The 71,926-nt window shown below is 44.7% G+C and overlaps 1 protein-coding gene and 1 non-coding gene across 2 annotated transcripts; one reads left to right on the top strand and one right to left on the bottom strand.

The window, feature by feature from the left end:
• Positions 1 to 40,465: 40,465 nt before the first annotated feature.
• On the bottom strand, positions 40,466 to 40,537 carry TRNAD-GUC (transfer RNA aspartic acid (anticodon GUC)). Its single transcript has one exon. It is a non-coding gene; the product is annotated as a tRNA-Asp (tRNA).
• A 242-nt stretch (positions 40,538 to 40,779) lies between these two features.
• Positions 40,780 to 71,590, top strand: LTA4H (leukotriene A4 hydrolase). Its single transcript, XM_075933721.2, has 19 exons — positions 40,780 to 40,989; positions 46,462 to 46,592; positions 49,417 to 49,537; positions 51,695 to 51,763; positions 54,714 to 54,818; positions 57,599 to 57,651; positions 58,519 to 58,591; positions 59,496 to 59,636; positions 59,862 to 59,885; positions 60,938 to 61,008; positions 61,117 to 61,228; positions 62,812 to 62,956; positions 63,045 to 63,148; positions 63,539 to 63,609; positions 64,764 to 64,818; positions 67,745 to 67,840; positions 68,826 to 68,908; positions 70,004 to 70,108; positions 70,975 to 71,590. The coding sequence occupies exons 1-19, from the start codon at positions 40,837 to 40,839 to the stop codon at positions 71,096 to 71,098; spliced, it is 1,836 nt and encodes a 611-aa protein (XP_075789836.2). The 5' UTR covers positions 40,780 to 40,836; the 3' UTR covers positions 71,099 to 71,590.
• The last annotated feature ends 336 nt before the right edge of the window (positions 71,591 to 71,926 follow it).

Genomic DNA, 71,926 nt, shown 5'->3' with positions numbered 1-71,926 from the left:
CTGTATTTCCAAACTTGTGCTGTGTGGCTGGGTGACACGATGGCATCAGCACGGAGTTGCCTGGTTGATGGCCCACACAGTCATCAGCTGTACAGTGAACCCACTGAAAGGAGCTCGGGCGACACTTGGGAGTCAACAAGACATGTAGGGGCATGCCTATGAGAAGAACTCTGAGGCTTCTCCATGCCCTGTGCTGTGCAGCTTGTGTGTGGGACAAGGGAAGCACAGGTCGCATGGCAAAAGAATATAAAAGGCGGCAGCAACTCCATTTTGTCTTTATTCTTGTGTCTTATCTCTGGAGTAATGTTTCTACAAATGAAGCTCCAGACAAAAGACTCAGGACTTGCATACGTGCCCTCCCTACCATCTGGGAAAGATAAGCTGCCGCTGTCGCTGAGGCAAAAGTGCCCCTCCCCCAGCCAAGCAGCTGCGTGTGTGAACCTTGAGCCCCTGCTGGACAGGGCTCATTAAGCAGCTGTAGGACCGTGCTCCTGCGCAGCTTAGAGGGAACACTGATGGCCACTGCCATTTCTTTATTTTTGAAAAACCAGATGCAGCATTTCTGGGAATGAAAATTCCTCTCTTGTTCTACCTCTCCTTCCCCGAGACCCAGCTCTGTTGCTGGAGCAAAAGTAGTAGGACCCATCCTACCTCTTCCCACAACTAGCAAGCTAAGCACTGCAGTTGGCTAAGTCACACTACATGGCTGACCTGAAAATGGTGGCCAAGCAAAGGAAAGTTTACAAAAGCCCCTCCTCCGAATAGCTATGGCTTGATCAGAGAGAAACTCTGTTACAGAGTGAGGTCTGGGTGCTCCTCTGCCCACCTGTGAAAAACCCAAAGATTTTAAAAGAGAAACATTGGTATCATGTCTTTTGGCCACACTGTGTCATCATTTGGGAACTGGTCATGAAGGGATGAAAGTAAAGAAAGAATTATAGTGAGTTCAGCCTTCCCATCTCTGCTCAAAGCAGAGGGGAGTTTCCTTTCCTCCTTGTTAGGGTGTCCCTTCCGAGCTGCCCCTTCAGCCTTGGCTGATGTGGCAAGGGCACCCTCTCCTGGTTCAGTTTCCTTCGCCCACTGTCCATGATGATTAACTAAAGAGTACACCACCATACACCTACTTTATATTTGATGCTGTATTATTTGGCTTTAGCTTGGCGGGGGCACAGATAGGATGGGTTCTGCCTGTAGTTCCAGCTCAGGTCAAGAAACATGTTCAGATTCCTGTATCATGTGGAGCATATTTGTCACCTTGGCAACAGAAGACTTCAGCACTCGATTGCAACGCTGCCAGCTCTGGTGATTTTTATTGTGAGTCAAGGCCGGGGGGAGAGTTTAAGAACCCAGCTCATAGGGGCAAGTGTCCCCATTAGAATCTCAACTTTCACTCCATTCAAAAAGTGAGTTCCTAGCCCTCGTGGTGGCAGAGCTCAAAAATGTGGTGCAAGTGCACCAGAACAGGAAGGCAAATAAAAACAAACCCAAATGTATTATTATTTCTTAACAAATCTCAGAATGCTTGAGGCCTGATTTGTGATGTCTGAACACTTGGGATTGAGACTACTGTGACTGTATTGCCATTCTGCACAAATGTACCCAGAGTGGGCATCATGTTCCACAGGTGATCACTGCTTTCTTTCACATGAAGCACCACTATCATCCCAATGGTGGATCTGCAACGTGAGAACCAGCTTCTCACAGAAGTAGAGAACAGTCTTTTTCCTTGTTTGAAACTTCTGCAGCCACTATTCTCTCTCCCAGGTCTTCAGCACCATGCTGTTCACCAGTCTATTGTATAGCTCCTGCACTCCACTCAGTGAAGGCCACATTCAAGCCACTCATGCCGAGTGGGGGCGGGCTGGAAGAGGTAGAACAGGGGTAGAGGCTTTGGGAAAAGGGCCAGGTAAGGGCCGAACCTAGGGTAGAGTGTGAGGAGGGTTTTGAGCACCACCAGGCAGGGAGTAAGCATGTGTCTTTGGGTTGGATATTAGGAGAAACGTCCTGTCAGGGTACTTAAGCATTGGAACAAGTTACCAAGGGTGGGTGTGGAATCTCCATCACTGGTGGTTTTTAAGAGCAGGTTAGACAAACACCTGGCAGGGATATTCTGATACCTTGTCCTGCCTCAGTGCAAGGGGATGGGGCTCTATGACCTACAGAGATCCCTTCCACGCCTACATTTCTGTAATTCTAAGGGTAGTGCAACTATTTCACTAGAGTGCTGAGCCTAGAGCCGGGGCATCAGCTCTCCCAAAAGCAGGAGAGTGACAGAAGAGCTGCACTGCTCTACTGATGTAAACACTGACATAGGCCCACCAGTTCAGCTGGCAATAGTGCAATTACTAGTGTGGAGCCCCGCCCACACCACTGTGCGGCAGATAAGGAGAAGGCAGGAGTTTCCGATGCCTAAGCTTGTGCTTGTTCCTCTACACCAGATACTGTCAGCTAAACTGATTTAAACCCAAACTTTTGTAGTTAAAAATATCAGTTAACTCTTTTAAATTGTGTCGGTAGTGTGTGTGTGTGCACGTGCGCACAGGTGTGCATGTATGTGTGTGTGTACACTGCCCATAGCTGGAAGCAGAAGGAAATTATTCAAAATACCATTTGAGACACTGTTATGAGCTCTGCAGAGCTAAAAAGTTCAGAGAGACAACCAAACCCCTGAGTACCTAAGCTAGAGCTGACCCTAGCTCAAATACACAAATAAAAGCATGAGGCTCTAGAGTCTCTGCCTGTCTAGTCACAATGCAAGGATTGGAGACAACAACAGAGACAAGGCTTTAAAGTGTTACCAGCCTGGGCCAGGGAAGGGTGGGGAGCGGAAGGCAAAAGGGGAACTGAGGCACTATTACAATCATCAGATCAAGCCACAGGGTGGAGGAGGATTTTCCAGATCCTCTGACCTTAAGTTTGGGGAGTGAGAGGAAGAGGAAGCACATTTACACAGATCCTCTGTTAGAGCTTCCTGAGGGAGGGACTCTCTGTCCTTCTGTCCCTGCGATACATCTGGGGACACACACACACAGAGCTAAAAAAACATGTGACTGACGTTCAGAGTAAGAGCGAATGTAATTTGTGAGATTCTTTTGTTAATGGAACTGTTCCCAAATCATTCACCTCTTAAAAATAAAGACTTGATCCATGCTGGAAAATGAGTTTATTTACTAGACAGTAATAATATTTTGCACTCCGGTTGCGCTTTTTATAGGTGCGGTGGCAGACCAAAGACAGCGGGCTGCAGGAGTTTGGTGGAGGGCAGGCACACACCAGGAGGTGGGTGAGCGGATTTCTGTTCCCTGCATAGGCTGCCAGGGACTGCTGCTCAGCAACCAAGACAGGCAGGCACCTGAGACTTAGTAAGAGCAGGCCTGCAGCAATTACACCTCCAGCCAGTTAAGGCCTGCTGGGCCACTATAAAAGGCTTCCCCTCAGGTAAGAGGAGGGAAGGAGAAGAGTGATGGACTGGAGAGGAGGAAGTGCTGAGTGGAGGAGAACTGAAGGATGCCAGTGGGAGAGGTCTCACCAATGTGCGAGGGAGAAGGTTCTGTGGAAGTGGTTGGGGAAGTGGCCCAGGGAAAGCTAATATTCTGTAGGGATAAGGGCAAGAGCCCCACTAGTGGCTGCTACCTAGGGTCCTGGAGTGGAATCTGGAGTACATGGGGGCCAGGTTCTCCCCACCCTCCTCATGTCTGGTGGGCTGCCACCAGGGAAAAAGAGGAGCCTAGGACCATGGAAGGGCTTTCCTCCAAGCTAGTGACTTGCCTGTGATGAGACTAGCTTGTTGAGTGGGGACCCTTGCCTCTAGGTGAAACCAGAGGCAGGGGGAGGGTCCCCATGAGCCTCTGAAGCATACTAAAAATCCACCAGGAAGTGTGGGACTCAGGAGGTATGACCACAGCCACAGTACATAGATCCAAGGTCAGAAGAAACCATTATAATCATCTGTTCAGCCCCCCTCTATAACACACAGAACTTCCCTGGAGTAATTCCTAGAGCCATTCTTTTAGGAAAACATCCCATCTTGATTTAAAATTGTCAGTGATGGAGACTCCACCATGACCCATGGTAAATCTGAATGTCTCCTTTCAACTACCTGCCTTTGGATTGTGTTACACCTGTCTCTGCTAGCCCGAAGAGCCCACTATTAAGTATTTGTTCCCCATGTAGATATTTATAGACTGCAATCAAGTCAACCCTTAACTATCTCTTTGTTAAGATAAATAGACTGAGTTCCATGAGCCTATTGCTATAAGCCAAGTTGTCTTTCCTGGAATCATTCTTGCGGCTCCTCTCTAAACCTTTCACAATTTATCGACATCCCTTTTGAATTGGGGACACACCATATTCTAGCAGTGGTCGCACTGGTGCCAAATACAGAGGTAAAATAAACTCTCTCCTCTTACTCAAGGTTCCCCTATTTATACACCCCAACAATTGCATTGGCACTTTTGGCCACAGCACCCCATTGGGAATTCTTCTTCAGCTGATTATCTACCATGACCCCCAAATCTTTTTCAGAGTCCTACTTCTCAAGACAGAGCTCTCAATCGTGTAAGTGTGACACTGGTAGACCAGGTGCCAGCTCATGTCAAGGCTTCTTGGCCTCACTGAATATGGACAAACAAGAAGCAATGGAGGTTTAGGTTGGACATTAGGAAAAAGTTCCTAGCTGTCAAGGTAGTTAAACACTGGAATAAATTGCCGGGGGAAGTTGTGGAATCCCCATCTCTGGAGATATTTAAGAGTAGGTTAGATAAATGTCTATCAGGGATGATCTAAACAGTATTTGGTTCTGCCATGGGGGAAAGGGCTGAACTCGATGACCTCTTGAGGTCCCTTCCAGTCCTAGTATTCTATGAGTCTATGAAATGCATATCTGGAAACCAATTTATCTCTGCTGCAGGGTAGCATTGTTAAAATAGATGTTAAGCTGATAAGAATGTGTTTAGTGTGTGGACCTCATAAAATACCTGTAGAATGCTATATAGATTGAATTAATGAATAATGATTGTAGTCGCCTGTGCAAGGTTATAATGAAGGTCTACATTGTAACCCCCCCGCTTCATTAGAATAAAAATGGCCACTAGGTTTACAGGATCAGTTGGCAACGGCTTCCCTTGCCGACCGATCCCCGTCTTGACTGCCGCTTCGTGCCGACAAACAGCTGAGCCAGCACAACACAGTGGCCGTTTTTATTCTAATGAAGCGGGGGATATTTAAATTCCCGCTTCATTGACTATGTCGGTATGTCTCATTTACATGCCTCTGTCAGCAGAGGCATGTAGTCTAGACATACCCTAGGGGTCACCAAATGAAATTAATAGATAGCAGGTTTAAAATGAACAAAAGGCAGTTTTCTTCACACAACACATATTCAACCTGTGGAACTCCTTGCCAGAGGATGTTGTGAAGACCAGGACTTTAACAGGGTTCAAAAAAGAACTAGATAAATACCTGGAGATTAGATCCATCAATGGCCTGGATGGGTAGGAATGGTGTCCCTAGCCTCTGTTTGTCAGAGGCTGGAAATCAATGACAGGGGATGGAACCTGTTCTGTTCACTACCTCTAGGGTATCTGGCATTGGCCTCTGTGGGAAGACAGGATACTGGACCTTTGGTCTGACCCATTATGGCCATTCTTATGTTCAATTACTTTAAACTTTTGGGCTACGTCTAGACTGGCATGATTTTCCGCAAATGCTTTTAACGGAAAAGTTTTCCGTTAAAAGCATTTGCAGAAAAGAGCATCTAGATTGGCATGGACGCTTTTCCGCAAAAGCACTTTTTGCGGAAAAGCGTCCATGCCAATCTAGACGCGCTTTTCCACAAAAAAGCCCCGATCGCCATTTTCGCAATCGGGGCTTTTTTGCGCAAAACAAATCTGAGCTCTCTACATTGGCTCTCTACAAAGTCCTTTTGCCCGAACGGGAGCAGCATAGTATTTCCACAAGAAGCACTGATTTCTTACATGAGATCGTCAGTGTTCTTGCAGAAATTCAAGTGGCCAGTGTAGACAGCAGGCAAGTTTTTCTGCAAAAGCAGTTGCTTTTGCGGAAAAACTTGCTAGTCTAGATACAGCCTTGGAGCCTAAGACTGCAGAGAGTGTGTGCGTGTTTGGCAGGGGAGGAGGCACGCTTACTTGATTTAAGCTTGAAAATAATGCTCATATGTTTGAGACCTGAAGTGCAGTTGACCTGGGTAAGTGACTGGTTCTTTGGGACTGGGAATAACCTGAATATTGTTGTGTTTTTTTTATGAGAGACCATCTGTGACAAAAACTGGCTTGCATGGGAGAACGGCGTCCCAAAGGAGCTATCTGTGACTCCATGTTAAACATACAACCAGTTTGTGGTTCGTGTCCTACTACCGGACAATCTGCTTCCGGACAGTTGGAAATTCTTTGTCCATAGATTTAGCCATATTAAAACACGTTGTTTGCTTGTGTCTAGTTTACCATGCTCTGTATCACTGGCCTGTCCTCTTCATTATTTATGACTCCCCCAATTTTTGTATCATCTGCAGACTTAATCAGTGATGATTTTGTGTTTTATTCTAGGTCATTAGTAAAAATGTTAAATAGCATACACCAAGAGTAGTTACTGCAGGACTCCACTAGAAATACAGTTGCTCAATAAGAATTCTCCATTTATAGTTATATTTTGAGATCTACCAGTGAATCAGTTTTAATCCATTTAGTGGATGCCTTGTTAATTTTATATAGTTTTAGCTTTTAAATCAAAATGTTGTGCAGTACCACACTAAACACTTTATAGAAATCTAGGTATATAGTACCAACACTATTACCTTAATCGATCAAATTTGTAGTTTAATAAAAAAACAAGTTAATTTGATAGGGTCTATTTTCCATAAACCAATGTTAATGTGCATTAATTACATTAGCTTCCTTTAACCCTTTATTAATCTTTATTTCTAAAATAAAATATTTCTTTGCAATTAAATATTTCAAAATGCTTTACAAAGTATTAAGCCTGACAACAACTCCTGGGAAGGTGGGGAAACAGAGGCACAAAACTTAAATGTCTTGGTTGGGGTCATGCAGCAAGTCAATTAGTCTTTCCATTGACTTCATTGGGTTTTTATAAGGCCTTTAAAGCACAAGTACTTTGTTTTGTGTGTGTGTGTGTATTAAGAAAAACAGAGGCTCATTCTTACTTGTTTCACCCTACAAATCTTTGTTACAGAAAAGTGCTTTAGAAATGAGAGACTACCTCAGACTTTCTGATTTTACTATAGTGACTTTCTCAAAGGTTATGGCCAAAACCAGCAATAATATCTTCAGAAGCTTGTTAGCAATACTGTCCATTTTCTCATTTATTCTCCCCCTTCCCTCTTCTGACTGCTCTGCTTCCGTTGTATTCATTTTGTTTTCAAATTCAAGAAAAATATTAGTTCAGGACTGCTATCTTAGATTAAGTACAAGATTCAGCCTGTAAAAAGATTCAGCTCTGCAGGGAGTACATTTACTGACACGTTTTGTAGATCTCTGTGCCCCTTCATTATTCTGAACAATATTCAGGCCTTTCATAAAACTGAGACTAATAATCTACCATACAAAGATTTCATCTCTAAATGATATCAGAAAGGCAATTATCCTGAACAAATCCAATAAATGCTCTTTCAAGTAAGTACTTTTTCCATTTCACATTATGTGGGTGTGAATTTATTGCTTATGAAAGGTTAGCCATTCACAGGAAACTAAATTATCTCTTCATACACAGACGGTGTCCAAAACGGGTAACACAATGTAAACTTCCCCACACTGTCCAGTCAAAGTATCCTAGCCTGACACGAAGAGAATATAGGTGGAGGTGAGAAGGTAGTTTGGTCTCCACTTTTAATTCAACTCTGCCACTGTTCACTAATTTCCTTGTACCCATCTTCTGCTATTTGCAAATACAGGCTGTTGTATCTTTTCTTCATCTGTTGATTCCCAGCACTAATTCAGCTCCTTTAGAAATTCAGCATTTCTTCTTCATGATTGACAAAAGAAACTGATTTCACAGATGACAGTTCAGCATGGAGAGAGAAAGACAGGCCTTTGTGGAATGACAGAGCATTCAATCTGATATTTTCTTTGCAGTAATATGCCATTTTAATGAATCACAAATGTTGACAAATAGTTCAAAATGTCTGGACACTAAAACTCTTATTTTTTCCAGTTCCCCCATTTTCATCCAGCAAACTGTGGACTTACTCTACACGTTTCCTCACGTAGCTTCTGAGTATTTTGTTCCTACAACACAATAGAAAATGCTAGTATTTACCTTTTTATTGTCTAATTGTTATTTAAAGGGAGGACAAATAAAATGACAGGCAAGTATGTTTCGTTTTTCTCCGCCATTGAAGAGAAATGTGATTTGTGCAGATACTAGGACTTAAGCAGAATGAGAACTTCAAGGCTTCTGCAATTCCCATAAAGTCCTCCCCTTCAGAAATAGATGAACTTTGCTGGGTTTCTCATCAGTGAGAGTCTGTTGCAGATCCTTGCTACCAGAAAGCTGAGTAAGAGGCAAACCCCAGCTCCCAGTATCCTGGAACCATCCCAGCCAGGCTTCAAGCTGGGGCATGGTACCAAAGACAGCGCTTGTTCAGGCTGATGACCCCTTCTGTCCTCCTCTTGGTGTTTCTCTGTAGGGGTGTGTCTAGACTACATGCCTCCTTCGACGGAGGCATGTAGATTAGCCAGATCGGAAGAGGGAAATGAAGCCGCGATTAAAATAATCGCAGCTTCATTTAAATTTAAATGGCTGCCCCGATCTGCCGATCAGCTGTTTGTCGGCAGATCGGGGCAGTCTGGACGCGATGCGCCGACAAAGAAGCCTTTCTTCATCGGCACAGGTAAGCCTCGTGAAACCAGGTTTACCTGTGCCGATGAAGAAAGGCTTCTTTGTCGGCGCATCGCGTCCAGACTGCCCCGATCTGCCAACAAACAGCTGATCGGCAGATCGGGGCAGCCATTTAAATTTAAATGAAGCCGCGATTATTTTAATCGCGGCTTCATTTCCCTCTTCCGATCTGGCTAATCTACATGCCTCCGTCGAAGGAGGCATGTAGTCTAGACACACCCTATGGGTATGTCTACACTACAAAGTTAGTTCGAACTAACAGACGTTAGTTCGAACTAACTTTCATAGGCGCTACACTAGCGCTCCGTTAGTTCGAATTTAATTCGAACTAACGGAGCGCTTAGTTCGAACTCGGTAATCCTCATTCCATGAGGATTAAGCCTAGTTCGAACTAGCTAGTTCGAATTAAGGGGTGTGTAGCCCCTTAATTCGAACTAGTGGGAGGCTAAGGCTTCCCAGGTTTCCTTGGTGGCAACTCTGGCCAACACCAGGGAAACTCTACTGCCCCCCTCCCGGCCCCGGACCCCTTAAAGGGGCACGGGGTGGCTACGATGCCCGTGCCAGGTGCAAGCCTGCCAGCACCCAGCCAGCAGACCCTGCACCTGGCACGGATCGAGCCACCCACCCGATGCCTCCCAGCCCTCCCCCTCTTCCCGGGACCAGGCTGGCGGCTCCCGGGAGCTTGCCCGGGACCGCAAGAGGCGGGCACCCGCCTGGGCTAGTGCGGACATCGTGGACCTCGTCCATGATCTCCGCACTAGGCACAGGAAAGTGGCTGGCGTGGGCAGGAGAGCTGCCAGCCTGGCCACCCAGGAGCAGGTGTGCATGAAAATCAAGGTGGTCCACTGAGACCCCCGACCCTGAGCCCTGAGCTTACAATGGCCGTCCTGGGTCAGACCAAAGGTCCATCTAGCCCAGTAGCCTGTCTGCTGACAGCGGCCAACCCTAGAGACCCTGGAGGGGATGGACCGAAGACAGTGACCAAGCCATTTGTCTCCTGCCATCCCTCTCCAGCCTTCCACAAACCTTGGCCAGGGACACCACTCCTACCCCCTGGCTAATACCACTCCATGGACCCAACCTCCATGACTTGATCTCACTTCCCTTTAAACTCTGTTCCAGTTCTAGCCTTCACAGCCTCCTGCAGCAAGGAGTTCCACAGGTTGACTCTTTGCTTTGTGAAGAACAACTTTCTGTTACTAGTTTGAAGCCTGCTACCCATTCCTTTCCTTTGGTGTCCTCTAGTCCTTCTTTATGGGAACTAATGAAGAACTTTTCTATATGCACCGTCTCCACCCAACTCCTGCTTTTAGAGACCTCTATCCTGTCCCCCCTCTGTCTCCTCTTTTCTACGCTGAAAAGTCCCAGTCTCTTTGGCCTCTCTTCATATGGCACCTGTTCCAAACCCCTGATCATTTTAGTTGCCCTCCCCTCTCCCAGCCTCTCTCTTCCCCTCTCCCACCTCCTTTTCCCAGTCTCCCCCAGTTTTGTTCAATAAAGACAGATTCCATTTTGGAAGACACGTTATCTTTATTTTGTACATCAAGAAGAGGGGCTAGGGAAGGGTAAGTGGAAGGAGGTGAGGGAGGAATGGGGCACGAGCCCCCGATGGGGAGGACTGGGCTGGCTCTGCGGGCTTCTGGAGGTGGAAGCTCTCCTGCAGCCCCCCAACTGCGCCCTCTCCCCAGATGGCAGCCTGCGGCAAGTGCAGCCGGGCTGATGGCTGAGTGCTGTGATGTGTCCAGTGTGGGCACTCAGGGCACTCCAAGCCAGGACTGCTTTGCAAGCGGGACACCCCTGAGAACTGTCTGTCCGGGGTGGGGGTCAGGACCCTTTAAGCACAGCCCTCGGCTAGCCTGAGAAAGCATCTCCATGCTCTAAGTCCTCCTCTGATGCCCTGCCGGCACTGCTTCCGGCCATCCTTAACCCCGCTTCAGGGTCCACTTAATGTGGAAACGCTAGTTCGAATTAGCAAAACGCTAATTCGAACTAGTTTTTAGTTCTAGCTGCGTTAGTTCGAATTAGCTTAGTTCGAATTAACTAATTCGAACTAAGTTAGTTCGAATTAGCGCTGTAGTGTAGACATACCCTATGGTATTTGATACTCTTGATCAGCAAATATGCCTGTTCCCCCACCAAGGAGCAGGATGGATGAACAGCAGCGCCTCTGAGACTGAACTCAGAAAAACAAAATTGACAACTTCTCATCTTTTCCCAGAGCCTGTCAATGTTGAGTTGTGTCTATCACTCTAGTCTACATGCATATGAAGCTACTGGGGGACCTGGTTAGACAATACGGGCGGAAAGGCCAGCCAAACGCAGATTAACACCCAGCTCTCCACTGCTTTCACACAGATATAAACAGCACAATCTCCCAGCTCTTCCAAGGCCGACCAGAGAGATGAAGAACAGATGCCTAAAGCTGGAGCCAGGCAACTCAGAAGGAAATGCCATAGAAAAGGAAAGTGCTCTGAAGAATTCACCTCTTCCATAATATACCCTTTTACTACTTGTTCTTACTGCAGAAATATTTCTTCACATTTTTATCCCTTGGACTTTTATGTAAGATACCCAAATAGACATGACAGCTAAAAATACTCTCTTCTGTCTGTGACTGGCCAGATTACTGCACTGTCTGGCTACAGTGATCCATGCATTCGTGACCTTTAGGCTTGGTTTACTGAAACTCATTTGGAACGAAGGAGTAATCCAGTCATACATGATGAAATACATTTCATTTGATGCAAAATGCAGCAGCACATCTACTTAGTAAAGCAGGGCTGCAGGAACTCATCCCAGCCATCACTCAGGCTACGTCTACACTGTAGCTTTTTTCCGTAAAATCTTATGGAAATGAAGCGCAGAGTGGAATATCGCCGTGCTTCATTGGCATAATTAATTAGCAGCTGCTTTTGCGCAACAAGGAGTTGTGTAGATGGCTCCTTTTTGCACAAAAACTCCCTCTTGCGCAAGAGCCGTTCTTCCTCATTTTTTTATCTACATAGCTCCTTTTTGCACAAAAGCCTCTTGTGCAAAAGCGGCTGCTATTTAATTATGCAAATGAAGCGTGGCGATATTCCACTCCACGCTTCATTTGCATATGCTTTTGGGGAAGAAGGCTAAAGTGTAGACATAGCCTCAGTTCTGAACTGATCCCCAATAAATACAAACACCCAATTCAAAGTCCCTGGTCTAATATTAAAAACCCTTCATGAGACTGGCATAATCTACCTAAGATCACAGCTCCTTCAGGACCAAGACCTCCCTTTCCAGTGATGATCTATTGGAACAATGAAACTGTTGCTCAATAGGAAGAGGTTTACAGGTGTGGGACTGAGGCTTTGTCTGTACTTACCCAGAGATCAACACTCTAGAGATCAATCTTGTGGAATTTGATTTAGCAGGTCTAGTAAGCTAAATAGAATGCTGATAGAGCCCTATCGATGTTGGTACTCCATAGGGCCACAAGGAGTCAGGGAAGTCCATGAGAGAATTTCTGTTGTTGACCTCCCGCACTGGGGCTGCCACTGAAATTCTTTTTAAGGTATGTCGACTCCAGCTACACTATTCTCATAGCTGGAGTTGCATATCTTAAAATCGAATTTCTCCTCCAGTCTAGATCTGGCTTTAGACTGTGGAACTAACCCCCATAAGAGATAGGAATGACCACATGCTCCACAACACCCAGAACCAAAGTTCTTCAACTGAACTTCCCAAAACAGTTCTTCACACACAAAGTGAATCTGACCCAATTGAATGAATGCTTAAAACTATCCTCCTACCTATCTGATATTTTAGTTTTACAGATGGGGAAGAGAGAGAGAGCTTATTTGGGGGTGCAGGGCATAGTTATTAATTACTTGGAGGGCATTCAGATATGATGGTGCTGAGGACCCTATAAATACCTAGAAAGGTAGGCCATGCTCTCATGTCAGCAGCACATTGAAAGAAGAGGTTGGTAATTTACCTGTTTCCTCTATGGGGGTCATCAGCTGGGTCTGGAATTCCTTCACATGCTGAATAAGGAATTTCTGACAGTTCTCAACTGGCTCCTCCACCCTCTTTGAGTCTGAAACAAGAGGAAATGACCCCACTTGCCCTCCTTGACCTCAGGAAGGCTGAGTTTTCTGCTGAATGCTTTTGCCGTGCCATGCATGGACCAAACATTCATGTTCAACTTGTTAAAGTGCCCAAAGGGCCTAAGCAAGTGCTCAAGGTAGGTTACCAAAGGTGTCAGAATGGATGAGCACTGCTTTTGTCAAGGCAAACTGCCCTCCTGTTCTTAACTTAGGCTCTCATTGGAACCACTTGACACAATCACTTTCACCAAATGACTTGCCTATTTTAATTGCTTCTTAGAACTGAGCTCCTACAAATACTTAATAATATATGCAGCCTGCTCACTTGAGGCTTAGCAGTGCCCTCTGGCCTCTGCAATTACAGGAAACACAGTTCATCTTCCAATTCAGTGACATGTAGGTCAAAGTCTGTGTGCAGGAGAGCTTGCACTTTGGGGCATACAGGTTACATATGCTTTTTAATATATTATTATATATAAGGTAAATCCTGGCACACTCCAAGTACAGTTTGGTGCTGATTTATTTGCAGAAGTTGTGGAAGTCTATTGCCCACACTCAGATCCCACCCTGCAAACAGGAATTATTTTGGGGAAATTCTGTGGCCTGTGTGTTATACATGAGGACAAACTAGATGATCACAGTGGCCCCTTCTAGCTTCCAAATCTCTGAAATACCAGTCCACTAGCTAAAGTTTTCAGGTTACAAGAAAATGTCTTAAAATTGACACAGTACTATAGGGCTTCTTTTGAGTATCAATCTTAAAAATAATGTTTAATGTACTGAATTATTTTTTGCCAAGTGTTTTATTTTCCCTATGACCTAGTGACTACTCCTGAGAGGCTGTGACTCAAGGCTTAGGAAACTCTGAAGTAATGTAATATAACAGTATGCAATCTGGACTAATTCAGTAAATCAGGGGTTGGGAAGCTAAGGCTTGGGGGCTGGATGTAGCCCTTGGCTTGCCTGGATCTGGCCCCTGAGGCTCAAGGCCCACCCCTAGCATTGGGGAGCCCATACTGGTGATTCAGCCCCCACCCTCATCCCATTATGGGGCTGGATCACATAAAAGCTACTAGGCTGGGCCCCTTAGGCTCAGGTGTGTGAGACCTGTGGGAAAATTCTGACCTATGGGAAAATTCCTTTCTAACCTAACATCTGAGGATCCATTAGAGCAGGGGTGGGGAACCTAATGCCCAGGGGCTGGATGTGGCCCCTGGCTTGCCTGAATCTGGTCTCCTAGTCTTCAGGCTCCCCCCACAGCATTGGGGAGCTCACGCTGACACTCCAGCTCCCTCCATCTCCTCATGGGACTGGAGCACACAAAATCTACTTGACTGGGCTTCCCTAGGCTCTGGTGTGTGAGTCAGTTAGACATTGACTAAGTCAGTTAGACATTGCAATGCTGAGCGCTGCAGTACCTGAATGCCTTTACAGACCTGGGCCTTAGTGCTGATCTCTGGCATAGTGATAAGTAGTTCTGATTCCACCCAGTAGAGGGCAGCAGTACACATACATTAGCTAGCACACCCCAGTACTTTCTGTCCATCTGACCATCCCGGTGAAAAAAGTAACCTCAAATTCTTATATGTCCTATTGTATTGCATCATGGGGCTCAGGCAGAGGGTTGCAGTGAGGAAGGTTGTAGGAGTCAGGTAGGGTGTTGAGGATGTGGGGGGCTCAGGGCAAAGGATAGGGGGTGGGGGAACTGTAGGAGTCAGGCAGGGTGTTGAGAGTGTGGGGGGTTCAGGCGGGGGGGAGGGATGTGTGGAGAGGGCCTTGGGGCTGGGGCACTCCTGCTGAAGTCAGCTACCCTGCCCTGCACTCTACTGTTCCCAAATGGGAGCTCTGGCTGTGGGGGTGACACTTGCAGGGAAGGAGTCGTGCAAAGACCCCCTACCGCTCCCTTCCGTCCAGGGGCCCCACGCCGCAGGGACGGCATGTACCTGTGCTGCTTCCAGCTGGTGCCGGGCTAGCAAGACAGGCTCAGAGCCTCACACTGCTGGCGGGAGTCCAGCTGGGGGGAGGGAGGAGGTGTGTCTCTACCTGCAGCACCCCCAGCTGACCATTTTCTTACTGATACAGCATCCTGGGCAGTAATGGGAGCTTATATAAGACAAACCCCCGAAACTTGCGACTGTCCCTATAAAATCTGATCACCATAAGTTCAGCCCTTTATAAAGACATGGCTAACTTTAAAATCCGGGTATGTACATACCTGGTGTTGGGGGTGTTAACTTTTATTCATTATTATTTATTATTTAGTGTGTCGATTCCTTTGAAATATATATCTATATATATATTTAAAATCTCACAGAATGTCACTCCAGCACTGACACTGAAAAGGTACATGAGCTGTTCCACTGCAAGAGTCAGTCTTCCTTGCTTTGTTTGTTTTGTTGAAGAGGTGTTAGAATGTTCTACTAATTAAATGATTTAACTGGATAAATATTCTTGGATACTGTCTATAACAGATTACAATGCAATTGAATACGTTGTTACATATGGTGCAAAAGTATTCTCTTTTATTTGTAGAAGGGTCCAGAATGAAATTGCAGATAAAAAACTGATTCAAATCTGTGGGAGCTCTGAGGCTGCAGCACCCATGGAAAAAAATACTAGGTACTCAGCACCCCCTGGTGGGCTCAATGGATCAGAGCCTTTCCCATCCCCCTGTACCTCCATCTCTCTGGCCTTGCTGATCAGCTCCTCCCGTTCCCTCTCAGTACCTCCCATGATTAGCTGTACAATGGCTTGCAGGAGGCACTGGGAGGGGAGGGGAAGGGAAGTAGGCGAGGTGGGAGGGAGAGGAGGGATGGAGTAGGGGGGCGGGGGCAGAGCAGTGGTCAGTCTCCTCCCAGGATCTGAATAGGTCAGTGCCTATGACTAATTTCACTGATCTTACCTGCTTTGCCTCACTGAATGTTTCTGGAATGGACATGCAATTTCTTCACCCCAGACCTTACCTTAGCTTTCCCTGGATTTATAAAAAAACCCAGCAAGCGGCCTGGTAGCACTTTATAGACAAACAAAACATGTAGATGGTATTATGAGCTTTCATGGGCACAACCCACTTCTTCAGATGACTGGAGTTATGAGTTTAGGATGTGCACACCCAAAATAAATAGGAGAGGGGAAGAGGAGGGGGGAGGGAAGAAAAGGAAGGGAGGTGGGAGTCAGAGAGCAGAGGGAATCAGTAAGTATCTGAAGATTGGGTAGTCAAAAAGAAGCAGATAAAAATCAAAGTCAATAGATAGTATCCTTCTGAGCTGTTTGCACCTTCAATGGCTGTTAAGTTGGTAGTGTCCCAACCAACTTTCATCAGGATAGACTCTATTAGGATGTCAATTAAATTTGTGGATTGTATCAGGTGCAGGATTATCAAATGTACATTGTGATTTGCTGTATGGTGCCTAAATGGGGTGCTGCTTTCAGGCCAAAATTTCTGGCGAGGAATGTTCTTTTTGAACAGTTAAAAAACAGGGCAAAATACAAAGGGGTGTGAAATAATGAGCACTGCACCCATAAACTGCATCATTTTGCCATGTACGTCAACGGGGGGAGGCTCAGGATTACATGTGGGAGGACAGGCAGAGTTCTAAGTGGAACCAAATCTCCTGAGCCACAGTTGTGTGTTTTCTCCATAAGACAGTCCAAAAATCAGTGATGAGCTGCAGGAAGTATGGGACGGAAGTCACATAGAATTAATAGTTTTAACTCTAAAATGCTAACCCATTGTATGTTTACATAATTTCAGAGAACAAATCCATTGGAAGTGTTCCCGGGAGGGAGCTCAGGGTTAACAATGACCAGTGGATCACGAAAGCTTATGATACCATCTACATGTTTTATTTGTCTTTAAGGTGCTACTAGTCTATTTGTTGTTTTCTTAAGTTTTTCTTGCTAAAAGGAAACAGTCACGGTTAAACTGGGTTTAGGTAACAAATCAGATAACACTGATTTTATCTAGATAATTTCAGGCCTCAATCCTGCAAGCTTCTGTATTTGGGTATTGCCCTATTGAGTTGGGGCTGCATTCAAGTCCCACACGTAGATCACTCATCTAAAATGCTGAGGTGGAAGGCAGTCAGATTGATACGGCTTAGTGTTTTGTATCATCACAAAGAAATTCTGACAAGAAATATAAATGTATATTGCCTAGTAATGATTTTTCCAGGGAATCTAAAAGCTTCATACATTTTTAATGCTCAAAATTCAGTGTGGATAGGCTGGGATTATAGACCCATATTAAGACAAAGAAACAATAGCTATTGCACATTCCTGGTTTCCCAGAAATCTATTCTAGTCCTTATTTAATTTTCAATAGCCTCTCATTTTTGACTGATGCATTTTCTTTGATGGTGACCTCCAAGCAGACTCAATATCCAGAATTTATGTACCATTTATGTAGCTGATTTTGACTGGTCCCCACAGTCACTGGCAGCATACTGTGGGTTTGATTCTGATCTCTCATAAACCAGTCTTATAGTGGTATGTAATTCTTTACATTTCAATGGAGTTGCTCCTTATTTCTACCAGCTTAAATGAAGCCAGACTGAGGTTTGTGTGTATTCATGGCTTGCATTCTCTTCTCAAAACTACTTGCAGCAGTATCTGTCTTTGGCAGTGAATACATCGATTCTTGTTTGATGTCCAGGCATTCATTGCTTGCAGCATGACACTTAAGGAGCCCTTGGTAATTCAGTGGAAAGAAATCCTCTCATTCAGATCCCTCTTAGAACACAGTATGAATAAGTTCTTTGCAAGAACAGAGTTTAAAAAATACTACTCTAACTGAACTAGCAAACTGTGTAAGTGCCTTGCCACATAACTGCTTGTTCTTACTGCAACCATTGTCCCAACTCTCTTTCTTCCTGTCTTTTTGTCTGTTACTTTTACGGTTGTATAGCTGAATCTAGTTTGTACGATCTTTATGCAGGGCCACTCTTTGTTTCTGTGGGGTATCTAGCAACCCCCTCAGCCACTCTAAAAGGAATAATAAATAGTGATAATATTGGCCTCGATTGTCCCCTCCTGCAAGATTTTTCTGGCATGGGTGAGGAAGATTTAAGTGAAGTGCTCCTGTGATACTCCTTTTGGATGGCTGAGGTTTGCCCCTCAGCTCCTGCATAATGAGTTGAAGGCCTTCTCACAAACTGGTAGAAACTCCATTGATTTGTAGGAAGCTGGGGACATTTATGGACCATTTGTGTATCTGCTTTTGACTGGTCCCCACAGTCACTGGCAGCATGGTCCAGTGGAGCATCTGCCCTAGTCCTTAGCATGATGGTATCAAGGGAGAGTCCCTCCCCTGCACTCTCTGGCCATGCGATTCCATTGGAACATCACCCTCTCCACATTCCTGGTCAGCCTGGTTCCATTGGAGCATGTCTTGTCCTCCCCCCAACCCTGTCCCAGTCCCTGGCAGTTTGGCTCCTGACTATGGCTACCCACATGGATTTCATGTCTAGGGATGTTAAATATCAGTTAATTGAATAGTTGATTAATCTCATGAATTCTTATTGCTTACTTGACTATTCTATAGTCCGCGGGGGTGAGGCTAGCAGCCAGTGCGCTCCAACCCCACTCCCGAGGAGACGCCTACCACTCCGCACTGCTGCCTCTGTATCAGAGACAGCAACACAGGGTGCCAGGTGGGAGCTGGTCCATGAGGGGAGCCAGTTTAAAAACCAGCTCCCCTTGCACACTGGCTGCCTGTTGCTATGTGCTGCTGCCTCTTATACAGAGGCAACAGTGCGGGGTGGCAGCAGCCGCTGACTGGGGGTGGATTTGAGTTCCAATTCACGCTGGGTGTAGAAGCTGAGCCAGGCTGCCTGTCCCTCTGGCTCTTAATACACTTTATATGCACAGCCGCAACCGGGGTAGGTCCTGGACCTGGCACAAGCCGAGACTGACCAGGCTGCTGGCTAACCTGCTAACAAATTTACTGGCAGGGGGGAGGGAGAGAAGAAATGCGTGTAGTCTATGGCATTAAGCTATAAGCTTTTGCTTATTGGTTAATCAACTACACTATTACAGTCCTATTCATGTCTATTGAAAAGATACTATAGACCAGTGGTCCCCAAAGCGGTGCCGGTGGGCACTATGGCACCCGCCAGGCCATTTCTGCACACCCGCCGGGTGAATGGGGCTGGCCCCACCCCTGGCACACTGCGCATGGGTGGTGCCGGCTCCCTGGGTGCATGGTGTATGGGCAGCTTCGGCCCAAGGCACACAGCACATGGGCGACCCTGCCCCCAGGTGCACAGCGGTTGGATAGTCCTGCCCCCGGGTGCATGGTGTAAGGGCTGTGCCGGCCCCAGGTGTGCAGCATATGGGCGGTGCCAGCCTCGGGTGCACGGCACAGGAGCAGCGCCAGCCCTGGGCATGCAGCACATGGGCAATGCCAGCCCAGGGCGCGTGGCATTTGGGCGATGCCTGCCCCTGGGCACACGGCACAGGGGAGGCACCGGCCCTGGGCGCCCAGCACAGGAGCGCCGCCGGCCCCGGGCATGCAGCATATGGGCGGTGGCGACCCTGCCACCGGGTGTGTGGTGCATGGGCTGTTCCGGCCCCGGCACACAGCGTATGGGCAGCCCCACCCCTGGGCGTGCGGCATCACCGGGTGCGCGCCGTATGGGTGGCCCCACCCCCAGGCACATGCATGGCCCTGCCCTCAGGTGCGTGTGTGGTCCCGCTCCCGGGTGCCCGGCTCATGAGTAGCCCCGTCCCTGGGTGCCCGGCAGCCCCAAAAGTTGGGGACCACTGCTATAGACAATGGCCAGAGGAGGATGTGCATCCCTCTGCTATATTGCTACTCTTCACTGTGCTCTCAGTCTCTGCCTTGTCCCGCAGAGTAGTAGGGGAGATCCATGTCCCCTCATTGCTCAATTTGTGTGGACCCTGACCAATAAGATGCTCTTGTGGGCAGGCTAAATGTGGGGAAGTGTGACCAATGGAAGCTCCCATTGCTGTCCCAGGAGCTAAGTTTCTTCTAAGATGCATGGCCACACCTTGCACAGGGGCTATTAAGCCCCAGGTAGGTGCAGTGGGGGAGAAATACCTCTCCTCAAGCCCCTGCATGGAACAGCTGTGGCTGGCGGGAAAGTGACACTGAGGAAGTAGCTAGTGCAGCAGGTCCAGCTCATAAGGGGGGGTATCACCAGACTCTGTGTGCTGCCCTGTGGGTAAGAGCAGCACACAGGGCAACAGGAAGTTTCATGCTCCCCCACACCTGGAACAAGACCTGCTGGCTGCTTCCGGGGCACACTGCAGTGCCTCAGGAGAGGCAGGCATTGACCAGAAGCCGCCCAGCTAAGCCCGAGCCCCAACTGTCTGCCCCAACCTGAGCTTCCACAACCCGAGCTCCCCCAGACCGGAGCCACCTCCTGCACCCCAAGCCCCCAGGCTTGAGCTTCTCCCCACACCTGTTTATAACCTGATTTATAACCTAAATCTCTAATTTCTGGGCCCACCACTCACCCTCTCCTACACTCGAACCCTCTGCCTCAACCCACAGCCCTCTCCTGTATTCTGAATCCCTTGGTCCCATTTACCAGCCTAGAGTTCCCTCCTGTACTCCAAACTCTTCATCCCCAACCCCATCCCAGAGTCTGTACCCCCAACCAGAGCCCTTTCGCCCTAACCCTCTGTCCCAGACCAGAGCCTGAAGCCCCAGCCAGAGCCCTCACACCCCTGAACCCCAGTCTTCCGCAGCCCCAGGCCTGAGCCCCCTCCCACACTCAGAACCCCTTGACCCTACACCTGTCACGTTAATTTTGTTATGTCTACTGATATGAAGGTGACGTGTTGCACATCACCTCCGTATTGGTGCACATAACAAAATACATTCTGCTCAGGCGTAGGAAAAATGAGAGGGAACACTGCCCAGGAGTGGTACAAAACATGGAGGGTACGTCTAGACTACAAGCCTCTTTCAAAAGAGGCTTTTTCGAAAGAATCTTTCGAAAAAGCCTCTTTTGAAAGAGAGCGTTTAGACTGCAACCTCTTCTTTCAAAAAAGTGAGCCGCTTTTTCGAAAGAGAGCACCCAAGCAGTCTGGCTGCTCTCTTTCGAAAAAGCCCTGTTTGCATTCAAGAACGTCTTTTTTCGAAAGAGCACTTTCGAAAAAAGGCATTCTTCCTCGTGAAATGAGGAGTACCGCCATCGAAAGAAAAGCCGCGTTCTTTCAATTTAATTTCTAAAGAACTGTAGTTTTTTGACTACACTGTAGTCTAGACGCAGGTGACGTTTTTTTTAAAAAAGGCTACTTTTTTTGAAAAAACCCTGCAGTCTAGACACAGCCGGTAAGTCCCAGTTGCTTCACTTTTTAGATGTTACTGTTGTAGCAGAGCGTCATATTAACAAGATTAAAAAATCTGAACGTGCAAAGCTAGTGAAAAAAGAAAAACCTCATCTCAAGATCACCATAAAGCAGCAACTGAAGCAAAAACTAGTGAAGATCAAGGAACATTTACTCCTAACCACAAGGGGGCTGAGAGGTGTCTGCCATATACCAGCCATGAAGCTGTTTTGCTTTGCTCCCCAATTAAACTATCTTAATGCCCTGCTGCTTTTATTAATGAATGATTTGGGGCCCAAATGATGACTGGCCAGTAAAAAAAAACAACAGACGTAATTCTTCTTCAAAATAAGTGCCTACAAATTGTGTAATGCCATGCAGCCTGTTCTTTGAGGAAGATGTGCTGCAGGGCATTGTGTGGCTAGGGTATTTGTGTCTGACTTGCATAAAAATCTGTCCCTTTGTAATGTCTCCTTATTCTTTTCCACAACTCCTACCAAGAAGAGTGGATTTTCTGTATGTCTTCAAGAGACCCAGATTTGGGGTAGCCTTTTTCTGCTTAATGCTTCTTCAGCAGCATGTGTTTCCCTGGTATGTGCTAAAATCAGAATTTGGCACCTTGGTTGGATATAGATGGAATGTACAGTAAAGATAGTTCCTAACCAAATAATGTTATAAAATGTTATGCAATTGCTTCTCTTGGAGACATAAGAAAGATGTTTGCTACCAGATCATTGTATTCTGCAAACTATATTGTAAAATCTGCTACTGCCACCATCAGGAGGCCATGAACATATAAAATGCTATTGGTTGCATGACTTTTGACTATGGACTAGAAAGCAAATAACATGATAAACACAATGAGAAATGTGCTTTATGATGTGACTGTTTTTGAGCATACATGATAATATGGGTTGAACTCTACTTGCCTGAGGAGGAAGTCTCTATAGTCAGGCATCCATAAAGAGAAATCATAGATAATTTGCAGTAATTTGTGCCCTGTAGTTTATTTAGCAATAATTATTTGCAGAGCTCATATACTATTTCAAAGGATCCAGTCAAAATAACTAGTGTTCCCAGTTTTCATAAGTACGAATGAAAAGCACTGGAAGCAGTGAAGCTGCAGTGTTGCTAAAAATAGTCAGCATGTGCCACAATACCAATTTAATGTCTACTTGAATAGCCTTCTCCTTTTTGACATACAGCAACTGACCTTACACGTTCTTGTGCACCTTTTATCCACAGGCTAGCTAGTTAGAATTAAAAGCCTGGCCTCCCTTTTGGCTACAGCAGTTTGCAAGCATGCTTGAATTGATGTGCATGAGCAATTAACATCAGAAGTCTAACTCTCTGGTATGTCGGCACAGTCAGAAATTGAGACGTTGAAATGACATCAGTTGACCTCCTACAGATGTTTACACCTATAATCAGGGAGACTTGATTGCGGCTGAGCTGAAAAGCACCTGATGAGATTCCCAGCTCAGGTAAGTCAGCATAACTCCATTGAAAGATGGTTTATATTAGCAGTGGATCTGGTCCCCATGCATCCCTTTTCTTTCAGCTATGTACACTGTGTGCATGTTTGGTTTTATTTTGTGTTTATCCTCATCAGTAGCCCATCTCATGGTTTTGTGTAGCCCAAATTAAGAATCACTATAGCTAGCATTTAATTTGAGGAATTTCAAAATAGAGACATGTCCCAGTGGTTTATAATTACAGGCCACCATGGGTAACTTCTCCATTTGTATGCAACAAGGTAGAACCTGCCCTGCTTCTGTTTAAAACTATGGACTATTGTATGTGCTAATTCATTGAGTACCTATTCTTATAGCATATAAGTTGCATGTTACAGATTAAAATGCTTTCAGACACCAAATCAAACCATCCACAATAGCCAAGGTAAGCAGGTCTCTTTTCTATATCTCTATACAGTAATTTCTCATTTAACACTATGGATGCATTTCTGAAAATGTTCATGCTAAGCGAAAATGTGCTATGCGGGGTCAATATACCCATTAAAAATAATGGAAAAGTTGGGGATTGCGTTTCAGGTGGTGGTGGTAAAGTCAATTTTTTGTTGGTGCTGGGTCATAAACGTCAACATTAGATATCTAGCAACACAAGATAACTAGCAACACAAGTCGCCGCAGTTTGTTAAAACACAAAGATAAACATGTGAGTGAGAGGAGGAGCACTGTGACCACACGTATTCATCCGCTTATGCGTATTACCACTGTTTTCACCAACTTATACCACTGCACAAAGTAGTCCACCACTTGATTATTTTTGTGTTATTTCAGGGACAGTCGTGTTATTCAAAAAACGTTCCCTAAAAAAAAATTGTGCTATTGCAAAAACGTGTTAAGTGAGCACATGTTAAATGAGTAATTACTGTATAGCCACTTACCACAAGGCTGTTCAAAAGCATTGCTTAGCTATGGCTGCCATGGCAAAGAGGACCACATTTTCAGTGGCCAGCTGGGCCTGGCAAATTTAAGACACACTAGTAATATCTAGAGGTGAGATTCACAAAATGTCTCAGATATTAATAAATATGAGCATTACAGCATCTAACATCCAGGTCCCCAAAAATCACAGGAACAATTCTGAGATCCACACCTAAGTTCCCCATACCATGAATGGGAAAAGATAAGGGCCTTAGAGTGTGTTCTTGCACACTAGCTGGCGAGCTGCCAAAGGGAAGTGCCAACAAGAGGGGTTTGTGCTAAGTCTTGCCCTGTAGCCAGATGAATACATTATAAATATTCTAGCAGGGTCCTTCAAACCAAGAGGTTGGTGCTGTGGGGACTATAGGACCCAGGGCAGGGCTTTGGAGATGTAGTGAGAACCATTCTAAGCCCTTACTCAGTCCTAATTTGATCGTGTTAAATTTGTAAATCGATTTCAGCTCTACTATTTCTCTTCGTAGTCTGATTTTCTGCTTCCCTCTCTCACAACAAAAAGACCACTTTTAAATCCATCACTGAGTGTGCAGGGAGGTTAAAGTGTTCTACTGGTTTTTGTATGTTACTTTTCTTGATGTCTGATTTGTGTCCATTTATCCTTTAACACAGAGACTAATGGCCAAACCAGACATACATGGCAAAGGGGTATTGTTGGCACATGATAGCATACATCACATCAGTAGAAGAGCAGGTGGATGAGCCCCTGAAAGTGTGACTGATGTGGTTAGGTCCCATGACTGTTGCTTGTATAGCAGGGTGGACAGAGTTGGCAAAGGGGTTGTTGCAGGGGTAGGTTCCTGGGTTACTGTTTCTGAGGTGTGATATGGGATCATTTCCCGGGATAGGTTGTAGGCGACCAGACAACTCACCAACACTGGATTCTACAGGCCTCTCTCCTGTGCTACCCACTAAAGAATACCAAAAAAACCCTGAAACAACTACTCATGAAGCTCTCTGATGCTGCTCAGGACGAAAATATACACTAACACCCTCCCTCCCATACCTGACCAGGAGTTTTCTATCTGCTACTCAAGATACACAAACCTGGAAATCCCAGACAACCCATCATCTCAAACACTGGCACATTTACAACAGGATTATCTGACTATATTGACTCTCTCCTCAGACTCTATGCTACCAGCACTCCTAGCTATCTTCAAGACACCACTGACTTCCTGAGGAAACTACAAAACATCAGTAATCTTCCCGAAAACACTATCCTAGTCATCTTGGATGTAAAAGCTACATCGATGACACCTTCATCATATGGACCCAAGGGAACGAGACCCTTGAAAAATTTCACAGGGATTTCAACAACTTCCACCCCACCATCAACCTCAGTCTGGATCAGTCCACACGAGAGATCCACCTCTTTGACGCTACAGTACAATTAAATAATGGACACATTTTCACCACCTTAAACTGGAAACCTGCTGATCACTCCACTTACCTTCATGCCTCTAACTTCCATTCCTGACTCATTTCTCAATCTATTGTATACAGCTGCGCCCTAAAATACAACCGGATTTGCTCCAGTTCCACAGACAGAGACAAACACCTATAGGGTCTATATAGAGCATTCTTAAAACTGAAATACCCACCCGGACAAGTGAAAAAACAGATCGACAGAGCCAAAAAAGTACCGAGACATGAATTACTTCAAGTTGGGCCAAAAAGAAAAAACAACAGAATTCCACTTGTCATCACCTATAATCCACAACTTAAACCCCTCCAACACATTATCAACAATCTACAACCTATCCTGGAAAATGACCCCTCACTCTCAGAAGTCTCAGGAGAAAGGCCAATCCTTGCTTACAGACAACCCCCTAACCTCAAACAAATTCTTTACAATAACCGCGCAACACACCTCCATCATAATTATCCAGGAACCCACCCCTGCAATCAGCACCACTGCTAACTCTGCCCACATATCTACACCAGCGAATTATCACTGGACCCAACCACATCAGCCACCAAATCAGAGGCTCATTTAACTGCACATCTACTATTGTCATCTGGCCCCATTGCCATGTATATTGGCCAAAGTGGATAGTCTCTACAGGAAAGAATTAATGGACACAAATCAGATATCCAAAAAGGCAATACACAAAAACCTGGTGGAGAACACTTTAATTTACCTGGACACTCATTAATGGATCTCCAAGTCGCCGTTTTGTTTCAGACAAATTCCACAAGCCAAATACATAGAGAAGGATTGGAACTTAACTTCATTTACAAGCTTAATTTTTATGCAAATGGTATGAACAAGGACATCAGCTGGCTCACACATTACCTTTCACATCCTATGACTTAACCTACCAACCAATGGAGGTGCTAATGGTTCCTCTCAGCCTCTTGTAACTCTTTAGTCTTTAAAGTGCTACTAGACTATTTGTTGTTTTTTAAGTTTTTCCTGTTACAGACTAGCTGGGCTACCCCTCTGAAGGTTGTAGATTGTCAGTGATATGCTAGAGAGGTCTTAAGCAGGGGGCTGTAGTTAATAGCCAATGGTGTTCTGTTATTTCCCTGTCCTGTAATAGGTGACTTCTGAGTGTTCATCTGGCTCTGTCAATCTGATCCTTCACTTCTCCAGGCCTCCCTGGACACTCAATTATAGATTTAAAAGTAGCTATCCCTTAAAAAAAAATCTTCAGAACCAGACTACAAAGAGAAACAGCAGAGATTAAATTGATTTTTAAATTTAACATGATCAAATTAGGACTGAACGAGGATATAGAATGGTTATTTCACTATAAAGCCAGTTTTCCCTCTTTCCGTATTCACACCTCACCATCAACTGTGGGAGTGAGCCACAACCACTCTGACTGAATTAGCCTCGTTAACACTGGTCCTACACTTGATAAGTAACTCCCTTCTTTTGGTATGCTAGCGTACACACACACACACACACACATACACATACATACATACACACACACACACACATATATATATATATATATATATATATATATATATATATATATATACATCCCAACCTCTGTGATTTCCACTCTATGCATCTGACAAAGTGGTTTTTACCCACAAAAGCTTATGCCCAAATAATCTGTTAGTCTTTTAAGGAGCCACAGGACTGCCTGTTGTTTGTGTAAGAACAGTGGAGATCAATGAGGTGATGTTATAGAATTCCTTTGATGCCGCACTGGGCCTGAAAGCAATAACTCCTCTTTATGGGTGGAGAATGTTCTGCCTCTGAGCTCGTACTAGGGGTGCTCCAAGTGCTATGATAGTACAAAAGGGAGCAACTCAGCTCAATCTGTGCACACTGCTGTAGAGCATGGACCTTTGGTGGAGGCTACAGCTGAGGATCCATCACGGCCTTTGCCTGCTGATTGCCTCCCGAGATCTAAACTGGAGATGTGTGGCCAATGGAGCCCCAAGGAGGGAATTACTATGCTGGGGAGCCTAGAAATGACAATGTCCCATGGACAGCAGCTTCAGAAAGCACGGTAGGAAGTGACCCAGGATGCGGGAGCAAGCGGCATCACTCACTTATTTGGGATCAACATGTTTCAGTGGGATTTCCCACTGACCCAGAGGCAGATCATGCTACCTTTACTAGGAGCCTGATGGAGTCAGGTTGGCTGGACCCTACTACTGAAGCTGCCTCTCTCTGAATGATGATCCCTTGGGGTATTGGCCACTAAGCCGCACTGCCCTGTATCTGAGGGTTGCTATGTTGATTCTGGTCATTAGGCCACCTGGACCCATATCTGAGGTCTCTACCTTGGTTCCAGCTGCTAGAGCACACAGCCTCCCACCCCAAAGGCCACTGTATTGACTCTGACTTTTGAACCTCAGCACAGTAAGCAGGGTTTCCAACCGTCAGCAAGTTTACGAACAGTCCATAAAAAATTAGCCAAAATTGGAATGTCTGTAAAGTCCATAAAAAAATTTAGGTGTCCATAAATTTCGTAAAAGTGCAATAAAATTTCAAAAACCAGCAATTATTCTATAGCAATTAAATTGCTTCTGTGCTGCTTCAGCCATTTTACTGCGGAGCAATGGAAATTGGACGTTTTAGTTGTTTATTTAGCTCAATGGTTGAGGTGACGTAACTTGAATCATGTGATCCACGTGATATTATCATCTACATTTTCCCACCAAATTGGATTTGTGTAGACAGTGAAAGCATATTGCTCTTATGATGTATGAATGACAATGATTACTTTTCACTTTTGGCCATTTATGTCGTCTTAATATTGTATAAAAATTATGTCCATAAAAAAATGTGTCTGTCTGTAAATTTTTCCCATTTTGGCCGTAAATGAAATTTCTGCGGGTTGGCAACCCTGATAGTAAGGCCCCAGACAATTGGGTAAAGAGTCACCATAATGTTCGCACATCCACTCTTTCCCTCCACCGCTGACAGGAGATGGGGTGTATATACAATGCCACAAAACTGTACAATTTTTGAACAAGATCTGGCAATCTGAATGACTGCTTTATATCAATGGCAGGGAATATATTTCCTTTATCTTGTTATAGCCATCATTGCTGTGCTTCTATACACTTTTTTCTTTATACTTCTACTATTATGTGTCACCAGTTCACAGCAAAGCTAGATGTTCTCTAAGTAGAGATTCCTTCTGGGACCTTATTTATTCCAACTATGTAGGGGTGGTTTCTGAGAACTAATCCACTTGGTTCCCAACAACTCAGTTCAACTTCAGACTGAATACTGAGGTTTCTTTATTGGCAGACAATCAAACTACACTTGAGTTGATCTGGCTTAAGCATACGGGTTGGGAACAGGGCACATCAAAGCGCCAAAATTACACAGCAAACATCTTCCTTTATGTACATTTACATGTTACATTGCATTTATTATACATTGTATCACATGTTTTGGTATTGGCTTGGTCACTTTTTAGGAACCAATCACAGTCCACCATGATTTGTCCATGCATGATTTACTCTTTACCTCATCTTACATTCCAGGCTTATCTTATCCATTTTTATCTTATCCCTCTATATTTTAGCTCATTCTGTTTCCAGTCTGCTGATTCATTTAACTCCCTACTCTTTATCTCCCAACAAATGAGGCCTTACCCAGTTCCAATTATTCTTATCAAGCCAGGCCTCTAATAAATAGCTAATCTAATACAATGCATTCATCTAATTTTTCTAGGGTTTGCAAGATTTATCACAGAAAACTCTGCAAAAGGAAGTTTGCAGTTTACAAATTGAGCTATTAGGAAACAGATGAAATTAACCTGCTTCAGTTCAAATTGGTTTTGATGTGCTTCCAATATTTTGGGTTCCAACCTTTTGAATATTTTCCCCAATTCAATTTCTTGGTTCATTCAAACCCAATATGATGACTTTAAAGTGGCTTATGTGGTGCAGAGCCCTTCTGTTAGGCCTCTGCATGGGGGAAAATTGCATCTTTCTATTCCTACTTGGTATATAAGAGGCACTAGTCAGAATGAGAAGAGACTGTGTCCCAGAGTTATTAAATGCCATCAGTTCAAAATGGGTAACTACTGTTTTGTAAAAGCGACGAGGAGTCCTGTGGCACCTTATAGACTAACTGAAGTGTAGGAGCATAAGCTTTCGTGGGCAAAGACCCACTTCGTCAGATGCATGTCTGACGAAGTGGGTCTTTGCCCACAAAATCTTATGCTCCTACACTTCAGTTAGTCAATAAGGTGCCACTGGACTCCTCGTCGCTTTTGCAGATTCAGACTAACACAGCTACCCCTCTGATACTGTTTTGTAGTAGTTAAGCAGTGTGGATTGATTTAAATCAAGGAGATTTAAATCACCAAAAAAAAAAAAATCAATGATTTAAATCAAGTTTCTCACTGATACTACTTCACATATTTCTTCAAATAATGGTGCAAATCTGATCACTAAAACATATTAATTTACAGCCCCATATAGCATTTTACAACATCTAAGAGGATATACTTTTTGTGATTAGGCTCACGTATGGTGTTGGCGTCTTCCTATTGTTCCTGGGCATTGTCAGTATCAGGGTCCTGATTTTTCATTGACCCTCCCCTTTCTTTTGGTACTGGGACTATATCGGAGATATCCTGGAAAAGCAAGGCACTTTTCTGAATTTTTTTTTCGATAAAGTGGACAGCTCTTTCACCTTCCCTATAAACTTCATTCTACGAGGCATAAGGGATGTGTCAAAAGAGCACTTTTTTCCGAAATTTGGTGCCACAGAGATGTGCCAAATTTCAGAAAAGCCTCTTTTGAAAGTAAATCGGAAAAAGATATGCAATTTGTGTACCGCAAATTGCGTATCTTTTTCCGATTTAACTCTGCAGTCTAGACGTAGCCTCACAGCTTTATTTCCAGGTATAAGAATATTTACTTTGTTAAATGATTGTAGTTGCCAGTTCACAGATTGTAGACTGCCACTTAACAGATTTCACAACCATATGTAATTTTTTTATTTCCCCGCTTAGGGCTCTCCTGTTCTCCAAGGCTATAACACTACATATCAGAAAACAACACTTGTTAAAAGTCTGTGCAATCAGTTGGTTCAAACTGGGAAACTGTTTCTATATATCAAGTGCTTACTCATGCTAAAGCATGACAACTGACAAAGAATAGCTACCTACAAAACTGTTTCTCACACACACACACACACACACACACACACACACACACACGCACGCACGCACACACACACACATGCACAAAGATTTCCATTAGATAACAATATTTACCACACATCTGAGGTTGACTCTCCTGGGCTGTGTCTACATTGGCATCCCTTTCCGGAAAAGGGAAGCTAATGAGACACATCGCAATTGCAAATCCACGGGGGATTTAAATATCCCCCACGGCATTTGCATTTACATGGCTGCCGCTTTTTTCCGGCTTGGGGATAAGCCGGAGAAAAGCGCCAGTCTAGACGTGATTCTCTGGAAAATAAGCCCTTTTCTGGAGGAGCTCTTATTCCTACTTTCAAGGAATAAGAGATCCTCCGGAAAAGGGCTTATTTTCCGGAGAATCACATCTAGACTGGCGCTTTTCTCCGGCTTATCTACAAGCTGGAAAAAAGCGGCAGCCATGTTAATGCAAATGCCGCAGGGGATATTTAAATCCCCCGCGGATTTGCCTATTCCAAAGTGCTACATTAGCATCCCTATTACGGAATAGGGGCCAATGTAGACACAGCCCTGGCGTTTTACTCCCAACTAAGAGAAAATTGGAGGGGAGGGGAGTGAAGGAGCTTCAAACAATGATATCCATTACTGTTATTAAAATATAAAAAAATCACATTCTGCTAAACCTCATAAGGATCACACTTAAGTTAGTGTTTCCTCCTACACTCATTCTGTGCCCTCTCTCTTGCATAAGAGCATATGTGGAAGAGGCATCATCGGACTACTGCTTAGCACAGAGGACAATATCCAGGATTAACCACTCCATGTGTAGCTTCTACTCTCATTTACACTATCTAGTATGTGTGGATAAGCAGGGGGAAAGCCCAGTTACTGTTGTAGCAGCTCTGCGCCAGCACTAAGATGAACCAAGTAGATCTCAAAAAGGGTGAATTCAGCTAAAAAAAACCCCTAAGTTTTAGGCCTAGGATATCACAGATTTGAACTATTGTCTTGAGCTTAGCTGAAACCTAAACTGCTATTTCATCCTCAGATGTGAAGCATCTATGGAGATGGATGCATTTCTATATAGCCACTGTTGTACAGATCCTAGAAGACCAATGGGCTTCACACAATATTCCTTCTAAACTTACATAACTCCTGGGATATAGCACACATATTAGGAAATGTGGTAGATACAATGGTGATTATAATGGCTTTGACTCCTTGGGATGTCACATAATGAGCTGAGATACCATTGAGCAAACGTTTTCTGCCAGCTGGGGCCCCTTTTACCCTGTCTTGCTACGACAGAGTCTTAAGCCTCCTCCAGCAAACACACAGGTAGGGCCACACCCAGCTACAGAATGATATAAGTTCTGGGAAAGCTCAGCAGACTTGCCACAGCATGCAGGTGCCCACCTCCCTTTGAGTCCATTGTCCTCACTGAGGGGCCATCAGCCCTTTCTGGATTTTCCATTGTTGTTCCTGGAGTGTCGGCAGTGGGTATCACCCAAAGTAGCTTTGGTGAAATACAGATACATGGTCAATACTCCTAATTTTACATATGAAAATGATACGTGGATACAAGTAGGATAATCCTATTCAGCGAGCCATAACCTTTCCAATGGTACCTAACATGAGTTATCTTGCATAAAGCATATCTTAGTTATACCATATTCATACAATAAGCACATGTTCATAGTGAATATGGAACGTAATGTCACAGTGATTAAAAAACGTAATCCTGCAAAGTGATGAGCAATTTGGCCTCAGCCCAGCACCAAAGCACCTGCTTAACTTTAAGGACCTAAGTAGTCCCACTCACATCAGTGAGGCTTCTCATATATTTATAAGCTAAGCATGTGATTGAGAGCTCAGCACCTCGCTCTATCCAGCCCAGTACTGAGAACCAAGAGACTTACATGTTCAGAGACCATCCAAGTACCTTTATTTGCAGGAGAAAGGCATCAAAGAACATTTTAGTTAATTGCCTTCTAGAAATGTGTCCTTAAAACTTATTTTAGTTGGATTGAAGACTATGACTATAAATCCTGTGCAGACAAAGATATTTTTTGCTACAGTACTGTCTGGAGTTAATTTTAAGATGCCTGACAATCTCTTTACTTTTCTCCAAGCATCATGCTGAAGAAATGAGCTTACTAGGTGGGTTTCTTCCATGCGCTGCCCACAGATGTAAATAGTATGATTGAGAAAAGAGGAACTAAGTAAGTGCTCATTTGAAATATTACAGCATCATGGGTTTTACTGAAAAAAATGAAGCAAGCATAATTTTGAGTAGGCTAAGTATGGCAGAATAGAATATTTTTAGTTTGAAATTAACAATAGGGAGAGAATTAGCCTTACAAAGTAACTTCTTCATGGGTGTGGACCATCCTTTATCTGTCTGCACAACGCCTCACTTAGGCTGTCTACACTGCATGATTATTTTGCAAAAAGCTATTCCACAATACTCCAAAATAGCTTATTTCAAAATAACATGTCTATGCTACAGGGAAGCCTGTAAATTACAGGCAGTCCCCGACTTACACGGATCCAACTTATGTTGGATCCGCAGTTACGAACGGGGCTGCCCCAGAGTACACGGACTGCGGGACCTCGCGGTCCTGCCGCCCGTGTACTCTGGGGCTTTCTCTGCGTCTCCCTGGTCTGCAGACCAGGAAGATGCAGAGCAAAGCCGCGGAGGGGCTCGGGCAGCGGGGCAGCCCCGAGCCCCCCCCCCCCGCGTGGCTTTGCAAAGCCGCGGGGGGGCTCGGGCAGCAAGGCAGCCCAGGCGTGCCTGGGCTGCTCCGCTGCCGGCTTCCCCGAGGCTTTGCAAAGCCGTGGGGGAAGCCCGCAGCGGGACAGCCCAGACGCCCCGCGGCTGTTCCACTGCCGGCGTCCTCAGAGGCTTTGCTCCCCGTCTCCCTGGTCTGCTGGTCTCCAGCAGACCACGGAGACTGGGAGCAAAGCCGCGGAGGACCCAGGCGGCGGGACCGCGGTGCGTCTCGGTCCGCCGCCCGTGTCTTCCTGGTCTGCTGGGGTGGGGGGGGGGGGCGCAGCTAGTACGCCCCCCCCCCAGCAGACTAGGCTTTTCTCCGGACGCCTGTGGCAGAGCAGCTGGGGTGCTGCCGGTTGGTCCCGCAGTGCCGCTCTGGGCGCTACTGGTCCAACCCAGCAGCACCCCAGCTGCTCTGGTCCTGATTCAGCCGCTGCTGGTCAGTTTCAGCAGCGGCTGAATCAGGACGCCTGGGGCAGAGCAGATGGGGTGCTGCTCTGCCCCAGGCGTCCTGATTTAGCCGCTGCTGAAACTGACCAGCGCTGACTACAGGAAGCCCGAGGCAGAGTTGCTCTGCCCCGGGCTTCCTGGAATCAGCTGCTGATCAGTTTCAGCAGCAGCTGACTTGGGGACACTTGGGGTTCTTAAGTTGATTCTGTATGTAAGTCAGAACTGGCGGTCAGTTTCAGCAGCGGCTGAATCTGGACGCCAGTTCCGACTTACATACAGATTCAACTTAAGAACAAACCTACAGTCCCTATCTTGTACGTAACCCGGGGACTGCCTGTAGTCCAAAGAAAGTCTCCTCTAATGTAGATGCGCTACCTCAATTTAGAGTGCCAGGAAGCACTGGGGAGTAATTACTTTGAATGTCCATGGGGGAGGAGCTATTTCAAAATAGGAGCTTCCATATTACTGCTATTCTGAAATAGCTATTTCAGAAGAGTCGTTATTCCTCATGAAATGAGATTTACAAATACCAAAATAAGCCGCCCATTATTTCAAAATTATTTTGAAATAACGGGCTAGCTGTGTATATGCTCTTATAGTAATAATGCTGCTGTAAAGGTGTACCCTTAATGAGGCCCTGGCCCTCAATGTCAGGCACTATTGTAATAAAAGTCAAATGGGTTAACAAAGAAAAAGCTGAAACAGTTCAGAGAAAAGGAACCTATAAACAAATATTCTAGAGCTGCCAAGAACAAATACATTATCAATAGGATATTAATAAAAACATAAATTTCAACCATATCTATATAGAAAAATCAATGCCTACACAGTTTACATACTGAGATTAAGCTGATCTTTGGCTGCAAACATGGTATTTAAATGTTCTAAGTAGTGGGTATATCAAGGCCGTCAGGGAATGAGTGGACTTCAGCTCTCCTCTAATCATGAGCTATTATGGAGAGACAGCAGTTTGGTGTGGAGAGCTGATTGCCTTTGTAGAACTCGAATATAAGCTGTTGCTGGAATATCTAACGCTCACTTTCAAAAATATGCTTGTTTCTTTACAATGTGGGCCACATCTCTGGCTGGTGTAAAGTAGTATAATTCCAGAGACTGTAGTGGATTTATGACAGTTTACACCAACTCAAAATGTAATCCTGATGAATAAATGTGTTGGAAATAAATTGTAAATGTCTGAGAGTAGATTCTGCTTTTGGATAATTATGTACTTTTTTAAATTAATGAAACCTTTGAAGTGTGTCCCATGTCTAATTAAACCACAGAGGAACTTGTAGGTTTTTTGTGCTGACAACTATACTCAGTGTAGCAGTGTGGTAAAATCACTAGCTACCAAAAGAAAGAAGCAGTGAACAGATGTTAATTATGATAGGTTGACATTTTTTCATATGGAGATGAAATTAATCTGTGCTTTCTTCCTTTTCACTTGCCTTATTTTACGTAGGGTAAACTGGACTCCAGACTACAATGGCTAAGGATTAGTCAGCTATTGGCAGCTGCCAACCTACATTATTTTCAAAATTGATGTTGGGAGATGTGGCCAGGTCCCTGATGGCTGTGTAGCCAAGTGGCTAAGTTGCTGAGTTGAAAGGGGTGTGTGTGTGAGTGCTGTCCCCTAGGCTATGTCTACACTGGCCCCTTCTTCGGAAGGGGCATTCTAATTTTGAACTTGGGAATAGGGAAATCCGCGGGGGATTTAAATATCCCCTGCGGGATTTAAATAAACATGGCCGCCGCTTTTTTTCCGGCTTGGGGAAAAGCCGGAAAAAAGCGTCTAGACTGGCGCGATCCTCCGGAATAAAGCCCTTTTCCGGAGGATCTCTTATTCCTACTTTGAAGTTCAAATTCAAATCCCGGGCTTCATTTGCAAGTTCGTATGACTACATTAACCACTCTAGTTCGAACTAGGGTGGTAGTGTAGACATACGCTCCCTCAGCCCAGTGGCCGGTGAGTGCCGTACCTGCATGAGCACTGCTCTGACAGTGGATTTACCCACGCCGAACTGGTTCCCGACGGATCGATAGCTGTCCGGTGTGGAGAGCTTCCAGAGGGCGATGGCCACATGCTTCTGGAGGGGGATGGTGGGCCTCATGCTAGTTTCCTGTCACTGCAGAGCAGGGGCGAGCCACTCGCAGAGCTCCAGGAAGGTGTCCTTCTTCATCCTGAAGTTCTGGGTCCACTGTTGGTTTCCCCAGCGCTCCAGGATGATGTGGTCCCACCAGTCGCTGCTGGTGTCCAGACACCAGATGCGGCGGGGCATGCTGGCATCCGGGAGCTGCTGCTGCTCCTCCACGACCCCAAGGGAGGCCAGGGGGAGAGGCAGGGGGCTGACGTTCACCAGGTGGTGCCAGGCAGCCTCCACCCATTGCTGGCAGGCTTGCAGCAGCAAGGCCAAAAACTGGAGCAGCATGCCCAGGACAAGCTCTGGCTCCATGGTGCCAACTGCGGTGGCGTCCCCAATGGGAACCACCAACACAGACAGATGCAGAGGAAAACGCTTTGCTGTCCCTTGGCAAGGTAGGCAAGCAAGCAGAAAAGCTGAGAACTGGCTGTCCGAGGGGGTCCCTTTAAGCACGAGCCTCAGATAGCTTCAGACAGCAGCCACACAAAGCAACTACTGAACTGATGCCCTGCCGGAACCGGATTCAGCTGCCCTTAAATGCGACCCAGTGTCCAATCAGTGTGGACGCGCTAGTTCGAATTAGCAAAACGCTAATTTGAATTAGGTTTTGGGTCTAGATGCGTTATTTCAAATTAGCTTATTTCGAATTAACTAATTTGAAAGAAGGGTACGTCTACACTGCATCCCTAGTTCGAACTAGGGATGCAAATGGAGACAATCGAAGTAGTTAATGAAGCGGGGATTTAAATATCCCGCGCTCCATTAATATGATCTCGCCGGCGTGCTAGTTCGAATCACAGCTGATTCGAACCAGGAAGTGCACGCCGGGACGCGTTAGTTCGGACTAAAGCCCTTAGTCCGAACTAATGTTACTCCTCAAAAAATGAGTAACTACTTCGATTGTCTCCATTTGCATCCCTAGTTCGAACTAGGGATGCAGTGTAGACATACCCTAAGTTAGTTCGAATTAGCGCTGTAGTGTAAACATACCCTATCAGAGGCAGCAAGGCAGGGGGGATGTAGGAGCCAGTTCTGGGGGAGCTGGCTTAAAATGGCGGGCCAGTGCCGCGGGGGCACCCGCTCCAGGATGCTGTGTGTCTGCCTTTTAAATGGCCTGATGGGTGCTTAGTCCCAGCTCTCACTGCCCCCTGGAGCTAACCCCGCTGTGGCTCTGTAGTCTAAATGGAATAGGAGCTGGGCTACTATGCACCTGGCTCCTGCTACATTTAAACTGCAGAGCTGCAGCGGGGGTAGCAAGCTCCTGCCCCCCTTATTGACTAATTGAGTAGCTGATGGAAATTCCATTGACTACTCGAATAGCTGATTAATTACAATTTAACATCCCTAACCTCCATGTCAAGTACTGGTCTTGATTTCTTGCATGATTGGCTCAGGGGACATCATCACCACTGCATGTAGCAAAATCAATAGACAAGAGTGGATTAGATAGCTGGTTTCCTAGCTGCCCATTCACCATTCTTATGTTGCACTTTTCTGGAGGCATTAAAAAAGCTAGCGAATTACATGCTCTTGTAATTCTGACAAATACCAGTGTTAAAGAACTTGAAGCAGAATAGAAGCCCTGTCATATCTTTGGGCTTACTGCCAAGGATGAAAGTAATTTACGTTTCTTATAGAAACTGTCATATTGCAACTTCCCCTTCGGGGTGTCCTCAGGACAGGAGGTTGGGGGGTTGTTGTGATATGACAATACCTGTAAGAAATTTAAGTATGGAGTGGAGTAAGGGGGAGCTCCAGGCAGGGGAGTGGGGAGTGTCAGGGAGTGGGGAGGCTCTGAGCAGGGGGTGAGGTTTTGGGGGGTGCAGGAATCAGGGCAGAGGGTTGGTGTGTGTGTGTAGGGGGGGCTGTAGGGAACAGGGTGGGGGCTGGAACCCCTCCCCCTGAGATTTGTACTAGGATGCTGCTTGCCGTTCTCCTTCCTGTCCCCATCAGGAAGCAAGGCAAAAGTGCACAGCTCTCATGCCCCCTTCCCTCCCCAGCCAGAGTGAGAGGAATGCAGCAAATTGAGCATGACCAGAAGGGGAAGAGCAAGCATCCTGGTATGAATCTTTGGCGGGGGGAGGGAGGAAGCTTCAAACACCTCCTCCCCACCCCCGCCCTCCCTAAATGGTGCCCTATGAGGGAGCACCTTTGGCAGTCCTAGAGCGGGGGAGGGGACATCCTTTCAGCTACCTGCTGATTAGCAGGACAGCCCACAGGGAGCCCTGGGAGCCCAGCTGGAGGCATGCCCCGCCTCCTCCTGCAACCGAGTGTCCCAACCAGGCAGCTCCTTCTTGCTGGAGTGGTGCACCATGATGCACCACCTTATTTTTACCTCTGCCTGCTACAGAAATCTGAACATTGAGTTTGTTGCCCATACATCCACTAGATTATTCAATACTATCAAACGAAAATGAACTGTATGGACAATAATAAATGTAATAATCATAATTTCAGAGTGGCTGCCTACAATTATCAGCCCCAGCAATTTGTGAGAATAAGGGATGAAGAGCCATTCAGGGGCCATTTAGGGAACTGGGGCAAATCTGTTAGGAATGGTACTTGGTCCTGCCGTGAGGGCTGGGGACTGGACTCGATGACCTCTCAAGGTCCCTTCCAGGTCTATGAGATAGGTATATCTCCATATATTCTTCTTCTTCTTCAAGTGAGCAATAAACTTTAGAGGAAAATGACCCCAAGTGCCAGAAAGCGAAGGTACAAGTGGTGTTTAGTTAGTTTCATTTTCTGCTACTCTGACCCACTTCAGGTTGAAAACTTTTTCAAAAATGCAAAAATGTTCTTTGGAGGGGACTTCCATTTTCCAGCCAGCTCCAGTCACATAGTTTATTCTCCAGACTGTATGAGCAGTGAAACTTGTACAAGTGTTCGTTCTGTAGACAAAATAAGAGACTTGCTGCAGGGACTACCGTTCCTGTGTGCAGTGGATGGAATTTGCTCCTGGGCAGAAAGCCAGAACAAGATAGAGGCAGCACGTAAGTTCCATTTTGAGAACTGAAACATGGTGTGTAAATCTTATACTAGACCACTGCACAGGATGGAATAATTTTCATCCTTGAAGCATTCCACATTTAGGGCTCAGAGATATGTGCAATCTTATTGTGGTATTTCCTCACTTGAATGCTGAATTTTGAAACCATAACAGCATGTTAATGTCATTTTAGGTTTAGAATACAGGCAGTCCCCGACTTACGTGGATCCAACTTACGTCAGATCCGCAGTTACGAACGGGGCTTTTCTCGCCCCGGAGGACACGGACTGCGGGACCTCACGGTCCCGCCGCCTGTGTACTCCGGGGCGAGAAAAGCTGCTCCGCGTCTCCCTGGTCTGCTATTTATTTGTACCCTGGACCCCTTAACTCCATTCATCTGAAGAAGTGGGTTCTGCCAACGAAAGCTCATGATGCCATCTACATCAGTGGTCACCAACCAGTAGATCAGGATCTACTGCTAGATCTTGGAGCCTCTGACAGATAATCTTGACTAGTTTGGGCAAGAGGCTATTATCAAGCGCAGCAGTTCAGCTGCCCCTCCCACTACTGCATCGCACCTCTTGCCCTTTGCCTTGGAGCTGCCCCTTACCCTGAGGGTCTGCTTCTTGCTGTACAGGGCAGGGGAGGGACAGGAGGGCCCTGCTGTCACCCTGTATTCTATCTCCGAAGAAGGGGGGGGGGGCACAACAGTGCTTGGGTTGGAGGGAGTTTGCTGGCTGCTTTTGATTAGCTTTTGAGTGGTGTAGGGCCAGGGCAGGGGTGAACCTGCCTTAGCCCTATTGCACCATCACTCAGGAGCCACCTAAGGTAAGCAGTGTCCAGCAAGTGCCAGCTCTGAACCCCTGCCCCAGTCATGGATCCCTTCCTGCACCCCAAGGCCCTGCCCTAGCCCTGAGCTCCCTGGACCTAAACTGCCTTATAAAGACTGTACCCTGTACTCCCCTCCTGCACCCCGACCCCTGCCCTAGGCTCAGCTCAGACACTCCAAATTCCTCAGCCCAGGACCAGAACCTGTGCCTTTGCCCCTGACTGGTGAAAGGGAGGGAAAGGGAGGACAAAGTGAGCAGGGGCAGCACTTTGGAGAAGGGGTACAAAGGCGGCCCAGCAAGGGTATTTGGGTTTGAGGTAGATCTTACATTGCGCTTAAACTCCAAAAATGATTTTGTGCTTAAAAAGGTTGGAAACCACTGAGCTACATGTTGTGTTAGTCTGCAGGACCATTCCTTGTTTTATAAGTTTTTCTCCTCTGTGCAGACATTTACAGCTAGTGATGATCTGTCATATTAAAGGTTTTTAAGTTCAGCCTTTTTGAGGTACCCGCTGGGGTGTGGGAGGGGGGAGGATCAAGAACGGTTTTAAGAAAGAACAAGGGTGACCTTTCAAAAACCATCTAAAAATCCCCCCTTGAAGAGACATAGCACGGCAGGCGGAATTTCGGCCCGAGGGGACATGAGAAGCTGCAAGCGAAGGGGGCTCGGGCCGGGAGCCTGCAGAGGGGGCGCAGCGGGCGGGCGAGGTGCAGCGCCGAGCACCCCAGGAGCGGGCTGAGCGCTGCGCTCCTGCCCCGCCGCCCGCTGCGCTTGGCAGGCGCCACCGTCCGCTGCAGCCACGTCCCGGCCCCCGAGCCCTCGTATTGGCTTCGGGCCGCCAAGGCGGGAGCGCTGCGGGCTGGATTCGCGACCCTAGGCAGCTGCAGGGTCTCAGCAGCGCCAGAGACCGTAGCCCGCGCTGGGGATCGGGCTTCCTGAGCTGGATAAAGGGAAAAAAATGTTTTCACGTCTCCCCGTCGGGGAATCGAACCCCGGTCTCCCGCGTGACAGGCGGGGATACTTACCACTATACTAACGAGGAGCTGCTTGACACACTTTGCGCCTCCAACCCCTTAGATCTTTCTGACCCTGTTAAGTGACTCGTTCATTCGCAAGCGGTGTCCCAGCCCTTTCCCGACTCGGGGGCGGTACGCGGCTTCTCGCAATGCACCATGGGCGTTGTTGTTCTCCTGCCCCAGCTGCAGCCCGTCGGCACAACCCTGCGGAACTACCCTTCCCACAGCGCCCCGCGCGGCTCTCCCCGCCCCTCGGCGCGGCCCCGCCCCTCCCTCTCTGCGCCGGCTGCGAGACCGGCAACCTGAGCTAGTGCGAGCCGCAGCCATGGCCGAGCCGGACCCGAGCTCCTTCGCCGCGCCCGCCCAGCACCGCGCGCAGCACCTGCACCTGCGCTGCCGCGTGGACTTCGCCAGCCGCTCGCTGCGGGGCACCGCGGCCCTCACCGTGCGGGTCGAGCGGGACGGGCTGCGCTGCCTGGTGAGGGGGGGGCTGCTGCGGGGCCGGGACCCCCGGGATTGGGGGCGTCGCTCCTTGCACCGGCCCTGGCCCGGGGCTGCGGGGGAGGAAAGCAGCGAGGGCTGGAGGCGGCCGGGTCGGTTCCTCCCCAGCCCCCCCGCTCACTTAGCCCCCTCCCCACTCCATTGGGAGCCGGGGGAGGCCAGCCCCCGCCCCGCCGGGCTTTGCGCTGAGGGCGGGGGGCAGGGCAGTGGCTCTCGCCCGTGGGGCTGGGGCGGGCGGGCTGGATGCCACGGCGTCTGGGCGGCCTCGTGGCAGCCCTCTGGGGGTGCATCGCCCCTGCCAGGTCTTCAGTTGGCACGTGGGGTGCCCCCACATGCTCTCACCCTGCACCTCTGCGTGGCCCACCTGCACCCCCTTCCCACAGGCACCCGTCACCCCTGTATTACCCAGCCCAGGACAGAGCTTGCTTCCAGCGCCCTGGCTGCCGTCCGCCAAGGGGGGTGTCGTTGGCATGCTCAGATCCTGGTGCCTTGGCTCCCATGCACACGCCTTTTCTTGTATGTGCCACGCCTGCTGTCCTCCGTGATCCATGTACTTTGGGCCCTTGGGGCTGATACGCTATCTCAAGCGGAGGCATCAACACTAGCTGGGTTGGGTTCTGCATAGCAAGATGAGATGGAGTGAATATGCCTCCAAAATAGGGATGTGAAATCCTGTTTAATTAGTTAACTGGTTAAACTTAAAGTTTAACTTGTTAACCAATTAAAGTTGGTCAGGGGCCGTGGGACTGAAGCAACTGCCTGCCCGTGGCAGGAAGAGGGCTGCTCTATCCCCCACAGGTTAAACGTAACGGTAAACATCACCCGTTAATGGTGGTGCGGTTCACCGCTCACATCCTTACTCGAGATACATGGTGCGCGTGTTTTGCGCAGTACAAGCAGTACGCTGGTAGGCTAACATCCCATGACCATGGTGGTTTTAGATGTCATCCTGAAGTACACTAAGAGCAAGGTAAAGAAGAATATAGGGCATCTTAGTAGGGAAGATGAACTGATGGCCTCAATATGTCTGAGGTGTTTTATCCCTTTTTTGTTTCAGTCTTCCCTAAAGAGGTTAATAGCATAGGTTGATCCTCTAAAATCCGTGAGACTCTAGTCCAGCAACATCCATGGTCTGGCAGGACTACAAATATTGTTGGACCAGAGAGCCCCAGCTGGCCAGGCTCAGCACAGCACAGCCTGGGCTGGGCTGGCAGTGGGGAGTCCATCCCCAACGGGGCCAGCACGGTGGAATGTGCAGCCTCAGGCAAGGCTGGAGGTATCAGGGCTGGGGGCCAGGAGTGCAGCCCCAGTCGGCGCTGGTGCAGTGGGAAGCACAGCATGAGTCGTGGCTGGCACAGTGCAGGAGTCAGACAGATTTGCAGCCTGGGCCGCCACTGAGGGCGGGGGGGGGGAGAGGCGCATCCCTTTGCTGGGGCTGGAGGCAGTGGGGCTAGCCCCTGTCCAGGGCGGGTGTGGTGAAGGACACAATCCCAGCCAGGAATGTGGGGCTAGAGGCAGCAGGGAGTGCAGAGCCCACAGCTGGGTAGGGAGCCTTAACCTCCCCTCGTTTGGCAAACTCTGTTGCACTTAGGTCCCAAGGGTGCCGGAAAAGGGAGGTCCAACCTGTATGTACTCAATAAAGGGAGAAGAATGCAAGCCATAATAGGGAAATAACAGGCTATAGACTGTTCAGATAAAGTGGATGTGAATGGGTAACAGGTTACCTGGTAAGCGTCATCCTTAGATGCTTACGGTAACCAGTTAACCAGCACTTGGGAGCAGCCTCCCGCCTGCAGCAGGCTGCAAGCAGAGAGCTGCTCCAGTCTCACTGAGCCCACTGCAAGGCTACAGGGGGTGTTGTCACCAGCCTCATGTGCCCCCTTCAATCAGTTAAACATCACCTTAACCAGGAGTTTACATACCTGATTCAAAATGAGCTTGGCAAATTAGATAACTGGTCTCATATCTTTACAGAATGTAATCTGGTTGATAAGTGCAAAATATTACTCTTTAAGGGTGGAAAAATCAAACGCACAACTACAAAATGGGGAATAACTGGCTATCACGTAGAACAGCAGGAAAGGAGCCTGTGATCAACAATGTGATGCATATGTGAAAAAGACTAATATTCCAGGCTGCATTAAGAGGAGTGTTATATATCAAATGTGGAGGTAATTCTGTTCTGCTTGGTACTGATGGGTCCTCTGCTGCAGTACTTTGTCAAGGTGTGGTCACAGCACTTAAAGAAGGATGTAGACAAAGTGGAGCGAGTCCACAGGAAAGTAACAAAATTAAGAGTCTTGGGAAACCTGATTTGTGAGGAAAGGTTAAAAAACTGGTCATGTTTAGTCTTGAAAAGAAGAACAAAGAAATTCCTCAAGTCTTCAAATATATTAAAGGCTATTAAAAAGCCCAGTTGTTCTCATTGTAAACGTAGATTTTAATTAGATATTAGGCTATTTAAATACTGTAACAGGTTTTCAAGGAAAGTTGAATCACCATCACTGGAGGTTTTAAAAAATAAGTTGGACAAACACCTGTCAGAGATGGTCTGGGTTCATGGTGTCCAACACACTAGCAACAGATGGCTGTTTGGCTGGTTGTGTGTGGTTAGTTGGCTTGAACAATGTGGCTGTTTGGATGGTTGTGTGCGGATAGTTTCAGAACTGGTTGTACGCTACAGGTATAGGTTTATTGGGTCCTGCGTAGGAATATAAAAGAGTAGTTGGTTAGCTGACTACCCGATACAGCCTCTGAAAAGCCTAGGCTTATCAAAGGCAGGAGCAGGGGGAGGGAAGCAGGAGCTGGTCCTGGGGAGAGCCAGCACCATCTCCGCAGTGTGGGTGTAGGGTCAGTGGAGAAAGAGTCACAGCGATATGAGACCAAGTGTGAGCCAGGACTGTTCAGTCCTGGCTTGTGCCAATTCCCAGACCTACCCCTAATGCGGCTCTGTCTTGTAAATGTAGTAAGAGCCGAACAGCTATTACTACATTTAAAAGGCAGAGCCTCAGTGGTCCCGCAGTGAGCTGGGACTGCTCAGTTCTGGCTCACGCCAGCTCTGGGAGCCACCCGCACTATGGCTCTGCAGAGTGCCTCCCCTTATTGACTAATTGTGTAGTAGTTGATACAAATTGTATTGACTACACGATTAGCCAGATACGTGCCCCTTTCCCTCCTTAGTTCTGTATTGGTGCAAGGAGCTGGGCTCGTTGACATCTCCAGGTTTCTTCTAACCTGTATTTCTGTTAGTTTCCTTTGTCACTTATTTGACTTTTGTATGGTTCAGTTTCATGGAGTTGTAGCCATGCTTGGAAACACCCCTTGCAAAATTTAGTTGGGGATATCAGAGCTAAAGCCAGTGAACCTCTCTGGAGGAGCACAGAACTATCTTCTTTTCACCCTCTCCTTGCAAAAGAAAATATGTTGGACTTTATACCAGGGCATCGTTAGTCTCTGCTCTGGCTGTTTGTGTCAGCCTCATCATGATGTCTCATAAATAAGTCTAAAAGGTAATGGTGTTAGTCTGTATCTGCAAAAATGAGTCCTGTGGCACTTACAAAAGCTTATGCCCTAAATCTATCAGTTTCTAAGTTTATGCCCCAATACATCTTTTAGTCTCTAAGGTGCCACAGGACTCCTGGTTTTCATAAATAAGAGGTCCTCACTGGCCACTTTAAAGAGAATGGGCTCATTTCTCTTCCTGGCACCTCGAGTCTCCTTGTTGTGATGTGCATTTTGTTACTCTTTATTAGTCTCTGGGCTGCTGTTGTGCATGATTAGAGATGTGAGTCTTCAGTATACTTGCAAACTAATCTCTGTTGCTCAAGTTTGCTTCCCTTGCAGATAGTCTGAATGTTTGCCTCTTCAGAGCCTTCCCAAACAGCAAGAGTGAAACTGGCCAGGCTCATAAATGTAACTTTGCTGCTGTTGAGAAATATATGAACAGCAACAGGGACACTAGAGTGGCTTGCCTACAGATTCAGCGGTATATAGATTCTAATTTTGAAGGCTCTTTTCAATGGAAAACAGCTAGAAAAAGTTTTCCTTTAGAAGTTGTCTACAGAAATTTGATTTTGACCACCCTGCCACCACTTGCCAAGGAAGTTTTCCACTTACCACTAGTAACAGGCTAAACTGACTTTTTCCCCAACTGCACTGGTAGTAGTAAAGTAAAACATACATTTTTAGTTTTTCTTTAAAATGAATCTGCTCCAAATAAGTTAATACCAGTGACCATAACCTTATTTTAAAAACCACAGTTGCCTAAATAGAGAACCTTTCAATTGTTCAAGCTAACTTCCTGCTCTGCTAGTTTAAAACAAATAGAAAGCAAACATCTATTCAGGTTTGGTCTATTGACACTGAAAAATATGTTGAAATAATCCCTCTAGTGATTAGAAGTCAGCTTTTGAAAAATCTTGTTGGTAACCATAAGCAAAATGTAATGCGTTTTACCCAGAAGTGCTGGTTTGTAACAGACTATTCGGTAATGCAGGTCACAGTCCACAAGTGTCCTAACTGTAGGTCCAATATGCTTTGTTCCAAATTAGCTTAATCCAAAAGGGGATTCAAATAATTTTGGAATGAGATTCTTATTCTGGAATAAGTGTCTGCACAAAGCGTTAATTAGGAATTCTGTTCCAACCTAATTCGCATTAAGGTAGTATGGAAATTGCCTTGTTTAGACACAACACCTGATACTGGGCTCCTCGCGGCATTTCAAAGTGGCAGCACCGCATGGAGCCTGAGGCCATCAGGGGAGTCCCCAGCTGACCTGAGGCTCCACGTGGTGCTGCCTCTTTGAAACGCCGAGAGGAGCCTGATGCCAGGCTCCATGGTGGTGTTTCAAAGTGGCAGCGCCACACGTAGCCTTGGGTCTGGCCCCAAGTTCCACACGGTGCTGCCACTTTGAAGTACCCGCCTTCTTCCCCTCTCCCCCCTTGTTGCCTCTTTCTGATAGAGGCAGCAAAGGGGGGGAAGGAACGATTAGTCGACAAGCTTGTTGACTATCTGCTAAACATTTGCTTATCAGATAGTCAACTAGTCCTTCACATCCCTAGTCTGGAGCATCCCCCACCCTGCTATGGGCAGGAGCTGCTCCAGCCCGGCTACTTCTGGCCCTGCATTTGGCTGCCAGCATGAGCAGGGCAGGGGGTGCTGGCAGCTGGCAGCCCTATGCGGGTGCCACAGGTGGAGGGCTACTCCCTGGGTACCAGTTAACCATTAACATCCTTATCCATATCAATAGTGTCTCAGTCATGGATGCAGTGAAATTAAATTAATGCATTGAAAAATCCAGGAACAGTAGGAACAGTGTTAAATGTAGAGCTAAGAAACTGAGACACTTTCCATGGAAGCTCTGACTTGTTCAAACATATATTTTTATTTATGATCCTAAAGGGTTTCTTTGGTATTTTGCAGTGAGCACCTAACATTTGTTTGGTTACAGGTTTTGGATACAAAGGACCTTCAAGTATCTAAAGTGGCAGTTAATGGACAGGAAACAAAATTTGCTCTTGGACAAAGACAAGGTTTCAAAGGGACACCATTGGAAATCACTCTTCCTTTTGAACTCAGAAGGTAAACCTACCTGTTTCTCATCCTCTAATTGTATGATAGAGACCTGCAAAATATAGTGTATGTGAGTGGTATGCTAAAGTATTTACTGAAAGTGTGTCAAGGATTTCACATTCTACCACTTCCCGTAAGTTGTTATATTTGTATGTTTCCTGGCTTGTGCAAGCAGAGCCAAAACTAAGGTTTTTTGCACCTGGGGCAAGCTACTGAACTGCGCCCCTCCCATCCAAAGAAAGGATACAGTTTTTAATTTTTGTATTAATTTTATTCATTGCACATGTTATTACTTGCACATATATTGAGATTGCAAATAGATGATAGTAAAGATATAAATGAAATAATATTTTAACTTTCTAATTTTTAATTTTGTGCCTGCACGTAGGGTGAGTGCCCCACTTGCCCCACCCTTGTTACGTCTCTGTGTGCAAGTTTGCTGTTGCTCAGAATTGTGCTTAAGGGATTTTTATAGTTGAGTAGAATGAAAAGTGTTTTGATCTTTCAAGGACTGAATTCTAGCCCTGCGTTGTCTATGTTTCTGCTGCAGGATAGTGTTTCCATGCTAATTAACTACTGACTAGTCTTTTCCCATTTTTTTTTCTTTTCCCTCCTCATCTCTCTTTCTCTGTCATTTATTTGGGACCGGGACCCCCTTAAACTCTGTTCATCTGAAGAAATGGGTTCTGCCCATGAAAGCTCATGATACCATCTACATGTTTTGTTAGTCTCTAAAGTACTGCAGTACTGTTCGTTGTTTTTAAGTTTTTTCTAACGTTATCTGGTTACTACTTCTGGAAACAAAAGTTTGGAGCATGGTAATCACTTCTTACTCCCTGAGCCAGTGGCTACAGGGAGGATTGTGGAAGTAATGGGATCATTTTTTATGTGTGTGGGTAAAACAGGAGAGTTGCATAACAGTGATTCCTTTGGCTAAACATAAACAATACTGGTAGGCTTTGAAGAAAGTCTTCTCTGGCTCTTGTTGGAAAACTGGTGCTAGCACTGGCTTTGAGTCGACTTTTATAAGCAAAACAAGGAACTGCCTCACCCCAGCTGTGCACTTTACAACCCCTGTAGAGAGGAATTGGTTTTAGATGCAACCCAACTAGGAATGTTAAATTTAGATGAATTAACTAATGAAATAGTCAATGGGATTTCCATTGACTATTCGTTTAGTCTATAAGAACACCTCTGCTTTGTACTGTAGCAAGAGTCCAGTTCAAAAGCGGAAGCTGCACAGGGCCAGCAGGGAACTCCCACTGGCCCTGTGCTCCCTGCAGCGCCTCAGCCTTTGAAATGTACAAGAGCTCCACTAGGGCTCTTGTACATTTCAAAAGCAGAATTACAGAAATGGCCCAAGTGGAGACTGCTTCAGTCACCGCCCGCTCCGTTTCTCGCTGTGCCTCGACCTTCCCTACCCCCCAAGGAGACGGTGCTGGGGGGAACCAGCTCCTACTCCCCCCCTCCCCCCCCCGCTTGCTGCCTCTCTCTGATAGAGGCAGCAAGGGGGTGGGGGAAGCGACTAGTTGCATCATTAGTTGACTATTTGACAAGTTTATGCTTATCAGATAGTTGTCCAGTCGTTTACATCCCTAAACCTAACAAGTGCATCTGTGTAGGAAGGAAATGCAATAGTAGCCAAACAATGATTTGGAGAAATGAGCGATAGCTATAAGCATTTAGTAATAAACATAATGATTGAAAATAATTTTTAGGTTGTTAAATAGTAATAATTGGTGTGTCTTAATACAGGGCCCCCTGCTTTATGACTGCCCAATTTATGACCCCCCACACTTACGACCTTTTCCGTAAGTGCAGAAAGGACTGAAATTCCCCGACTTATGTCATCAGCCCCCTATTTATGATGGTGTACGGTGCCTGTCGTAAATGCGGCTCGAGTTATGACGCCCCCAGCTTGTGATGCTATCCCCAGAGCCAATTGCATCACAAGTCGGGGGCAGTCTGTACTACTGAAAACTACTTGGCTGGTCTATCTAAAATGTTTGGCTAGTTGTTTCCACTTTTGAGTTTTAACTGCCATGGCTTTTATTTTAATAAAATTTATTCTAAAGATCATAACATGATCAAATATTTCAATATAACCACCAACAGTAGTGACTTTTATTTTAAACTGGCAAGCAGAAATTGTCCTTTGTATCGCAGATGTCTTGTTAATTTATCAGTATTTGTCTTATCCATTGCTCTTTGCCTTCATTGATTATGAACTGTTGAATCATGAGTTCTGAATACAATTGAGGTATATCATATTTTCTCTTTAATGACATTAATTATGATTGATCATGTGCCACTCTCTTTTTTTTTTTTTTTTTTTTTTTTTTTAAACAACCATTTATTTGCTTGTATTCAGTTAATAGAATATTCAATCTAATACCAGGCACATACTACTTGAATGTGTGTCTGTACTTAACATAGGGCGTTATTAACTTCTGCTTGGCTTTACAATTCACTTTCTACACTGAAATGGTAAGTATCTTTCAATAGTAAGTAATTGAACAGTCATGGGAAAGCTTTGTGAGGCTTCTTGCAGGAAAATCCTAGTTCTCCTTTGGAAGAGGAGGAATTTCTCAGAGGATAAAAACTCCTGGGAGGGTATTGACATTTGTAACATAATGGGTAATTGTTGGTACATTTGCATCCTAGTCACAAGCAAAAACTGGTTTCAGTACACAACTTGTTGATATCTTCACTTCAACTGAAACATTACTGCAAAACCTGGTATTACAGTATCTTCTGAAAGACTTTGTGTTAGAATTCACCTTTCTGACGTTTGGAGCATGATAGAAAATGCTTCCTTGTTTCATTTGTGCAGGGGACAAGATGTGATTGTGGAAACTTCTTTTGAAACCTCTCCAAAATCCTCAGCTCTCCAGTGGCTTACTCCAGAACAGACTTCAGGGAAGAAACACCCATTTCTCTTCAGCCAATGTCAGGTCAGGGGAGGACCTTTTGAAATTAGAAGTTTTCTATGTGCCTTAATAATATACTGAATATTTGAGAGAGCTTGTCAGTGAGCAAGTGTGTTTGTCTAAGAACTCCTCCTAAACGCTAAGAGCTAGGACAACCAAATTTGATATGCAACTTCCTCTAACCATAACTTAAAGCATGGTTTGATTGTGCCAAGACAATGGGATGAGCCTGGAATGCAACTGTTTCTCATAACACAGATACACAGAGCTCTGTTATCAGGGACATCTATACCATATAATGACCGTAAGGGGGCTAGAGCTGGAGACCGGATCAACTGTAATCCCATTGGGGCAGCAGAGGGCAGGGGTAGTGGAAGGGACAGCTGTCTACTATATATTTCAGAGAGTTTGTCTTTGTGCCCATCTGTCTGCTGTAGTGCCCATGGACAGAAACTTCTCACCAGAATCCAAGCTCCTACGGTGAGAGAGAGAGCTGGGGTTGGCTTCTCTCCCATGTCAGTCTGCATACTGAACTCCTCATCCCTAACCCCATCCCAGAGCAATGATTTAAATGAAGAAAAATAAAAAATTATTTGAGTTGAGGACCCAAGCAAGGCTGGGTAAATCTTTTAGTCCTTCATAGTTTTTTAAAAAAGGCAACAAAGGAAAGCACAAATAGAGACTAAGTACTCCTGAAACAGACTAACACGGCTGCCCCTCTGAACCCTATATGGGTCATGTCAATTTCGTACCTAAATGACATTTGATTTCTTAAGGGTAGTAAGTGAAAGTACAGCAGTCCACAGTTTAGTTATTACCCAAGGCCAAGGGTAAAACACAACATTGGTGAAGGCATTATTAGTGCTGAAGTTGTAATACTTAGTAATTGCACACTGACGGTAATGTTTCTGAATTGCCTTCATAATTCAGTTCTTGCAAGAGATATATATGACACTTAAATTTTTTCCATAGCAATATTTCTTTTAGAAAGTCATCAATTATGAAAACTAGTATAGGCCATCAGAAAGTAGGCAGTATTAATTCCTATTACTGTTAAATAAGCTAACTCTGAAGAATGTGAATGGTGGAAGAAGTGTGCTACAAATATTTGAGGGAGCGGGGAGTCAAACCCTCTTGTACAGGGAATTAAAGTCTAGGGAAACTTTCGGTCTTCGCTGAGATGTCTGATGAAGGAATGCCTAACATAGTGAATGCTAGTGGGAAGGGGGTAGGTTTAGAAGATAAAATAAAAAAAGAACAAGTTAAAAATCACTTAGAAAAATTAGATGTCTGCAAGTCACCAGGGCCTGATGAAATGCATCCTAGAATACTCAAGGAGCTGATAGAGGAGGTATCTGAGCCTTTAGCTATCATCTTTGGAAAATCATGGAAGACAGGAGAGATTCCAGAAGATTGGAAAAGGGCAAATATAGTGCCCATCTATAAAAAGGGAAATAAAAACAACACAGGAAACTACAGACCAGATAGTTGAACTTCTGTGCCAGGCAAGATAATGGAGCAATGACCTTGGAATGTTTCCACTTTCCTCTCAGTATATGAGTGTGGTCACTTATCAAGATTGCCTGAATAGATCTTATTAAATATCTCCCTTACCTTTTGTGGCTGCACTGGGGAGTCTCTATTACTTGTCTTTTCTGCTAATTGCATGAAATAGTCTAGTCCCTTCTGGGCTGTAATACGTTAGTCTAATTTTGGTTGTTGGGTCATGGTAGGGCTGGAGGTCAGATTGGCTGATTTGGTGGTAGTCTCTTTTGGCCTTAAATTATATGCATTTGAGAAATTGTGCTTCACTTCTTTTGTCACTGGATTTTTCTGTAACGCTGAAGATGCATTAATAGGACACACAGTTCAAAACATACTAATTCCCCTGTATGTCCTCCCATATTGATGCTTCTACAGTTGCAGTGAAAGTTGCCTTATACCTAGAAATATTTGCTAGAAAAACCTTCTTTCCTGTATGGGGGAGAGACAGAACTGGCCCTTGAGGAAGGAACTGGGCTGTCAGGACTTTGACATAATCTGATATGCAACTTTTGCTGGTTATACTATGTTGCCCTTCTGTTGGCTCATACTCTTCTGTCGCAGTATGCCATATATTTGTGTGATCTGTTGCAAAAGCTGTACATAAGAAATAGCTGTAATTTGTCTGTCTTTTTCCAGGCTATCCACTGCAGAGCCATCCTTCCTTGCCAGGACACACCTTCTGTGAAACTAACCTACTATGCAGAGGTAGAGGAATACAAATCATACATAGCTGAATGAAGAGCACAACTAGAATGGGGAAGTCTGTGCTAGCTGGCAGGCTTTTCTGTGGATAAGGCTCCATTGCAAGGAATTTATTAGTGTTTTCAGATTTCACTGCCAGATAGCAACTTGCTAATGTAAACTTTAACTCCACCCTGAAACTAAAATATAAAAAAGCTTTTTAAATGGACTGTTTTAATCACCTGATGGTCAGCCTCTAACAAGGGCTGTAGAAATAGCATCCATCTGTAGGTATATTGGCAGGCAGAGATTTCTTTTGGGGGGTATTTAATATTCAAACTGCAGAATATGGCCCATTATGAAACCATTTAATAGGGGACTCCTTATTATACATCAAAACTGCCAGTCTGCCTTGTGGCATTTCTTTAACTAGTAAGGCAAAGGAATGTCCTTCCTGAGTTATGAGCACCTTTGTGCTGAACCTCCCTCATGTGAAAAGTAAATCCTATTGTCCAGGTCAGAGAAGGGCCTGGTTAGTGTGCAGTGTTATCTGTTGAGGCTGGAATGAGAGAGGATAGTCTTTCAGAGACCACAGTTCATCAGTTATTTTACCCAAGCTTGAGTTGGAAGCGGGGAAGGGAAGAATGCTGCCTCAGCAGAGATTTCATTTCCTGAGAGATGTTGCAAAAAGGGCTCTCTGCTCTCAGACCATCTGGGGAACTCTGAAGGAGGAGACCAAGCTACATGTTTCTTTCATACACAGAAACCTGTCATAGACCTGCTTACTCCCTGGGAGGTTGAGAAATTAACTCCTTAATAGAGGTGGCTTGCTGATAAAAGTGGAACAGAATTGTACTTTGAGGGAAACATTGGAGGAGGTTCTAAAAGGTTACTGGGTAAAGGTGGCTGTGCAGCTTCCTGATGGTCTTTTTCTAAGCTGTGGTTTTGCCTGTTGAAAGAGCACTTATCTATTACACAAAACATTCCATCTTGAAACCTAGTTTACACTTTCTAGATAAATTTCTTTTGGTTTTCCATAAGAGTTTCTTGAATTAGGTAGACAGCTGAACAGTATGTGGTCTGGTTCAGAACGTTGGGCCATTTGGTATATGGAAGCCAGATCTGCAGATGGCTGTGGCCTTAAATATTTTGAATACATGATGGAAATGGTGATTCAGTCCCAAAAATATTGAATCCATGTAAAATATCTCAATGACTTGTCAAACTTAAAAAAAAAAGTAGTATCATAAGGACTTTTTGAAATAAATGCAATCATGAGGTCTTCACATCCTTAAAAAACTTGTGCAATAAGGAAGGTTTGTTGTGGCTTGGCCTGTGGTATAGACTGTTGAGTCAACAAGTCTAAATTAAAAATGTGGAATGTTTCAAAATATGGGAAAGTTTGAAGACAGTCAACTTAGTCACATTTGTGTGAAAAATCTGTTTACAAATACCTGCTAAGATTATCATTTCCGAAAGGTTGAAATACAAATATTTTCATCTGTTTTTCAACTTGTTTCCTTATGTTTGATAGCACTTTGTGTACAGTTTTGCAGTCTTACCCTGTATACTCAGTCATTTCCCTTTGTTCATTTATATTTTTATCTTCACTCAGGAAGAGGAGGGAGACTTCAAATTAGGATTATAAAACCACAAAAATAGCATAGGGGAGATATTGGAAACGACATTTAACTCGATTCACAGAAGGGTTTGATTTTCAGTTAGCTGTCACTTAAAGTATTAATCCCCTTTTTAAAAATCCAACACCAGAATATATGGACTTGGTGTGTTGGTGGTATTGGGTCTTTTTAACCTTTTCTTCTTTTTGAGGCAGTAAAACATAGGAGTGCATTGAGGAAGTGAGTTGGGAATCTTAAAAGGGGAAAGAAATATGCATCAGTCTAAAACAGCCCTTCTGGTTGGTTAAACGTTGCCTGTGTTAGAGGGAAGGCAAATTATCTAGTTATGGCAAAAGTGAGACAGTTTAATGTAAAATATTAGCGTAACCTAAATACTTACAGCAGTTCACAGCATATGATATACAGGCAGTCCCCGAGTTACGTGGATCCGACTTATGTCGGATCCGCAGTTACAAACGGGGTTTGCTCCGCGTCTCCAGCAGACCAGGGAGATGGGGAGCAAAGCCTCTGAGGACGCCGGCAGCGGGACAGCCCAGACGCGCCGTGGCTGTCCCGCTGCCAGCGTCCTCAGAGGCTTTGCTCCCCGTCTCCCTGGTCTGCTGGCTCCAGCAGACCAGGGAGACACGGAGCAAAGCTGCGGAGGACCCGGGCGGCGGGACCGCGGTGCGTCTCGGTCTGCCGCCCGCGTCTCCCTGGTCTGCTGGGGGGGGGGGGGTAGTTAGTACGCCCCCTCCCCCCAGCAGACCAGGCTTTTCTCCGGACGCCTGTGGTAGAGAAGCTGGGGCGCTGCCGGCTGGTCCCGCAGTGCCGCTCTGGGCGCTACTGGACCAACCCAGCAGCACCCCAGCTGCTCTGCCCCAGGCATCCCCAAGTCAGCCGCTGCTGAAACTGACCAGTGCTGACTACAGGAAGCCCGAGGCAGAGTTGCTCTGCCCCGGGCTTCCTGGAATCAGCCGCTGATCAGTTTCAGCAGCAGCTGACTTGGGGACGCCTGGGGTTCTTAAGTTGAATCTGTATGTAAGTCGGAACTGGCGTCCAGATTCAGCCTGTTGAAACTGGTCAGTGGCTGATTCCAGGAAGCCGGGGCAGAGCAACTCTGCCTCGGGCTTCTTGTAGTCAGCGCTGGTCAGTTTCAGCAGCAGCTGAATCTGGATGCCAGTTCCGACTTACATACAGATTCAACTTAAGAACAAACCTGCAATCCCTATCTTGTACGTAACCCGGGGACTGCCTGTAATGTTGGCGGGCAGCTAATACTTTCCAAAGATTGCTCATACAGTCTCAGTTGTATTTCGACTTGCTCGCAATTGATTTTTTCCTTTCTCATTATTTAGGTATCTGTTCCTAAAGAACTGGTGGCTCTCATGAGTGCCAGTCGTGATGGAGAGATGCCTGACCCAGAAGATTGCAACAGGAGGATATATCGTTTTAGTCAAAAGGTAAAATCATAGGTCTTTTAAACAAAACTAGGAAAACTTCATGAAGCCTGGCACAGTTTTGTATTGACTTGAAGTACTGTGTGTATGAAACCTGCACAAGTCTGTGCTTGTATATGTGCTGTAATTTATAATAGTCGGGCTCATGGAAACTTTACTGCACATGTGAGCAAGATGAGATTTATTTTTTAAAGCAACAAATTCCATAACACAAATATTAGTCTTGTGTGGTTGATGGCCAGGAAACCTACTTGTTTGGGACAAACGTGTCTAATTTTTTTCTATAGCACTTGTTTCTCCTTGGCTTTGAGAGTAAGTGGTGCAATGAGGAACAGCTTTCCTAAACAAAAGTACATGGTCTGTTAATCCACTGAGATCTGAAACTTCAAACTATTGGTGACTTACCAACCTGCAATTTAAAGATCTGTTGGAACACAACTAAATAGATTTGAGCTTCTGTTCTTGAGTCCTTTGAAGTGAACACGTAAAACCCAACCCCTAAAATCATGTGGTGATGTGATCCTTTCGATAGATAACCATAGAATCATAAATGCATTTTTATTTACTATTTTATAATTAATTTGACAATAAATGAAGGATATAGTCACTTCACTATGGAGTTGTTCCACAAGAAGAGGAACAAAAATTACAGCAGTTTATTTTGATCCCAAATACAAAAATAATTTTTTTGTGGTTGTCCTCTATATTCTTCCTGTCTATGTGATGGTGGTAGAAAGCCAATGTGTAGCCACATCTCTTTGAGCAACACTAATGTACAAGATAACATATGCAGAACAAATTACATCACTGATGCTACCTAGTGTATCTTGGTGTAACTCTAAACTGCAATTGTGCAGAAATTCCCTACGAGTAATGTGCAAGAGACTGGTTGGGAGGATTTGGATTCCTCAATTGCCTGTGCAGGTGTCCAAAGGAGGGGAGTCAAGGCAGGAAGAAACAGTTTGGTATAAACTGAAATTGAGATGCTGTTGCTTTCAGCACCACGTAAGCACACTAACTCAACATAATATAGGACATTTACCCATCCTAAGGATGGGTATAAGGTGATAAGTAGTAACAAACTATGCCAGAGGGGCAATGCATAACTTCTTTGTATCTGTCTTTAAAAGAGGGATTGCAGGGGGAGTGTCTTTGCCCATCCAAAGGGTAATACAAAGTCCCACCATCACAGAGCTGAGTCCATTACAACGACCATACTTGTTCTAGTGTAATTACACGGAAGATTTAGGACCATGCTTCCTAGGTAGTTCGGGGTGGTAGGCAGAAGCTGATCTGCAAGGGGACCCAGTTTAAAAACCTGGCTGAGTGCTTTCACTATGGAACCAAGCATGTGGTCTTTTTGGGCAGTTTGATTGAGGCCTTCGCAAAGCTGGCACAGCACATAGAAAGAACACGTACGCATGCAGCCAACAACTGACGACACACTCTTGGGCTACTGTTTTGGGCTGGGATTGGAAATTAAGTAGTCTATAAGTACATCTGTTACAAACCAATCCTTAGCTTTTGAGTTTGGGGCACAACTGTGTCTTGTCTCAACAGGCTCTTGGTGACCCATAAAAGCTAATGGAACTAGGATGTGTATAGGAGACTAGGAGGGAAGATGTGACCTTTGACACATGCTAAAAATAGTGCCCAGATGGCTTTTGTGTAGTATGAATAGAAATATTTTCCAGTATTAACCGAAAGTGGGGTCTGCAGTTCTGGGGCCTCTGAAGATATATGTGGAAGTGATAGCTCTGAGGCTTGAGGGGGTGGTGCTTATATGTGAGGATTGGTTTTTACTACCACCAGCAGGTAAATGTTAGGGGTGTTGGATAGTCATGTAACCTCATGAAATCTTAGCAGTTCCACAACTATTCGATAATCCCTAGGGGTGGGGCCGGCAGCCAGTGCCCTCCGGCTCCATTCCCGAGGAGCCCCCTGCCACTCAGTGCTGCTGCCTATCTATCAGGCAGCAGTTCGGGGTGGTAGGCAGAAGCTGGTCTGCAAGGGGACCCAGTTTAAAAACCAGCTCCCTGCGCATACTGGCTGCCTGTGGCGGAGTGGCAGCAGCACTTGTCCGCAGGGGTCCAAGCTCCCTGTAGACAGAGGCTGGTCACTGCAGACAGAGGTTGCTTCGTGGCAGCCTCTCCTGCCCCCTCCCCTCCTGTGCTGCTGCCTCTGATAGGCAGGAGGGACCATGGACCTGGTGCTGTGGGGTACTGGCTTTTAAGCTGGCTCCCCCCAGCACCGGCTTTGACTCTCCCCTCTCGCTGCCTTTCTAGGAAGCTGGCTTCCTGGATGTATAGGCTCCAGCCTGTGCCCCTCGCCCTCTGCACTGCTGCCTGTCTGTCAGAGGCAGCAGTGCATAGGGTGAGGTGGGGAAAGTGGGTCTGGTGCTCATGGAGAGCCTGCTTAAAGCCAGCTTCTCACAGGCACTGGCTCCTGCTCTCCCTTCCTCCCCCCTTGCTGCTTCTGGTATAGAGGCAGCAAGGGGGAGAGGGAGTGCATGTAGTCAACAGAATCAGCTGATAAGGCAAAGCATATTGGTTAATCCTGTAGTTCACTACACATTGACATCTCTAGTAAATGTTACCCACATCATGCAAAAGAAAAACAAGAACCTGGGAGTTAATTGTCCTGGGGGGCTAATGCAATGCAGAAGCTTGTGAAGAAAGTGAATGTTCAGCTACGCTTATATAATGTTTTCCTTTGTTTACCTCAGTGGGTGATAGTTCTGAGATACAACTAGGATTTTAAATAGATGATTTATCTTCCATTAGGTTCCAATACCCTGCTACCTGATTGCATTAGTGGTTGGGGCTTTGGAAAGCAGGTAAGAGTGCATGTTACACATTGGCTTAATTTTAGCAGTTATAGAAGGTGTGAGGGAGTCTTGACATTACTTGACTCCTGAACCTAATTTAAAAATTTAAAAAAACGCTTGATCAGTGGAACAGTGTTAAGCTGCTCCTTCATGTATCATTCAAGTATGTACTCCTTCAGTTCAGAACACTTCTGAGTGTATTAGCTGGTCTTTAAGTGTTTGTTTATTATTCTCATGTCAAGAAGTATCTAGCCACAGCACGAGAGAATACTATTAAGCCCACTCTCTCCCTGTAAGGGAAAGAAATGGAATAGAATCCAGCCACTGAGTCTTTGTTCTTCTTTTCCCACCTTTTAGTTCTGAGAATAATTTAGAAATTTACTCACTACCACATGAGCATGTGTCTCCTCCATAAGTCAGAACCTCATCACTCATTTACAAAAAGATGTGCTTAAATCTGGCTCAGAATGTTATGTTGGTGTTAATATTGCAACACTGTAATAGTTTAAAAAGCATGAACTTCAGTTTATATCCTGTCTAGATAATCCATACAAAAATCATCATTACCTGTGATTTTTTTTAACTGTACTTACTTGTAGCTTTTTCCTACCTATCTTTCTGTGGAGGACTAGAACATTAAGTCTATAAGCATATAAGTGTGTCTAAAATTAAATTAGTCATTGATTCAATGTTTCTCTAATTCCCCTTCAAACACACACAATAGCAGTGATATGAGGGTAGCAGGGGTTTCTCCAGAACATCTTCTCAGCAGTATGGGCTATTGTGAATACATCAAACCCATTCTCCACTCTGCAATGGCTTCCCATAGAACACCAGTTCAAGTTCATTGTCTAACTGAAATCTGTATTTTTATAGGCAGATTGGCCCAAGGACGCTGGTGTGGGCTGAGAAGGAGCTGGTGGATAAATCAGCATATGAATTTTCAGAGGTCGGTGATAAAGATTTTTCTAACTGTTCACTCATTTTATGTAGTATTAAAAATAAACAGACAGTACAGGCAGTCCCGGGGTTACGTACAAGATAGGGACTGTAGGTTTGTTCTTAAGTTGAATCTGTATGTAAGTCGGAACTGGCGTCCAGATTCAGCCGCTGCTGAAACTGACCGCCAGTTCTGACTTACATACAGATTCAACTTAAGAACCCCAAGCGTCCCCAAGTCAGCTGCTGCTGAAACTGATCAGCGGCTGATTCCAGGAAGCCTGGGGAAGAGCAACTCTGCCTCGGGCTTCCTGTAGTCAGCGCTGGTCAGTTTCAGCAGCGGCTGACTTGGGGACGCCTGGGGCAGAGCAGCTCGGGTGCTGCTGGGTTGGTCCAGTAGTGCCCAGAGCGGTGCTGCAGGACCAATGGGCAGCGCCCCAGCTGCTCTGCCCCAGGATCCACAACAAAAGCCTGGTCTGCGGGGGGGGGGGGGGGGGGGACGGACTAGCTGCGCCCCCCCAGCAGACCAGGTACACGGGGAGGAAAGCCGCAGCGGCAGCGGGGTGCCGCGCCTCTGGGAGCAGCTTTTCTCGCCCCGGAGGTCGAGGTGGCGGATCGCTGCCTGCGAGCTCCGGGGCGAGAGAACCCCGTTCGTAAGTGCGGATCCGACGTAAGTTGGATCCGCGTAAGTCGGGGACTGCCTGTACTACAATTGTTCTCATTATAATTTTTCCCCTCCGCACTTTCACCAAAGAAAGTGTTCTCTTTTTTTAAAGGATCTGCAAATAACTCCTGATCTTGCTACGCGAGTGACAAGATACTGTTTGAGAGACTTGTGATCCTAATGATACACACACACTTATAGCCTGTATTTACTACTTGTAATTAAAAATCAGTGTGAACTTGTGTTTCAGACTGAAGCCATGTTGAAAACAGCAGAAGATCTGGCAGGGCCTTATGTGTGGGGACAGTATGACTTGTTAGTCTTGCCTCCCTCCTTTCCTTATGGTGGTATGGAGAACCCTTGCCTTACTTTTGTGACTCCTACATTATTGGTAAGTGGGAAATTATTGTGCTTTATTATTTAGCTTTCCATAAGAACCTATTAACAAATCTTTCCAGGTTTGCATAGAACTCTGAATTTATATTGCTTAAAGAACCATAAAATGATCCTTAGACTACCAGAACCATAGAACTTGCATCAAACAGGTGTGTGTAGTGCATGAATTTTTAATTTAACTTGAATCGACAAAGTAATTTGATTTATTTTTCTATTCTAGGCAGGTGATAAATCCCTATCAAATGTAAGTATAAACTTTTTTCAGGTCCTCAAACCAAATATGGTATAACTTTAAGTTAAATCATTCATGGCAATGGAAATGAGATACATTTCTAAATCTTAAGTCTTCATTTAGACATTCTACTTATTTTCTGTTAGTTACAAAATGACAAAATACATAGCAGGTCAGTTTAATATCAAGCTGTATTTGAAAAAATTCAGGTGCAGGGAACTCTTTTCTTGACCCTCATTTTTGCAGAATGGTATCCTCTTTATAGAAGGAATCTCCTGCTTCCCATGTAACTATACTGACAAATGGCCCTCTAAAACGGTGTTTCTCAAATGCAGCAAGCAGAGGTTGTTCTTGCAGTCACAGCCTTCTGAGCTATGGGAGTGTGTGCATGCAAAATAGCAGCTCCTCTACCTTCTTTTTGTTCATGGATGAACCAGCTTGGTGTTGGTTGCTGGGGCTATTAGCAAATCTGGCCCTGCTCCCTTCTAGAGACAGTGCTGGAGGAGCAAGGAGCTGGTGAGTTCTCCATCTTCACGGGGCTGGTAAGCTACGACTTTGGGCTTCAGGCCTGGTGGGGAGAGGTGGCAGACTCTGGTATGAAGCTTTGGGTTCTGGTTACAGAGATTCAGGCTCTAACCCGCTCTCCTCCCTTCCCCCACTCTCCACAGCATCCCATCCAGGGCTTAATTTTAGTTTGGCAGAGCTGAGTAAGTTGGTCTTTATTTTTGGCCATACTAGCCTGTATGCTTCTATTGATTCCGTTAAATCAGATATGAAGCTGCGGAGTTGAACGTGGCTGTCTCTGACCCAGTGCAGGAATTAAGGACTACAGATGATAATAATAAGAATGTTAGAGGGACAGTTTTTAGTTCTAATAAAGCCCACATATTTGAGTTAGGAATAGCCTACCATTAAGGATGCCAACGTGTTGACTACACAATTAACCAATAAGCCTGGGCTTATGGATTAATTCTGCCCTCCCTTACTGCCTCTGCCTCTCACCAGATTATATTTTTAACATGGGGTGGGGTTTTTTGTTTTTGTTTTCTGTGGATTTTTTTTAGGTTATTGCTCATGAAATCTCTCATAGCTGGACAGGAAACTTGGTGACTAACGAAACATGGGAGCATTTTTGGTAGGTGTAATACTGAGTGCATTAAAAATTGATTCTATCTACCATCTATAAAAGTTCTGAGGAAATATTTTGCCATCTAACATGACAATGTTCTTGATAATTCTCTAGGCTAAATGAGGGACATACTGTTTACTTGGAACGCAGGATTGGTGGACGGCTGTTCGGTGAAGAGTTCAGGAACTTCCAAGCCCTGGGAGGTTGGAGAGAATTACAAAATACGGTAACTAGTTCCAGTGGAAGTGTATGTTTATGGATCTATATATTGGTCAGTATAAACATGACACTGCTTGATTTGCAGATCATGGTAATGTTTTCAGAAGTGCATAATTCAGCTCAACTCTTTAAGTCTTAGGGATCTTCTGAAAAGCTGAATTTCATCCCAAACTATAGCAGAATAATTGTGAACCCTTATTATACAAGCAATACTGCATAAAGTATATGCAGTAGGAGCGACAGCCCTTTGTGCCAATGTTCAGCTAAAAGTTGCCTTTTTGTGGTAGCCATAGCCATGGCACCCCTTTTCAAACTTTAGATATTGTAGTGTGTGATGTATCAATTGAAATGTCTGCAAAATAACTGAAATATACAATAAAGCTCAGGTGTCGTATACAGTTGAGTATTGAAGATCTGGAATGCTGATATTTGGGTTCTGTATTGAGAGGGGTCAGTCTAGTGATTAGCAATGGGGTAGCTAAGCATATTTCAGGCAATCAATCTGAAAAAGTATGGCTGAGCAGAGTAGTCTGTAGACTTGGCTTCTATTTCCAGCTTTGCTGATTGTTAACTTTATTTGTAAAATATTGTGACAGGGAAATTCTTCACTTCCCTCTGGAGTTGGGTGTAAGGCCTTATTCGCAGTATTAAAGAAATACAGATAGCATACGTGCACACTCACATTTACCCCTCTGCCATCTTAGAGCATCTTTCCCTGTGTTAAAAGGTATTTTGTGGGGAACATGGCCTCATATCTGAATAATAATTTATTTTGCAGTGGAACAAGGAACATGATTTGATTGAAATGTGGAATTTCCCACAAAACGCTGTTCATTTGAGAGTTCAGACCATGGCACAAAGGACTGACACTCCTACTGCAATGCATTTGACTTGCTGTAGTGCCCATAACGTGCTAATACATTTAAGCAGTTTTGGTAGTGGTACTTGACTCTCTGAATATTTTTTATAAAATGAAGCCAATTTCCCCCTCATCTCCCGCCTGCCAGCACCTCCAAGAGAAATCTCTCACCTCTTTAGGATTAACAGTTTTGTTTCATTCTGTCAATAGTAACTTCAATTTTTTTGAAGGAGTAAATAAACTGTGATTCCAGTATGGGGAAAGAGGTTGTTACCATAGTGACTCCTCCTTTAAGGGATACTGTGGCAATAATGGAAATAAATCACGGGAGCATGATCAAAAGGCTAGCATAGCCTGTGAGTAAGGAATGATTATATCTCACCCCTAACTAAAGCAGCTGTGCAGGCAAAATCTTGCATGTGGATGCAGCCAGTTCAGGAAGGTTTAGCTGTACTGAGAAAAAGATCCTTTTTAAACTTGCATAAGCTGAGGCTTCACTAGGGGGCTTTGTCAGTGTAGTTATACCAGCAAAGTATTTGTAGTACAGATCAGCCCTAAGATGAAAAGTTGCTATAGTGCCCAAACCAGCATTAATATAGGCTATTACTAATTCAGGAACTTCAGCAAGTCAAAGCATGGTAATCTTGGTCTTGGATGAAAGATAGCTGTATAAGGAAGGTGCTAATTCTGGAGCCATTCTGGATGAATATTTGCGTATAATATTGTTACAGATAAATACACTTGGAGACACAAGTCCTTTCACTAACCTGATCCCTAATTTGAATGGAGTAGACCCTGATGTTGCATATTCTTCTGTTCCATATGAGAAAGGCTTTGCTTTGCTTTTCTACCTTGAACAGATTCTTGGAGGGCCAGGTACGTATTAATAGTTCTATTTTTAGAAAAGATTCTTGCTTTGCTTTCAACCACTGGTTTTGTTAATTGAGTTTTTTTTTTAATGTAGATGTCTTCATTGGCTTCTTGAAGGCTTATATTCAGAAGTTTGCCTATAAGAGTGCTGTGACTGAGGATTGGAAGAAGTTCTTGTATTCCTACTTCAAGGATAAGGTTGGGATGTTCCTTCAGGCTAAGATCTTACAATTGTATGACATGGGTAGAGTATATCCTACTTTTATGGCATAGCTTCAAGTTGAAGATGCTCCATATGATAAAGTACTACTGTCGTAAAAAAAAAAGTCTAATGGCTTATACCTCATCACCCTGTTTCCTAAATAGACAAATCTGTAAAACTGTAACACAGAATCTTCAAAATATGGGTTTGGGGTTCAGTGCATTTACTCAAAAGTAAAACCACATTAGGAATCATCAGTTTTAGATCAAGCTGTTCATGCAAATGCAAACCCAAATTCAAGATTTAAACTGATTAAAATTGCAAATTGCACTTTTTTCTCTTAACACTTAGATAGTAAACTGAATAAGAATCTTTGTTGTTTGCAGGTGGATGTTCTTAACAAAGTTGACTGGAATACATGGATGCACAGTCCTGGCATGCCACCAGTAAAACCAAAGTAATTTTTGCTCTCTTCTGTTATCTTTCTCACCTAAAATGTTTGGCTACATCTAGACTGCAAGCCTCTTTCAAAAAAGAGTGTCTAGACTATAGCCACTCGAAAAGGCAGTCTGGATGCTCTCTTTCAAAAAAGCACAGTTTGCATTACATAGCGCCTTTTTTCGAAAGAGCACTTTAGAAAAAAGGCATTCTTCCTCGTAAAACGAGGTCTTCCAAGGTTGAAAAAACTGCTGCGTTCTTTCAATTTACTTTCAAAAGAACGCAGCAGCAGTCTAGACACAGGGGAAGTTTTTTCGAAAAAAGGCCACTTTTTTCGAGAAAACCCTTTAGTCTAGATACACATTTTGTGTGTTATCCCCAAACATCAATTAAGTATTTGAAAAAAATCTGTACTAGAGCTAGTCAGAAAACATCCAGATATTTTCAGAAAATAAGGTTTTCCAGAGGTCTTTGAGCATGTGAGAAATATGAATTGATACTTCTCCAAATTTGAAAAATGTTGGAGGAAACATGTCTGTGGTGTGGTATGGTTTTGGGGGGGGGGGGGGGGGGGGGGGTTTGGTTCCCACAGATAATAGAAAAAAATTCAAAGTGTAACTTCCCTAGTAGAAATCTCTGCAAGAAAAAACCTTGCATTGTCCAACTAGATGGAGTATATATGTTTTTTGAATACGTGTGTGTTGTGAGGTTGACTATACGATACACTATTGATCAGTATGTAGCTACCAATGGAAAATAGCAGTATTCACAAGAGAAGTCACAAATATCCTGAAGAGTGGAGTTACTGTAAAAATATACAAACAAAATATTTTAAATCAACAAATCATACCATACTATTCAATTGCTAATCCATTTGTAAGAAACTTAATTCAAAAATCTAAATTACTAAGTTTTGGCTCTTAAGTTTTCAATTGCCATTTTACCTACTTTGACGATCTGTAAGTTTCAGTTGTTGATGGAAATGTATTTCCATCCATTTGTGTATATTGAGATTGATATTTACCAGCACCTGCCAATAAAAATCAAATCCTTCCAAGCCTAATTGCAGGCAATCTTGCCACATTTACACAGCTGGGTTACAATGCCCATTGAATGCACATGGAGTTACTCACTCTTCTTAAAATGTAATTCTTTGTTTTCCCTCTTTTTCAGATATGATATGACGCTATCAAATGCTTGTGTTGCCTTGAGCCAAAAATGGATCAAAGTGAGTTGTTAAAAAAAATTCTACAGATAGTTTAGATCAGTGGTTCCCAAACTTTTCAGCATCATGCTCCCTTTTTGATTTTTGAGAAACCCCCATCCCCCAAAAATAGCATCAAAACTTATCAAGCAAAAAAAAAAAAAGGAACTGATCGGGCCCAAAAAACAGTCATGGCCCCTTTAATTCCTGAGACCAGTGTAAAGAAAAGGTGCCAGTACTCCAGGGGAAAAGTTGTTTCCTCCCCCGCCCCCCCCCCCCAAAAAAAGGTTGCCCTTTTAAGAGCAGGACAGGCAGTGCCCTTTTAAGGGAGCAATTTTGAAGTCTGCCTGGGCTACTCCATCCTTACCCCCCTCCACCCCAGGTCTGCCCAGGCTGTGCATGTTCCAACAGATGCCTGAGCCAGGAAAAACAGAAAATACCATTTCACGTGGTATTTTCTGAATTTTTTTCCCGGACGGACTGGGCTCTTTCTTGGGGGGAGGGTTGGTGGGGGAGGGATGGGTCGTCTTGCACCCCCCCTCCCCCATGGAATTTCTTCACGCCCCCCCCCCCCCAGCTTGGAAACCTGTTTTAGATCTTTTAACTATTACAAACTAGTTGCTAGCTCTATGGAATGTGAATTCTTCTCATTATTCTCGGTAGCCAAAGAAATTGTGTGTGTGAGGCAAATACTTTCATGAATATTTACATTATTTGATAGGCTAAAATTTCAAAAGGCATCTGTAAAGGAGCTGCAACTTCTTGAAATGAGAAACTGCATTGTGCTTGTAAACCGAGTACTTAAACAGCTAAATATCAAGGATTTCTCAATTTGTACATTACATGCACTAAATTGCATATCAACATTTTTTTTGAAAATTGCACACATGGCAAAAGCTTCAGAGGGATAGTCTGTAACTGAAAAAACTTGAAAAATAACACATAGTCTTGCAGCATCTTAGGCACAAATGGCAGCAAGTCTCCATTACTGATTATAGACTCATAGACTTTAAGGTCAGAAGGGACCATTATGATCATCTAGTCTGACCCCCTGCACAGTGCAGGCCACAGAATCTCACCCACCCCTCCTAGAATAATCCTCTCACCTATATCTCAGATATTGAAGCCTTCAAGTACTTTGAAGACCCCAAGATGCAGAGAATCCTCCAGCTGTGATCTGTACCCCATGCTACAGAGGAAGGCGAAAAACCTCCAGGGCCTCTGCCAATCTACCCTGGAGGAAAATACCTTCCCGATCCCAAATATGGCGATCAGCTAAACCCTGAGCATGTGGGCAAGACTCACCAGCCAGACACCCAGAAAGTTCTCTCTAGTAATTCCTATCATCCCTCCATTGACCTATTTCCCACTGATAATGAATGGTCAATTAGTTACCAAGATCATGTTATCTCATCAAACCATCCCCTTCATAAACCCATTATATATATTCTTATACTCAGTGGTTCCCAAACTTTTTTATGCCATGGACTCGTAAACCAATTCACAAATGATTGGTGGACCAATATAATTTTATATGCATATTTGCTTTATACCTTTTGACCCTTTAAGCTCTGACCCCCTACTGCCCACACCAACACCCTCTTGGCCTGTGACCCCCACCGTGCCCTTACTCACCCCCCTGTATGCCCCCACCCCACCCTCAGAGCGAGGCTTCTCCTTCAAATGGGAGAGTGGCCATTACTACTGTATGGGCAGGGAGAGCAGAGCGGCCCTCCTCCTTCAAACCTCCTCTGTCCCCAAGTACATTTTGCGCCTCTGTGGGTGGGTGGAGGGAGCACAGAGCCCCAGCTGGCCATTATGGGAGGGAGGAGGAAGGGAAGTGCCTCAGCTACAGCACTTGTGGCTGCCACCACAAAAGTAGCTACACCGGGGGGGAGGGAGCCGCCTCCTGCTCTGCCTCAGCCCCAGTGCTGTCGCCTGCAAAAGTGGCTGCGCAGGTGGGGGGAGCACTGAGCTCTGGGGAGGCACTTCCTGCTCCGCCTCCTCTTGCTGACAAAAGCAGCCATAGGGGCAAGGGAAGCAGCTGTTGGCGGCACGCACGCCTCCCTCCTTCGTGCCTCTCTGGCCCCAAGCACATCTCCCCAAGTGTGGAGTGGGTAGGGAGGTGCCTCCTGCTGTCACCACCTAAGCCACCATGGCTGCCGGAGCTGAGCTGCTGGGAACAGCTGACTTGAGCTCTGACAGACGCCATGGACGGCAGCCCCACTGCCCCTCCTTAGTAAAGCAGACACTGTATACTCTGTGATAAAAACTGAACAATGCAAATTACAAAAATCATTGATCATTTGTAGCAGTTTACTTTTAGTTTTTCTGAAGGGTGCACAAAATGAGAAATGGACCTGGTGCAATATCCTTATTTTTGTGTGGCTTTTGGCCCTACTTCACAAGTATTTCAGTCTAATTCTCCTCTTGACGAAAGTTCATGTTATGGCAGAAGTATATACTGCAATTGTTGTACTTCATTTTTTAGTGTATTTTTAATAATCACTTAAATTTACATTGCACTCTATCTGTAATAAGAAACACAACGATGAAAACAAAAAAACATTCAACAAGCCCAGGGGAGCCAACAGGATTGCTGGGCCTCTGGGCAATGTGGGGCTGTTGGATTGCCGGGCCTCTGGGCAATGTGGGGCTGGCTCCATGTTCCTGGAAGGGGTGGGGTCTGGGTGGGAGGGGCTGGTCTGGGACAGCCTCAGTCCTCCTGCGCCGCCCTTGCCTCTTCCCTCGTTGCCAGGTCTGAACAAGCCCTACAGCTTTCCCCTTTCTGGGTCCATTTTCTGTAACCTTGCAACTTAACTTTATATAATAAATATTGCTTTTAATGTTTGCTTGAAATTAAATGTAGATGTCCAAAATCAAAAGCAGACAGATGATGTCTTTGTAGATAAAGCCAATTCTTAACTACGGTTTTTCTTCATTTGTTTAGGCCAAAGACAGTGATTTGTGCTCATTCAGCTCAGCAGATCTAAAGGATTTGTCATCCCATCAGTTGATTGAGTTCCTGGGACTGTTGCTATTGGAGGTAAGTGCAGGCTAGAAGTAGGGTGACCTCCTAAGAATGCAAGCAAAGGCATAAATCTGTTTTGTAAAACTAGGGAGCATGTACATTGCTTTATGCTTCTGAAAATCCTTAGTGATTCTATTTAAAATCTCTTGCTGTTTTTTTGGGGACAGCTGCTAAGAGACCTCCAGATCTTCCTTGATTCTTCACCTGATGGGCAGCATGAGATTTTCAGTCAAGGAGGCATAAACAAAATTTGAGAAGTGATTTGTTTGAATTTAGCTTTTGTATATTGTGTGACTAAGCTTTGATTAAAACAGTACCCAAAGGGCTCCTAGTTTGGAGGGTTTCAGTAATACTAGGTCTGTACTAATACTTCAGAGACTAAAGCTGTGTCTACACCACGGATCTTAGCTGCACATCTGTACCTCTGTAGCTCCTGTGTAGTTGCTCTATAGTTAAACCATGCCCCGCGTGCAGCGGTAGCTATGTAGGCATGAGAGCTTCCCCCTCTGATATAGCACTGTCCACACCAGCGCTTTTTGTCAGTGAAACTGACATTGGCCAATGGGGGGAGGTTTTTTTACCAATAAAAGTGCTAATGAGGACTAGGGATGTCAGTTAACTCGTGGCCTGGCTGGGCTGGTGCAGCTCCTCACTTGCAGTGCAGTGCAAGGGGCCCAGCCGCTACCTGCAACAGGCCCCCATTCTGCCAGAACAGCCACGTTGCATCACCCCTCTCTGTTTAAGTAGTTAACCGGTTAACTGATTAAATCAGAGTTTACATCTCTAGTGTGGACAAAGCCTATTTATCCCTTGCTCCTTCCTTCCTAAGGTGGATTGTAGCAAATGGAGAAAATGTGCAAGCACTTAACAGAAACCTCATAGCTATTGATAAATATTTTCTCCCTTGTAATGAGTCTTCCTTCTAAATCTTGCCTCTCTCAGAAAACATGAGTTGAAGTATTCCTTTCTCATTCTGCTAATTTTGCAACTTTTTTTTTAGGCACCACTTCCAGTGTCACATGTAAAGCGAATGCAGGAAGTTTACAACTTCAATGATGTAAACAATTCTGAAATAAGATTCAGGTTAGTAAGAGTATGGAAATTGCCACATGCAAAGTATTTGATAAGGAAAAATACTACCTCATACAATGTGAGAAGTTCCATGATACTAAAATGTAACCGGGCGCACTTGAATAGTAATGACTTCTAGTACATGTAACTCTTACATGTGCAATATTCCTGTGTACTAACTAATGATGCAATGGAAAAATATATTCCAGTCTGAGCATCAGAAATTAGAAGTTATCTAGTCTGTTCTTATGCTGTGTCCACTTCACTTTTAAATGTGACTTTCTCCATAGAGTACATGCTGTCTTTAAAGTGAACACTTTTCCAAAATTTCTACTTATCAGACAAAAAATTCTTATATGCCCAATAATTCTAGTTTATAACTTTCACTGTAAATTTCTTTGTCTGTTGTACTTATATATGCTTAAAACATATCTGTACCCCTAATTATGTTGCTGGAACTCTAAAAATATATTACTGTGAGGTATTATATTATAACTTTTTTAGAACTGGCAACATTACCTAGTTTTCCCTTGTAACAAACTTGCCACAGAGTTTTCGTGGTGGTGATTTCGTGTCGTATCTCGCTAGGTGTACAGTAATCCTTTGCCATTTATCACTGACATTTAAGTTTTTTAGAATGTAGTTCCCAGTTAATATACTGATACTGAGTTCTATTACATTTGCTTTATTTTTAAAAATAAAAATAAAGCAAATTTATTATAAAAATATGAGCTTGCAAATAGGCATTTACCGCTATGTAGTGATTTTCACCAAGTATCAGCACCCTGATCAATGGGTCCCTGATTGGTATAATTGCCTCTTTGCGAATGTGTACATCCATTATAAGAGAAATAATTGCAAAATTCAGTATGAAATAATTGCAAGAATTTGTATCAGGAAACCCAGAGACCCAGTTCAGTTTCATGAACTTAAAGTATTTATCTGATTGTCATGTTGCACATTTAGTAGAATGACCTCTTCATTCTTAGGGTGGATTTAGGGAACATCATATTGGGTATTAGTAATAGAAGATAGGTTGAAAACTGCTATGAACAAAAATGGACAGTCACCTGAGAGGAAAAATTTATGTTTTACTACATTTTTCAGATGGTTACGCCTCTGCATCCTAGCCAGCTGGGAGGAAGCTATTCCTCTGGCTCTAAAAATGGCTACAGAACAAGGCAGGCTGAAGTTTACTCGTCCCTTGTTTAGGTAAGAATCACGTGCAGAACTTACAAAGGTCTGCTTTATTTTGTATTGTGGTTACTCCTATTCAGTACAGCCAATAAGTTGTCTTTGAATTACAGGCAGTCCCCGGGTTACGTACAAGATAGGGACTGTAGGTTTGTTCTTAAGTTGAATTTGTATGTAAGTCGGAACTGGTACATATTGTAGGGTAAACTCTAGCCAAACATTTCTCCAGAGCTCAGTTTTATTCTCCCACACCTCACTTCCCTCAGTCCTTTATTCTCAAGCTGAGGTGTCTGCTGAGAAAAGCCGCTCCGCGTCTCCCTGGTCTGCTGGGGGGAAGCAGCTAGTGCGGGGTTGCCTCTCACTGTAAGTAGGGATCCGATGTAAGTCGGATCCATGTAACCCAGGGACTGCCTGTAATTCCTCTTAGAACTAGAGCAGATTTCTTAGAAAAATCATAAAATCTGCATCTTTCTGAAGTTTACTCGTCCCTTGTTTAAGTAAGAATCACGTGCAGAACTTACAAAGGTCTGCTTTATTTTGTATTGTGGTTACTCCTATTCAGCACAGCCAATAAGTCGTCTTTGAATTAATTCCTCTTAGAACTAGAGCAGATTTCTTAGAAAAATCATAACATCTGCATCTTTCTAAAGTAAGTGACTGATGATAAAACTTTGAACATACGTATATTTAATTATTTGAAGAGCAAATTGAAGTTATGGTATCAATTTTTAACATAAAAACCAAGCAAACTTAGATTAGAGCAGAAAGATTTATGTAAAGGATAATTTCATATAAAATTATCAGCGTAAGAATAATATTTTCAGGTGAAAATCCATATTCAGATTAGTTTCTCGTTTATACTTATATTATGGAATTTCTTTCAGGGACCTTTACAACTTTGAGAAGTCTCGTGATCAAGCTGTCAGCACGTTCATGAAGCATAAAGCATACATGCACCCTGTGGCTGCAATGCTGGTGGCCAAAGACTTGAAAGTGGATCAGAAATAGACTCTTTAAAAAGCTATGGCAGACTACTGAAACAGAAGTATAACTCTGCAAATTGTGTTAACATGCATGCTTGATTACCTATCTGATGTTGTGTTTTGCTACGGTGGCCATAATTTGGCTTAAATGGATCTTCAAGATAAAGTTTAAAAGCTTCAGTCTTGTACCTTGAATGAAACTTTTAAACACTGGTAAATCTTTGGGAGATGAATGAATGGCTTTAATACAAACAAATTATAAAAGTACTTAGTAGAAAAGATTACTTTTCTGAGATGCATTTGTGTTCGTCAGTCATGTCTGGTTTTTTTTACAAATTTTGGACAAAATCAAAATTTTTTTGGTACAGGCTTTCATACAGCAACACATAGTTGAAGTCCTAAGTCTTCAAATATTTGTTTAAAATGAATCTTTTTAATAAAACAGCCAACCTGTCTGGTCTTATGCAATCAACGAGGATTGAAATTAACAATGTCATAATAAATAGCTTTTCCTTGATGTCTTCAGATATTTTGATTTCTAGAATAAACCTGGAAGTTTAAGTTCCAAGCACCTTCAATCATGTTTGTACTTGTGGCCTATTTCTTGGGATCTGAACAATTTTATTTCTCCTTCCAAATTGACACCAATTACCTGTTGTGCTGTATGCAATATAACTGGAACTGATGTTAAAATTCAGTGGTAGGGTTTGAGGGGTTTTTTGCGGTGGGAAAGGTGGGGTCAAAAAAGCTCTGAATTTTGACCATCTGAAATTTCAGTACTAAACTTTAGGCTTCACAGCCAGCTTCATAACTGATTCTTAAGAAGTATTTTTAAAACACTTCAAAAGATTTG

The sequence above is a fragment of the Pelodiscus sinensis genome, chromosome 1, assembly GCF_052426305.1.
Source record: "Pelodiscus sinensis isolate ZL-2025 chromosome 1, ASM5242630v1, whole genome shotgun sequence".
Classification (NCBI taxonomy): domain Eukaryota; kingdom Metazoa; phylum Chordata; order Testudines; family Trionychidae; genus Pelodiscus; species Pelodiscus sinensis.
Note: the sequence above shows the minus strand (reverse complement) of the source record. Positions and strands in the feature narration are given on the sequence as shown.

Excerpts from the sequence above, each read along its gene's own strand:
- LTA4H (XM_075933721.2), top strand. The coding sequence starts at position 40,837 with ATGGCCGAGCCGGACCCGAGCTCCTTCGCCGCGCCCGCCCAGCACCGC. Across the intron at positions 51,764-54,713 it reads AACTAACCTACTATGCAGAG|GTATCTGTTCCTAAAGAACT; the intron begins GTAGAGGAATAC and ends CTCATTATTTAG. Across the intron at positions 68,909-70,003 it reads AATTCTGAAATAAGATTCAG|ATGGTTACGCCTCTGCATCC; the intron begins GTTAGTAAGAGT and ends TACATTTTTCAG.